The sequence below is a fragment of the Lycium barbarum genome, chromosome 8 (genome assembly GCF_019175385.1).
Source record: "Lycium barbarum isolate Lr01 chromosome 8, ASM1917538v2, whole genome shotgun sequence".
NCBI classification, from domain to species: Eukaryota; Viridiplantae; Streptophyta; class Magnoliopsida; order Solanales; family Solanaceae; genus Lycium; species Lycium barbarum.
Genome location: NC_083344.1, coordinates 98,493,236 through 98,565,324, shown reverse-complemented (window position 1 = coordinate 98,565,324; position 72,089 = coordinate 98,493,236). Strand labels below are relative to the sequence as shown.

At 36.7% G+C, this 72,089-nt stretch overlaps 1 protein-coding gene and 1 long non-coding RNA gene across 62 annotated transcripts in view; one reads left to right on the top strand and one right to left on the bottom strand.

The window, feature by feature from the left end:
- Nucleotides 1–1,905, top strand: part of LOC132606395 (uncharacterized) — a 4,989-nt gene extending 3,084 nt beyond the window's left edge. For 6 of the 22 annotated variants that reach the window (XM_060319859.1, XM_060319854.1, XM_060319852.1 and 3 more), the window contains 5 exons: nt 122–181; nt 296–336; nt 926–1,041; nt 1,326–1,452; nt 1,695–1,905. In XM_060319859.1, the coding sequence (XP_060175842.1) occupies nt 122–181; nt 296–336; nt 926–1,041; nt 1,326–1,411 (303 nt within the window). In that variant the 3' untranslated portion in view covers nt 1,412–1,452; nt 1,695–1,905. The other 16 variants (XM_060319856.1, XM_060319866.1, XM_060319863.1 and 13 more) reach the window with 10 other exon arrangements.
- A 24,810-nt stretch (nt 1,906–26,715) lies between these two features.
- On the bottom strand, nt 26,716–60,527 carry LOC132606393 (uncharacterized). Of its 40 annotated transcripts, none has more exons than XR_009569833.1 (4): nt 34,393–60,527; nt 31,989–34,277; nt 31,183–31,283; nt 26,716–30,563 (listed from the first exon to the last, which is right to left on the bottom strand). It is a non-coding gene; the product is annotated as an uncharacterized LOC132606393 (long non-coding RNA). The 40 variants fall into 40 exon arrangements; XR_009569852.1 differs by having other exon boundaries at nt 26,716–34,277; nt 34,393–43,046; nt 47,356–47,464; nt 47,565–60,527; XR_009569850.1 differs by having other exon boundaries at nt 26,716–34,277; nt 34,393–47,464; nt 47,565–47,682; nt 47,790–60,527.
- Between the last annotated feature and the right edge of the window lie 11,562 nt (nt 60,528–72,089).

Genomic DNA, 72,089 nt, shown 5'->3' with positions numbered 1-72,089 from the left:
TGTTGTACTTTTACTTGGTGTCAGTGGGCCTAACTATTTAGTAAGTTGCAACTTTCGCATTAATTATAAAAGTAATGTTAAAATGTTTTACAACTTATGATTGGTTTCTACCTGATTACAGGTTGAACGCAAAAGGGTGCAGAGAAGTGTGGTGTCTGTGGTGGCATTCCTTTGCAGATGGGTAATATGGTTTTATGAGTAGCAGTAGTAGCTAAAACCAATCCTTGTCTTTGTGTTCTGTTTTGTGAATTTTTTTCTCTAACAAATGTTTCTTTATTTTGTATCTTGATGGAAGGAACAAATTGATCGAGTCTGCAACACCAGTTGGACCCAATGGTAATTTTCTCCTTGCTTGATCTGAGAATGCACCTTAATGTTATAATTATTGAAGTTCCTTTAGAAAGATTGGTTTTACTGCTTCTGCTCTTTTATGTGATTTCTTTGTCCTCTTGCTGGGTGTTTTGGAATATGATGCACATGAATGCATCTGTTGCTGATCTCTTTAAAAATACAAATTATTTATGCTATTGCCTTTGCAAGATAACACACATATATAAGTAAATTGAAAACTTTGTGACAGTTAGTACATTGAAGAATGCATGGTTAGACTCAAAGTTTAGAATTTGTGCAACTATCGGCTTAGCGCTATGTTGAATTATGAGAAATTTTGCAGTTGGTGTTTGTTTATAGTGTAAACTGCAAAGGGACTACAGAATTTGTTTAAATTTATAAAAATGGAATGGTTGTTGCTGAATAGGAAGGGCTACTTTGATTAAGGTTTTGCCTCGTTTTTATTAGAGCATATGACTTCAGTGGTGGAGCTAATTTGTTTAAATTTATAAAAATGGAATGGTTGTTGCTGAATAGGAAGGGCTACTTTCATTAAGGTTTTACCTCTCTTTTTTATTAAAGCATATGACTTCAGGGGCGGAGCTAGCATACTAAATTGGGGATATAGCTTGTTGCCGACTAGTTTACCACTGTACTGTGGATGGCCAGTTCTTGTTGCTGCAACCATTGCTCTTCTTATATCGAGAACTAGTATGAAATCTTTTTCACTTACTCAGATTAGGATAGAAGGCTAGGTTGCTTATCCTTTCACCATAGTAGTTGTAGTTTTGCTCATTCGTTTATTGCCATTTGATTTCTGCTTATATTTGTTCGGCCTTTGTACTTTGATTATCTTATTTATCTATAATAGTTAATGCTCCTTTCTTTCCGGACTGTTCTACCATGACTTTGTCGCTTTTGTTATTCTTTGTTTTCATACTGTTTTTGATATGCTTGGCCCTATCTGACCTTTTGTCTTGTTTTCCTCCCTTGAGCCAAGGGTCTTTCGGAAACAGCCGCCCTACCTTTCAAGGTGGGGGTTAGGTCTGCGTACACTCTACCCTCCCCAGACCTCACATGATGGGATTCTACTGGCTTGTTGTTGTTGTTGTTGCTCGGGAGGTATCTCTATCATCCACAAAGATTAGTGCCATTGATCATGTTAATAAGCTTTAGGTGCTTGTATTCAGAAGATTGAAATTTGAATATTCAAATATGAGATGATAGAAATTCACTTTATTGCTATCTTCACCTAGTGCATTAGTATATATCAAAATGGTGTTCACGGTGGCATTTTAGGTGTTTACTTGCGGTGATTTTCTACGTTTATTTCATCTTTTGACATATTTATTTTATTATTTCAGGTCATACAATATGGAGTTTGAAAATTTCGCTTTTGGAAGATTCCAATATGATGAAGAGTTGGGAACATTAATTGATAAGATTAGTTATATAATGACATTAGTTATTTATTTCAAACAATATCATTTTATTTTTTTAAGTTGTGACATTAATATTTTGGATTATTACTTCTTTTTGTTTGTTTAGATTAATAAGATGTACTTTGTTTATGAATTAATAGTATATAGTACTTGCCAAACTTTGTTGTCACTGTGAGATTCTCTTTATACTAGCAATTTTATTTTTTGAATGTTGTAGCCATTCTCAACAAAGGCTAAACAATTGTCGTTAAAGCTTGTGACTTTTTGTAGCAATTTAATTGATTTTACTGGCTATAAACATAGACACTAAAAGGGCCTAATTACTATTTTTTGAAGGAATATTGTAGCCATTATGATTGCCATAAAATAATTGCCGTTAAAGTGACTAGATTTTAGGGCCATTTTATTAGTTTTACCGGCCATAATAATGGACTCTAAAAGGGTATAATTGTTCATTTTTTGGAGTGCATTTGGCAGCCATTACAATTGCCGCAAATAATTGCTGGTAAAGCCTTTACCGACCCCGGTTTCACCGGCCAAAGAGCAATTGCAGGTAAAAGGTTTAGCGGCAATTGTTATTGCCGCAAAAGAGGTTTTTAATTGCCACTAAAGCCCCTTTTTGTTGTAGTGCATTGAGGAAAATGTTTCTAGAAAATATGTTCGTGAAAAATAAGTGATTTTTTTTTTTTTTTTAAGCCATCACCAAGGGTTGTGAGTCCTTGATGTGGGGGGTTAGGTTGACCCCTACAATGTCTATTAATGCACAAAAAATTACATTTAGAGGGGGACATGGACCAAGCCTCTACTTCCATAATCTGTTAAGCTCTCAAAAAGAAATAAAGGGCCAAGCCTATACAGTGCCCTTTTTGACTAAGATTTACAATATTTAACTAACAAAAAAATTGCTTTTTTCATATCTTCTTCTCATAGAGGGGAATTGCCATTTGTCTAGTTGAACTAAACCTTTAACCTCTCTTGGAAGTTGTGAGGAGGCATAAAAGGTTTCTACTCCACTAGTTGATGCCAATTTCGCAAAGAAGTCAGCAACTTGATTTGCTTCCCTTAAGCAATGTGTAAGAGTTACTTCACCATCCCTTACCATATTAATAGTGTCAGTTATTTAGTAGAAAATATTGTTTGAAAAACACCCACCCTCAAATCCACCTCATCTTCACCCTTACCACCACCCATCCCCACCACCCCATCAACACCCCCACTCCGCAACACCAACCACCCACCACCCAACCCTACCCCTACCCAGTGGCAGACCCAGGATTTCGTGCAAGGGGTTAAAAAAATAAACTAAAGTCCACGATAGTAACTCACCGTAAAAGCAATACTAGGCATAACGTAATGGGTTTCAACCTCTGCTCTTTATTTTGGTTCATAACAAAACCTTAAAATGGTTTTGCCTACAACTCTTTTTCTAGGCCACGCTATAAAGTATGAAAATCATAAATTAAGCTTTAACAAATATATTTACTTTGTAAAATTTAATAATCTATCAAAATTTATAAGAAAAAGAATATTTTGCTTAACAAACATCAAGTGATCTATACCAAAATGCTAAACCTACTATTTTTTTGTAAATTAAAAGCTCTAAAATTTTTATTTTGACGAACAACAAATTGCAAACAATAACAACAACAGAGAATATAAACTAAACTATACCATTAATAATCTTAATATAAGAATTTTGGACTATGAAATAAGTTAAATTAAAACAAAAAAAAATGAAAGAAATCGTGTCTGTCGACCATGGAAAGAGGCAATAGAATCTTTTAAAATATCAAAACATTTCAAAATAAAAACTGTGAAATTTTGAGATAAAAGAATTTTTGCAGAGTGACGGAGTATGGACATATTCAGGTGGGCTTTTGATAGCAGGCACGACCCAAGGTTGGAAAGAGTGAAAAATCCACAAATAGGAATTTAGGAGCAGCAAATCTATCCCTTTTTCTGAAAAAATATGAAAAATGCATGCGCAAAAGTGTTGAAGTCCAGTTTCGAGCTTTTGACCTTTCGATCAAAATGAACCAACATTAACCATTACGCCGCACCTCGCCTTTTGTCATGTGGGTTCAATCCTCGTTAATATACTGCAGTTAGTTCTTCGAAAACTAATTTCCATAAATAAATAGTATAATTATTTTTGACCAAGTGGGTTCAATTGATCCCACTTGCACCAACGTAGGACCGCCTCTACCCCTACCCCCCTATCACCCCATAACACCAACACCCCACCACACACCACCATCCACAAGAGGGTAGGTATGTGGGTGGTGGAGGGATGAGGTATGTTTTTATGGAGGGCGTGGGTGGTGTTGTGGGGTGATAGGGATGGGTGGGTGGGTGGAGGGGTGGTGGTGGGGTGGGTGGAGACCGTGGTGGTGGGGTGGTGAGGGTTGGGTGGTTGGGGATGGGGTGGTGGTGGGTGGTGTGGGTGGCTTTAGGGGGTAAGGGCGAGTTCGAGGGTGGTGAGAAAACAATCAATGTGGAATGTCATACTCCTCATGTTTAAGAAACTTGTTATCTAAAGAGAAATGTTTTCCAAATTTGACCAACCGAACATGAGAAAATTTGACAAAGTAATATTTTCTGAAAAATGTTTTCCTCCATACCGCACACACCCATAGCAAAACAAAATAGAACAACAAGAAATAAATACTACTACGTCAACAATAAAAAATAACATGCAAAAAATAGATATTATTGTATCCCACGGGTTAGAATATAATTAAGTAATTAGCCCTCTTTTGCATATTGTCTCTGAGAGGTTCATGACAAAACAAACAAAAGAGCAGATTTCATTTTAACAAATTATACATTATGAAATGAAAATGGTTCGAACAATAAAAGGGCATGTGTACTAATAATTTGGTTTGATATAAATAATATAAAGGGTATGTGTACTAGATCCTTGAGTTATATTATTTCCTTACTTCTGCATATATATATATATATATATATATATATTGTGACTCGATTATTTAGGCTTCATTTTAGTCATTTATATATTGATAAAGTGTTATCAGGGGAGGGTTCGCCCACCAGGGGGATAGAGTGGGTGCCCTCACGATTCACGAGTTGGGTCGTGACAAGTTGGTATCAGAGCTCTAGGTTACCCGTCGCACAATACAAGAGCATGTCTAGAAGAGTCTTGCGGATCGGTACGATGAGCTCCGTCCTTATCTGTGAGAGGCAATAGGACAGTTCAGAAATTTTTATTTCGTTCATTATTCAAATTGGTATCTGACTTCACTTCTATTCCGTCACAGATAGTGAGGACCCGTATGACTATTGCGCGGGATGAGGTGCCCACGCCTGCTGCTAAGGCCGGAGCACGAGGTCGAGGCCAAGCGAGAGGCCATGGCAAAGGCAGAGGCTGGGGTTCAACACCGGCCAGGGGCAGGGCCCGTGCAGTTGGTCAGAGCGGTACCAGATATTTATGTCCAGAGCCAAAGGTTCAGCATGAACCTAGGCCTATGGATGAGGGAGAGCTGAGAGCAGCCCAGGCTCAGCCCGATGTGATTTCTACTCCTGTTCTCCAGGACACCATCGTTCGTATAGTGAGTTTTCTTGATGGTTTGCACCAGGTGGATGGCCTTCCAGCTACTCCAGGAAGGTCTTAGACTAGAGCGGGAGGATAGATTCCTGAGCAGTATCAGACTCATGGGGCTCAACCTGTTGCTGTGAAGGCTCCCCATATTGACGAGATCCCGGGACCTGCTTTCGCTCTTAGGCATGTTGGCAGTCTGACTATGACCGTTGAGGAGCAGGATTTGTTTGGTAGGTTCATCAAGATGAAGCCACAGGAGTTCTTTGGTACACCTGGAGAGGATGCGTACAAGTTTATCGTGGACAGTCATGAGAGGCTCCACAAGCTTGGTATAGTTCAGTCTCATGGGGTTGATTACGTCTCTTTTTAGTTGCGTGGGGGCGCAAAGAGGTGGTGGAGGTCTTATGTTAAGTGTCGACCAGCTGGGTCACCTCCATTGCCTTGGACCTAATTTTATCAGGTATTCTTGGAGAAGTACGTCCCTGTACTTTGAGAGATAGGAAGATAGATGAGTTCAATGACTTAGAGCAGTAGTATGTCTGTCACTGATTACGATTCCAGGTTTCATTCCTTGGCCCGTTATGATGTTCAGTTGATTCCCACTGAGACAGAGAGTGTGAAGAGATTTGTCAGAGGATTAGTGCTTCCGCTGAAGTTGTTATGTCTTCATCTTGTGGCTATGGGTTCTTTATTTCAGTCGATAGCGGATCATGCTACAAATGTCGAGTCTGCTAGGATTAGAGCTCATTGAGGGGGCAGTGACAAGAGGGTCCGTCAATTTGGAAGTTTCAGTGGTTCTACTAGTTTCGGTGGTTCTACTTCGAGAGGTAGGGGCCAGTCGGGCCGGGTTCATCAGTACTATTCTAGTCGCCACAACTAGATATCACTTCAGATATCATCAGGTAGCCCATCTAAGCAGAGTGGACTGAGTACTAGGCAGACTTTTCAAGGTTTCTATGACCATGGTAGATGTTCGGGTTCTTCAGTTTTAGTGGCTCAGCCCCAGGTGCCCAGAGTTTGTTACTCATATGGTGACCCCAGGCACTTCGCTTGAGAGTGTCCTAGACCCAGACAGAGTAGGGCCCAGTAGGGTTCCATGTTTCAGACCCCCAGGACTCCGACATCTTCAGTTAGCCGATGTGGATCTTCAGGCTAGGTGGTCATCACCTCAGTAGGGGTGGTTCACGGTCCATGAAAGGGGGAGCTTAGTCTATCCAGGGTGGTCGGGGAGGAGCACAGTTTGATGGCGGACGAGTTCATTGCTATGCCTTCCCCGGGCGACTAGAGACTGAGGCTTCCGATGCTGTCATTACGGGTACTATTTCTATTTTCATCGAGCAGCCTTGGTATTATTTGATATGGGTTCTACCTTCTCATATGTGTCTACTTATTTCTCTACTGGTTTGGATATGACTTGTGATATTCTTGATGTTCCCATACGTGTTTCTACTCCGGTCGAAGATTCTGTGGTAGTAGATAGAGTTTATCGGTCATGCGTGGTTACTTTTATGGGATATAATACATGGTTAGACTTGGTGATCCTTAGTATGGTGGACTTTGATATTATTTTGAGCATGAATTGGTTATCTCCTTACCACACGATTCTAGACTGTCATGCCAAGACAATCATGTTAGTTATGCCAAGCCTCTCGAGGTTAGAGTGGAAGGGCACTCCTATCCCTGCTCCTAAGAAGATTATACCATTCCTTCGGGCCAAGAAGTTGGTGGATAAAGGGTGTTTAATGCATTTGGCGCATATCTGAGATACGAGTGTGGATACTCCTTCCCTAGAGTCTGTTCTGGTAATTAGTGAGTTTGCGGAGGTCTTTCCCACAGACTTGCCTGGTATGCCGCCCGACCACGACATTAACTTTTGCATCGACTTGGAGCTAGGCACTCGGCCTATTTCAATACCACCTTACCGTATGGCTCCGGTAGAGTTGAGGGAGTTGAAGGAGAAATTGCAAGACTTGCTGAGTAAGGGGTTCATCAGACCCAGTGTTTCCCCTCAGGGTGCTTCTGTGTTGTTCGTGAAGAAAAATGATAGTTCTATGGAGATGTGTATTGATTATCGGCAATTGAATAAGGTTACCATTCGGAATAAGTATCCGATACCCTGCATCAATGATTTGTTTGACCAATTTCAGGGTGCGCTGGTCTTTTCTAAGATCGACTTGAGATCGGACTACCACGAGTTGAAGATTAGAGGCGAAGATATTCCAAGGACAACCTTCAGGACCTGTTATGGGCATTATGAGTTCTTGGTGATGTCTTTTGGGCTTTTTAATGCCTCCGCAACATTCATAGAATTGAGGAATGGGATCTTCAAGCCTTGCTTGGATTCGTATGTGATTGTGTTTATTGATGACATATTGGTGTACTCTTGGAGTAAGGAAGATCATGAGAAGCATTTGAGGATAGTTCTTGGGTGGTTGAAGGAGAAAAAACTATATGCCAAGTTTGCCAAGTGTGAGTTCTGCCTCTGTTTCGTAGCATTGCTGGGACATGATGTGTCTAAGGATAGGATTATGGTTGATCCTAAGAAGATCGAGGTAGTTCGTGATTAGGCTAGGCCTACTTCGGTGACTGAGATTCGAAGTTTTGTGGGCTTAACGAGTTACTATCGTCGGTTTGTGAAAGGGTTCTCCTCTATTACTTCTCATTTGACCAGTTAGACTCAGAAGGATGTGCCTTTTCAGTGGCCCGATGAGTGTGAGGAGAGCTTTCAAAATCTCAAGGCCCTATTGACTTCAATTCTAATTTTGGATTTACCGGTGGAGGGTAAAAACTTCACTGTTTATTGCGATACTTCTCGTATAGGTTTTGGGTTGTGTATTGATGCAGGAGGGTAAGGTGATTGCGTACGCTTCGAGACAGTTGAAGGTCCATGAGAAGTACTACCTCACTCATGACTTAGAGTTAGCGACGATAGTCTTTGCTTTAAAGATTTGGAGGCATTAACTGTATGGAGTCCATTGTGAGGTATTCACAAATCATCGTAGTCTTCAGCATGTGTTCGGTCAGAAGGAACTGAATTAGAGGCAGCATAGGTGGATGGAGTTGCTCAAGGATTATGACATGACCATTCTTTATCATCCCGGGAAGGCTAATGTGGTGGTTGATACGTTGACCCGAAAGGCAGTGAGTATGGGTAGCTTGGCGTGTTTGATTGTTGGGGAGCATCCTTTAGCCATGGAGGTTCAGTGTTTGGCTAATATTATGGTGAGACTCGATACTTCAGAACCTGGCAAGGTTCTAGCTTGTGTTGAGGTGAGGTTATCTCCTTTAGAGAAGATTAAGGCCTTCTTCTTTTTTTAAAGTAAAGCCACCAAAAAGGTGGAATTTCATTGATAAAGAAAATTATGTACATATCAATCCAAAAGTGATTGATCAAAAAAAAGAAACAACAAAAAGGGGGGGATCAATCCAAAAGTGATTTATCAAAGATGGAAAAACAGCAAAGAATATGAAAAACAACAAGTGGAAATGGAAATACAGATGGAGAATGTGATAGATTAGTAACAACTAATAATTCAAAGGCCTTGACTTAATAACATCTATCACACCTTCAAAGTCTCAGATGTGGAATGTTTTAAATTATGTGAATCATTCTTCAGGCAGTCTTGAATGTAGTTGTATTCATTTGTGGGCATCTTGTGCTGTATATAATCCAGGCCACTCTCAAACTTGTGCCATTACCAAAACAGTATGAAGCATATTATTGACTGTTGTAACATCCATATTAAGGAATGAGCATGATGACCACACTAATACCACCTTAACACAGATGTTGCATCAATCCATACTAGTACTAGTTCAGTCTGCATATTGGAAATGGCTCTTTTGTATGCCTGATCATCAGTCTGGAGCTCTATCTTGTATTGTTCTTATTCTCAAATTTGGAATTCCAGCCTTTTCTATGTTCAATATCCTCCTAGCTTGACTTGGTAACTCATGGAAATTATTTAAGTGAATTGCACCTGCAAAATAAAAAACCATGTTAGTTAAAAAATCAGCAAGTCCATTCCCTTCTCTGTGTATGTGCACCACAGTCACCATCTGGTCTCTTCTCATTCTTTGAATATCCTCCACCACCATTGAAATACCCTGTGGGATTTTCCATTCTGCAGCAAGGACCATCTTCATTGCCATTGAGTCCGTCTCTATAATCAGTGGGAATAGTTGCTTATCTAAGCAGTATATCAACCCCATTCTAATAGCCTCATCTTCTGCTACCAAATTTGATCCATCCTGTAACTTCTTAGCAGCAGCATACACCAAATCTCCCTCCTCATTCCTGATGCAAAAAGCAGCAGAACTTGGCCCAAGGTTAGCTCCATCAGTATTACACTTAAACCATCCAGTTGCAAGTCTCATCCGCCTTATCACTTATAAAACAATTGTAGGTTTATACTCTTGAAAAAACTGCACAATGTGATGCCACCTTTTTGGAACATTCAGCCCAGGGAACAACACCTTGCATGACAAGTGTATGTTCAGATTGATATCATATATCACCCTATTAAAAGTCATGGTGCCTTCATGTAATTGATTGTTTCTCCATTTCCATATTTGTCAAACAATAAAAACATGAACAGCTTTAAAAATAGGTTTCAGCTTATAATGACATTTTGCCTCCCACCAGCTTCTGATAGCATGTTTAACTTGAACACAATTCATGGTCAATCCAGTTGCTGCATTAAAGATACTCCAAACTTTTGCAGCAAAATCTCCACAGAGAAATAAATGATTAATGTATTCAGGCTGAAAAGAATTACAGCAGCAACATTTAGAAACTGTAGCAATGTCAATGCTTTCCACCACCTCATATACTAGCACTTTAAACTTCCAAAGTCTCCATAAGAAGAAGGAAATCTTGAATGGCACACCCTTGATCCACATGTTATGAAAAGGCACTGTTACATTAGCTCTTTGTCTCAGCAACTCCTATGCACTGCCTACAGTAAACTTTCCTGAGCTAGTCATCATCCACCATAGTGTATCCCATTCATTAGATGCATGCTTAATGTCAATTTCCAACACTATATACTGCACAATATCTTCAGAGAATAACTGCAGGAGTTTTGGACATTCCAGGTGCCATTTGACATTAATTCAGCCACATCTTCAACCTGATCATTGACTGGCCAGCTATGAGGAACCACAAAGTTAAGAGCACCTAGTTTAGTCTAGTTATCAAACAACACATTAGAACTCCCAATCTTAGGTTCTCACCAATTAAGGCCCAGCAGTTTGAGAATGTGAAATTGTGTAAGATTCAGGATAAAGTGCTGAGCGGGAAAGCCGATGCTATTCTTGATGATGAGGGTGTCTTGGGATTAAGGGACGAGTTTACGTTCCTAGTGTTGGTGATTTAATTCAGTTGATTTTGAGAGAGGCTCACGGTTCTAGTTACTCCATTCACCTTGGTGCTACAAAAATGTATCATGACTTGCGACAGCATTACCAGTGGGGTATTTAAGATCATACGTTCTAAGTATTTCATTTTTTAAAATAATCAACCAAACTACACCACATAAGTTAAGGATTAAATGATTGTTAAATGATGTCTTTACTTAACACAAAGAATAATACTCCTAAATCCGAATAAGATTAGGCTACATGTTCCAGTTCAGACTACCTACAATGCGGAGAAGTTGGCCAGGATCGACATTAGAGAGGTCTTCAGATTGCATGGTATGCCCATTTCCTTCATTTTAGACAGAGGCACTCAGTTCACTTTCCATTTTTGGAGGACTTTGCAAAAGGAATTGAGGACTCAGTTGGACCTTAGTAAGACTTTCTACCCACAAACCGATGGTTAGTCCAAGAGTACTATTCAGGCTTTAGAGGACATGTTGTAGGCTTGTGTGAACGACTTCGGTGGATATTGGGATCAGTTTCTACCTTTGGTTCAGTTCGCGTACAACAACAGCTATCACTCGAGTATTGACATGGCTCCATTTGAGGCTTTATGTGGTAAGAGAAGTCGTTCTTCGATTGGGTGGTTTGATGTTTTCGAGATGAGACCTTGGGGTACTGATTTGTTGAGAGAGTCCTTGGATAAGGTGAACCCAATTCAGGAAAAACTTCTTGTAGCTCAAAGTAGGAAAAAGGAGTATGCGTACCGGAAGGTATAAGATTTGGAGTTCATAGTTGGTGATCAGGTTCTATTGAAGGTTTCATCCTTGAAGGGTGTGATGTGATTTGGGAAGTAGGGCAAGTTAAGCCAGAGGTTTATTAGCCCCTTTGAGATCCTTCGTCGTGTTGGTAAGGTGGCTTATGAGTTAGCTTTACCACCAGGTTTATCAGGTGTCCATCTGGTGTTTCATGTATCCATGTTGAATAAATACCATTCTAACGGCTCTTATATCATCCATTGGGACTCGATATTGTTCGATAAAAATCTGTCATTCGAAGAAGAGCCGGTAGCAATCTTGGATAAGCAAGTGAGGAGGTTGAGATCAAAAGAGATAGCTCCAGTTAAGGTGCAATGGAAACACCGTCCAGTTAAGGAGCCAACATGGGAGATTGAGCCCAATATGCGTTCGAGATATCCCAAGCTCTTTACTGACTCAAGTACCTTTCCTTCGTTTCATTCCTTCTCCAATCGAGGACGAACAGTTTTTTAATTGGTATCTGATGTAATGACCCGTTTGGTTGTTAGGGATTTTGACCTTTTTATCCCTGTTGACCCTTCCCCTAGCTCCATTATAGTATGTTTGACTCGTGGGGATGGGTAGCGCGGTTCCCTAGGAGAACAGGATTGGTTTTGAGGAAATTAGAGGATTAAAATGAAAAATCATTAACCAATAGTTGAGCTTTGGGTAAATGAACCTTTTTGGAAATTTTGTCAATTTGATTAGGTCTAAAGAGTCGTTCATAACTTGGTGGGGTGGTTGTTTCAATTCTCGAGGCACTCGGGAGCGTTTTGGTCACTTGGTTGTCAACTTGTTTTTGGGGTTTTAGGGGCTAATCGGGTCAAAATGACCTCTATTTGGAATTTTGAGGGCACGGGTGAGTTCGTAGCGAGTTTTACATTGGGATGCATATTTGGTTTGAATTTGAGGGGTCTCAGATGAGTGTCGGGTTTGGGTTGGACTTGGTGAAAAATCAAATTTTACTGGTTTCTAGTGTCCCGCTTCTACGGATGTGGGTTCGCCTCTGCAAGCCGGCAAAAGCAGAACTTGGCCCACAGACGTGAGAAAGTGAGATGGCAACGGTTTAGCGAGCCTTTTGTTCACCGAAGTGAGTCCGCATCTGCTGACAAGGTGACCACAGATGTGGGAACCGCTGAACAGAATTTATATTCCCAATTTGAACCAGTTCTTTTCCATTCACAAAATTGAAACCTAGAGGAGATTTTAGGGCAAATTTTGGAAGATTTTGGGTGATTCTTCTTGGGGTAAGTTCCACATACTTTCTTTTTTATTTTATTATGGGTTAAGTTTGGAATCTACGGTGGTCTTCATGACCTAGTTGGGAAGATGGGGTCATAAACCCTAGGATGATTATGATAAATCTTTTTCAATATAATTGAGTTTTGTTGGGAAATTTACTTAGTTCTATCATCTAATCAATGGGTAATTAGTCCCTAGGCTTGAATCTTCCTTTTATTTCAAGAATCTAAGTCGTGGAATTTGGGCTCTAAATTTAGGGGTTTTTGATTAATGAAGAAATTAATGCTAAATTGGGATTAGATTGTGTTGATTATTAGTTTTTGGACTTCATAGGCTTGGGGTTAACCGTTTCTAACTTACAATTTCCATTTTTACCCTTGTGGTCTCGGGCTTCTCCTTTTAAAGGTCATTTTTTATTGGAATAATTTTTTGGTAATATGGGTATCGTTAGTTCCGATTTCTAATGTAGATTAAGTTGATGATTAGACTTCGATTGTTCGAAAGCTCTTCATAAAGATAAGGCTCGTGTTGGATAGTTTGTGGCACCTGCTCGACACTGAGGTAGGTTACGGCTTACCTTATGGTTAGACTTCGGTTAGTAACGTATATGTAAAGTTTAGTTATTGACAGGGAAGGCATGATAGGCCTTCGGGCATAGAGAGGAGGTGGAATCCAATAGGTTGGTTCTGTCAGCTGTTATGTGGGCTTGTTTCCATGTTTGATGTAGTTGTGATGTGTGTTTACTTTCATCTCACTCTTGATATCTCACTTATCATCGGAAAAAGGAAAGATTATGAAATTGACTTGTAAATGTGATGAGTGCTTCATGATAAGTAACACATGAGATTTGATATGATTTACTGTTAGTGTTGACCTCATGCATGTCATGCATTCTTATTACGTGTTGATTTGTGACATATTCACACATTTTATTATCATCCATACACATGCATCAGTGGTTAATATGGAAAAAAATATACTCTATGTGGGCCCATTTGGCAAAGGTAATAAAGGAAATTCTATGTGAACCCTAGAGATGGTGTTCTGTGTAAGCCTTAGTGGATATTGGTATTCTGAGTAAAACTAGTGGCGACATTCTGTGTGAGCCCTAGTGGATATGTCTGTGTGAGTACATGGACTTTGCCGGTCCCCCATGGGTCATGGTTATGAGGCTTTGCCCTTAGCATATGTGTACAGTTCAAGGTTGGCCAGTGCATTGCATCATTGCATCTCATGCACACACATTCACTCATCTTGATTGTATTCATAATATCTTATACGTTTGGTTGATTTCATACGTGGGCTGATATGGTATGCTTGGTTGATTTCATATTTGAGACTGTTCTTGACTGTACTCGATTGCTTATCTTCTTACTTGTTGATTTCTTTCCTTTATATATGTGAACTAATCGTTGATGGCCTATGATGCTTACCAGTACTAGTGTTATACTGATACTACCTTGTTGTACTCTTTTTTAGTGCAGAGTTCGTCACAGGATCCACGTCTCAGCCTCTCGAGTGATCCCGAGGCCTATTTTCTAGAGTTCCTAGGGTGAGCCATGTTCTTAATCCACTGCCCCGAGATTCTTCTTGACTACATGTCTTCTCCTTTACTCTTGAGACAATTATTACCATTTATTATGAGACTAGTTCTAGTATTCATACTTGTTCTTTTTTATAGTAGCTCTTGTACCGTTTCAGACTAGATCCTTGGGGTTGTATTATTTCCTTACTTCCGAACTTACATTATATAAAGATATATGTTATAAACAGTGTGTCCACCAAACAGTATATGGAGAGACCTGGTTGTCTACCAGTTCCCTCAGACAGTGCAGAAAGTAAATAACACAAGATTTTACCGTGAAAAACTCCTTGCTCAAGGGATAAAAAATCACGACCTACCACGTAGGATTTAAACTCCACTATCACCGAGCAACTTTAGATTACAACCTCTTGTAATCTAGGAATCTAACTCACATCCCTCACCCCTACAATACACTTATTGTAAGCTACACCTCTTGACTACCCTTAGCCAAGCTCACAACCACGTTTGACTAACTCTAGCCAAACAACTAATACCCTTGACTAACTCTAGCCAAGGGTACCACTCAATAGATTGAATAGGTAAATTGCCCAACAACTACTGAGAATTTTCGATACCTACAACAACTTCTTGAAAGAAGAGTAGGATTACAGTTTAAAGAGCATATGAACAAAGACTCACAACAACCTAAAGAACTTAGACATAATATGGTGTCTGTATCAGGTTTTTCAACTTGCAAGTGACTTTGTTCTTGAGAGCACTTAAGAACTTGTGGCAGCAAGAATTTGTACAAAATAGTTTAGGTTTTCAAGTACACCCAATATGTTGAAACAAGTTGTATATATATTGTGGAACATGTGGGTGAGATAGAGACCACTCATCCCATGTTTGACTTAAAGCATGGGCCGCAGTGCTGCTATACAGTTGGCAGTGCAGCTTTACAGTTGTTGTTGTTGACTGTACAACATAAAGAGAGAGCAGATCGCGAACCAAGTCTCTCTTCATTTCTTCAGAAGTTTGGCAATCATAAAAACATAGAATGTACTTTGTCATATCTATTTCCCCCTTTCTGATGATGACAAACTTTGACACAATGTTTCCCCTGAGAATCAAATCCCACTTTTTCCCCCTGCAACATAATTCAGTTATAAAGCACAATACATCTTAGCAGCAGAATCCTCTTAAGCATAGCATTCAACTTGTTCCCCCTGCAACATAATCCAGTTATAAAGCACAATCATCTTAGCAGCAGAATCCCCTTAAGCATAGCATTGCAAAACAACAACATTGACATCTATCCACAAACACTCTTATTTCCACCTTTTGGCATAATAAAAAAGGAACTAATCAATTCAAGAACAAAGAGATTGCCTAATAAAGATTAACAAGAACACATGGATAGTAATCAATTCAGTGCACAAATGTAATGATTAAAACTGCAATTGTTCCAAAAGTCAATAGAAGCCAACAAAAGGATTTATAGAAGCTTAGACACAAAAATAGGTCACGTTTGGAGGGACGGAGACTATGAGGGATGACTGGGGTGGTTAAGGGCTTGAAGGAGTTTATTAATTCGATCACTATGTGCTCGCTGGTCCTTCATAATTTGGTATCAAAGTTCATCCACTCTGCCTTTTAACTAATCCCTTTCAGCTCGCAGTTTTTCAATTTCTGTTGCTGCTTCTGTACCAATACTTGGTGCTTATGTTTGTTCAGCCAATTTTTCTTTGAGAAGGGCATTTTCTCCCTTAAGATGCAGGATCTCTACATTTGCCGCTTCTTGAGCTTCAATCAGGATTGAGATGGTGGAAGAGCTGGCACTATCTGCTACTTTGAGCGTATATCCACAGTCTTCCAAAGTGGCTCGAGAGAACACATGCTCCTTTGCTCCTAGAGATGCTATTCCAATTCTCACTTTGAAGTGTACGAGCACCTTTGTTAGAAAGAATCCATAAAGGAGACCAGTTTTCCCTCCTTGCCACTTTTATCAGTCGCTCAATTATGATGGCTGAAAGGTTGATTGTTTCAAAATAAATCAGAGCTTTCATAAGGACCAGGTCTGCCACGGTGACGGTAGAGCATTCCACCGCCCTTGGCAAGAGCACTTTGTTGACAAATTCAAAGACCAGTTGGTGCTCAAGCTTAAGCTCATTTTTGTAGAGACTCGCTTTTGTAGCTGACTTTTCTACCTTAACGATGACCTTCTTTAAGCTAGTGGATCCCTTCCCTGTAACGTCTCTCACTCCATCTGTCTTTACACCTAAAATTTCTGCAAGTACTGACTCGGTCATCATGAACTCGGTTCTATTTACGGTTAAGGCCAGAGCGCCATCATCAATTTTGAGCAGGCTGTTGTACAGTTCGGTCACTTCGGCTTCGTACATGCTGGGTGCTGATGGAGTGAAGAGAAGAGTCCATTCTTGAAATTCCACCATTTCCATTAATTCTTTCATGCCAGATTTCTCGTGTAGGTTGAAATCAAAGATTCTTCCAAAAAGAACCTTTTGTTGCTGCAAGTGCTCTTTTCCTTTTTAGCTTTTGGAGGAACTTGGGTCCTCATTAATACCCACCTTTCTTTTCTTTTGGGAGGAGGATTGAATATCCTAATGCTCTCTTTCCTTGTCCCCTCGACTTTCATTACTCAATTTTTCATTCTCGTTACCCTCAGACTTAATATTGAGAGGGCTTTGCATCTTACCCACCACCTTTTTCTTAGAATGTCTTCTTATTAGAGGAGTTTCTTCTTCGTCCTCTTCTTCCTCAACACTGTGCCTTTCAACGGCATGGCTGATGTGGCGTAATTTTACGCCACAATTGATGCTTTTCGGCTATAAGCGTTACTTGTTTTTAAGCAAAGTCTACGTGATTTAATGTGTTTTTTAGTGGATTTCAGGTATCTGAGTGTTTTGATGGCCAAAGTCGAAGAAATGGAGAAAACAAGAGTCACTGAAGAGGCAGTTTGACGGGGCAGTTTGACGGACCGTAAAACTCTTATACGGACCGTCAAATTGACCGTATAGTGGTCACAGTGAACAATGATAGACGAACCAATTATACGGAACATTTATACGGTCCGTAAAACAGTTATACGGACCGTCAAATTGTATCGTATAATGGTCACGGTGAACAATGACGGACGAACCAATTATACGGAACATTTATACGGTCCGTAAAACAGTTATACGAACCGTCAAATTGTATCGTATAGTGGTCACAGTGGGCATGATCGACGAGCCATTTCTGCGGGACATTTATACGGTCCGTAAAACAGTTATACGGACCGTCAAATTGTACCGTAAAAAGGGTGTGATATTTGACGAATGAGAGGAAGAAACTTTACGGTCCGTATAACAATTTTACGTTTTTTTTTTTTGTTTCACACAGGTGCATGATGATGAAACTAATTCAAGAGTAAAATTATTGATGAGTGGAGCTACGTTAGCATATGAGGAAGAAACATATTTTTGTCTTTTTAATTTATCAATATTCTTGTATTGTAATTATACCTTCATGTTGAATAGATTTAATTTCATTATTGTTTCTTTAAATTTAAGGAATTTGTAATGAGATGTTATCTCAATATAATTTTAGTCATTTTTGGTGAAAATTTTGTTAGTACTTTGCATGTTTTGTTACGTTATATTCATTTTGTATATTATTAAAGAATAAAATACATGCTTGCTTAATTTGTACAGTGGATTCTAATTTTATTCTAAAATAATTACTATATTATACTTTTTAGGAAAATCATACTTTAATCACCAACGAATTAGTTTGTCACAAATGGTTATATTTGGCGATAATAAGTTGTCCTAAAATCACTTTGAGTACGAATTATCTTTGTATTTGATGACAATTATAATTTCACTGATAATCGATTACATTCTTTAGTGACAATTTTGTTTTGTCGGTAAAATCAATATTTTTAATGACGAGATGATAGCTTTTAACCATAAAATGATTTTGTCACCAATTTATGTATTTAATGACGAAATATTTTTTATATATAAAAGATTGTTTATAGTGACGAAAATACATTTTTTCAGCTACAAATTACATATGACTTTAAAGACAATTATGATCGTCACTGATTAAAATAATAATTAGTGACAAGGTTGTTTCGTCGACATTAATTGTCTTTTTAGTGACAAAAACACACTATCAATCACAAAAAAAATTATACTTTTTTTGACGAACAAGTTCATCATAAATAGTATGAATTTAAGGACAAAATTATTTTTTGTAGTTAATAAACCTTATTTAGCGACGAAGCACTAATTTATCTTTGTATACTTTTAGTGACCCATGTTTAGTGACGAACGATTGACGTTTTTTTTTTTTCGTCACAAAATATTTTTTGTCACAAAATATTTTTTGTGACGAAATATGAATTGTAAGTGATAAAATAGTTCGTCGCTGATAACCAAATTTGTTGTAGTGACATAAGCATAGCGTGATATTTAGCTTTAGATTATGAAATTTAAAAATAAAAAATAAATAAACAGGAGAAAATAAGAACATCAGAATAAGCGGAGTTGTAGCTATAACTGTCGGTAACAAATTAATGAAGACAATATACGTACTCTTTGTCATAACTTGTTTTACCTCATGGATGTTGAGCAGGCACTTGATCCAACAAAAGCTCTTTAGAATTGTTTCTTATATGTTTTGGAGAAAGGAAAAAAAAAACTTCAGTAAAGCACCGAAAGAAACCTATAATATCGAGATCATATAAATATATGAATAAAGAATCTTGCTCAAAGACAATTGATTATTTAGAATATTAATTTGAGAGATGAACTAACCTCTCATGCCACTGTGTTAAGCCAAATGGGAAGAGCAAAAAAACATTGTGTTCTGTGGGAAAAATTAAGGATTGAGATAAGGGAAAAGGGTCAAATATACCCCTCTACTTTAGTTTATTGGCTAATTTTGCCCTCTGTTAACCAAAGTAGCCAAATATACCCCTCCGTTAGCCAAAGTATACACATATACCCCTTGAATCATGGAAATCCCAAATCAACCAAAATTACCCATTTAACTTAAATTACCCATGCCCGACCCGACCCGACCCAAAAAATAATTTCCCCCACCCTAATGTACCCCTATGCTTCTATTCTTCGGTCAAAACACAAATCATCTTTGGTTTGTTAATGTAATCTCCATCTCTTGTCTAATAATCTGCCTCAAATCAGTTGGAAACAAAAATGTGTTAGGCGGAATTCCACATATTTTGTTAGGTATAGCTAATAATCTGCCTCTAATATAGCTTCTATATAGTCTAAGCTTTATCAAGAAATGGCACATATTTTGTTAGATCTTACAACAAATGTACGCTATGCAATATGCATATAAACTACGTGAGCATGTGAAAACTCTTACACATTGGCGCAACACCAGATGGTGTTGAACTTGCATATTTTGCTAAAGACTAACAACACTAAAGAGTAAATCCAGAGGATATTTCATCATCCGAAAAAAGCAATAACATTACAAGATTCACAGTGAGCACATTTTCACTGCTTCAATTGTGGCCTTTCTTAAGAAATGACCATAAATTAAGTAGGCTCACACTACCTAGGTACTGAAACCTTCTTTGTCCACTATGTCAACAACCAGGCATGGTGTTTTTACAAACAAGTGGATTGATCATTAAGAAATCAGATACACATTCCAATCATTCAAAGTCATCCCTACCTTCCCCTCGAACACTTCCTTTAAACAGACTGAATATATCAAATCAAACAATCAACTACGACTCAATCTCGAAGCAGGCAGATGATTTGTGTTTTGACTAAAGAATAGAAGCGTAAAGGAGTATATTAGGGTGGGGAAAATTATTTTATGGGTCGGGTCGGATCGGGCATGGATAATTTAAGTTAAATAGGTAATTTTGGCTGATTTGGGATTTCCATCCATTCAAGGGGTATATGTGTTACACCCCGGAAATTTCCCGTTAACGTATAGTGAATAGACTAACGAAGGGTACGACGTATACGATGTTTTAGTAAGTAAGAAATAATGTTTGATGATTTTAAATAAGATTTCAAAGACATTTGAGGTAGAAAACGAAAGTTGTTAAGGAAATCAAGGTATATGTTGTGTATCGGGCAGAATTTATGAGTATCGAATTAATGATGGCTTAATAATGTTTTGGAGAAGAGTTATAATGTCCCTTAGATTGTTAACGAGGTGTTAAACAAGTATCAAGAAGGTCCCATAAGGATTTGAGATCAAACGAAATGACGAGAACCAAAATCAGAGAAGAGGTAGATTATACGACCGATTATACGGTCCGTATAATATTATACGGTCCGTATAATGGTCCGCAGAATCATCACAGTGAAGGTCCCTCACTGATGGGATTATACGGTCACTTATACGGACCGTATAATGTGCCATATAATGGTCACAGAATGAGTTGTGGTCGGGATGATTTTTACGGTCGCTTATACGGACCGTATAAGTGTCCGTATAATTTCGTCGGGACAGATTTTTAAAAGTTGATATAAGGACCTCAACACATTTATTTCATTTCATTTTTCTTCTCCACAACTCAAGAGTTCTCTAGAACCTTCCACAAACTTCATATACAAGAACTCATGTTTGATGATCAACTTCATCAAACCAACAAAACTAAGTGTGAGAAACACATTAAAGGTCATCCAAGCCAAGGGATATCAATGGAAGTGAACTAGGGTTTTGGTGCAAGAGAAATATTTCAACTCAAGGCTTATTCCTACACTATCTAAGGTAAGTTTTATGGTATTTCCATGTTATTTAAGGTGTTGAGAAGTTGAAACACTTGGATTGTAGGAGGATATAGGAAATGGGTCATGAATGTGGGAATAGTGCCATTTTTGAGTAGTAGTTGGGAGTGAATCATAAATATTGATAGGTTGTGATTGTAATTACGTTATGAATAATGTTAAGAGCATGATAGAAACATTAGATGAGAATGAATGCAATGTTGTGCTATGATCATGATTATGGATGACCTTGAGAGGGAATTGTGGGGATTGGATAATGATGAATTTGATAAAAGTTATTGATGATAATATTATGAATGTTGTTATTGACGTTTGGGAGTTGATATATGATATGGAGAAAGTAGTATAAATAGAGGAGATGCTGCTCAATTTTCTCTAGCTTTAGTTCAAACACGCTTATGTTACCGATTATCTAATATGAGTATGAACTCCCTTGAAGGCAAAAACGTGAATATTGGAGAGGAACGGTCAAGCGATAGAGTAGCTAAACGAAAAGGTATATAAGGCTAATCCTTTCCTTCTAAGGCATGAATCTTCCTAATTTTCCATAATCTTCCTATATAATGGAAATGATGAGTCCATGACCGTACAGAGCTACACACGCACATGATAAAGAAAGGAGATACGATACAAGCATGTTAATGATGATGAATTTAAGTATGAAGAATCCTAGAGTAATATAAGATGTCCATGAAGCTAATGATCCTACGTATAGTTCCATTGATGATTTTCCTTGTGTACACTCACCTTAAAATGTTAGTCCCTCCAAGGTGAGATATGACGATCATGATTACTCCATAACGTAGTCGAGGGTTCACGACCTTATGTCACCCCGACATAGCCATTGTTACCTTCAAGTTTTAATGTAGGATTAATGATAAATGTATGATGATGTTAAGTTATGATAAGATTATGATATGTCTATGAGATGTGTAATAATGATGAGTTATGTTGACTATATGACGATACGATTCCACCGTGCCTAGTTGGCCAGGCATGTCACCGTGAAGGCAAGCTGCGTACGATTCCACCGTGTCTAATGGCCGGGCATGTCACCGCTAAGGCGGGCTGCTATGTTTACACCGAGCCTAGAGGGTCGGGCATGATCACCACTAGTGGGCGGTATATGATGGTTACCCGGATGCGGGTTAACAATGATGATCTATATGATACGATGATGCATGCACTATGATTGTATATATATGATATATGTATGAAATGTATCCACCTTTAAAAGTTACGCAGGTTATATCTTCATCTTATGACTTATGATTTCTCCATTATTATGTTCATTTCATTCATACCTTACATATCAGTACAATGTTCGTACTGACGTCCGCTTTCTTTGGACGCTGTGTTCATGCCCACAGGTAGACAGGGAGACGGTGCAGATCTATAGGAGCTATCAATAGAGTTACAGGAGCACTCCATTATTCCGGAGGTGCTATTTGGTTTATTCTTTTGTGTACATATACGTATGTTGGGCACGACGGGGTCCTGTCCCGTCCATATGTCTAGTACTCTAGTAGAGGCTCGTAGATACGCATGTGTAGGTAATATGGTCTCACGATGTCCTCATTGTATAAATGTATATATATGTATTATTTTGATAGCCGAAGGGCTCATGTATATAACAGTAATTATGTTTCCAAATGAAAAATGATTTTCCTATGATTTGGGTATAAATCAATTAATGTATGCTAAATGAGTATGATGAGTAATAGAATGAGTGGTGCTCGGTGGTTAGCTCCGGGTACCCGTCATGGCCCCTATTCGGGTCATGACAATATGTCACACCCCAACCTTAGGGGTGTGGTCGGCACCCGGCACCCGAAGGGCCGAGCGAACCAACTGTGATATCTAAACTCTATAACGTGAATCATAGGCCGACGAGGCCACTGAATAACAATAGTAAGAAGTATATCATAACAACCTGCAAGCATAAAAGGCCCAACAACACATATATGCATTACAAGGGCCAATAATGCCACAACCAAGAAAGACAACTAGTCAGAAGGCCGGCAAGGCCAAACGCAATACCTGTACACTGACTGATAGTCTGTAAGCCTCTAAGAGCACTAATATGCATCAACTGGTCAGGACAGTGGCCCCGACGTACCCATAGCCACACTTTGTATATATATATATATATATATATATATATATATGCATGCATCCTATTTAATGACTCTGACCAGCAACTATATATATATATATATACATACATGCATCCTATTTAATGACTCTGACCAGCAACTCCGAAGAATGGAGTGTGAACATCCCTGCTGAACTTTGGTATCCTACTGAGAAAGGTACAACAATCCGTCTACCGTACCTGTGGGCATGATCACAGCGCACAAAATGGGTCAGTACGAAAGATGTTACCGAGTATGTAAGGCAGTAAGCATAAACATAACATAAGAGATACAGACAACTTGGGAAAAGATGTAGAGACAACCTGACACTCTGAACGAGGCCACTGAGGGCGACCATAACCATGACATAAATGTAAATGCATGCCCGTAAAATCATTCCTCGCTGTGGAGGCATCAGGGGCGGAGCCAAGTGTAACCGAGGGGGTTCATCTGAACCCCCTCGGCAGAAAATTATAGTGTATATTGAAGGTTAAAATTATTTTTTTATGTATATATGGTAGGTGTTGAACCCTCTTGGCTTCTTCATATGTTTACCTCTTCATATTTTTGAACCCCCTTTCTGAAAATCCTGGCTCCGCCACTGGGAGGCATATACCATATCATATAACAATAATAAATCCTTCTGTGGGGTGAGCTCATCATCATAACATCATCTCTGCCCAACTGATCAGTGGCAATGCACAGCTACGTGCCTACCCGGCCGCCTACAACACAGCTCGGTAAATAAAGAAATACATCTAGGTGCATAGCTACGTGCCTACCTGGCCGCCTACAACACGGCTCGGTAAAGAAAGAAACATGTCTAGGTGCACATATAAGTGCCTACCCGGCCAACTATAGCGCGGCTCGGTACTGAAAATAAATACATATATATAAGTGCAATGAAAGACTGACCTTAGAAGAAATATCATGGAAAGAGTCGGAGTGACCTATCATCGTTATCCTCCGACTATCATTATTGTCGCTACATTTATCATTATTTGATCATTAGGCCAAAGAAGTAAAAGTATAAGGAAACATCTTATTATGAATTATTCACGAAGTCAAAGTTAGCCAAACTCTTATGAAATATGATCAACACAACTTTTATCGGAAAGAGTGTGCCAACGAGAGGTTCGTCACCTTGGAGAAATAGACAGGAAGATAAGGATTAACTCAATTAAAGGAAGTACAATAAACTCAACTTTGATGTGAAGAGTACCATAACTAATATCATTCTTCATTCGATAAACAAGAGGGATAAGAAATGTGAAAGGTACTTCAATACAAGTTATTCATGAGAAAAGGGTAAGCTTAACCATTTTGGGACATAATCGACACAAGTTGAACGAAAAGTCTTTTAATCGATAGACAAAAGGAGATGTGGAACATAATTTGGTACAAGTCATAGATGAGTATGTGTCAGCTCAATTATCATGGAATGCGATCGATCCAAGTTAGAGGAACAATTTTTCAATGAAAGGTCATTTGAAATCTAATCATGCCACAAAGAGAATAGAAATCCCTACATACCCGTCGATGGAGTTATATACATTTCCCCGAGTCCTCGAACGTCTTACGAATGATTTCCTACATAATACAGACTATTCAAGATCAAAACCAAGGTCATAGCTTATAGAAATCTTCATTTAGACATTTAATCAAGCAACTCATGGGCGTGAATTTATAGGACTTTTTGCAGCGTAATTTCCTCGTACAACGCTACAAAATTCCACTTTTCTGCTCCTCCTCGTCAATACGATCCAATCCATATCAACACAGCTCCAAAAAACACGTTAAAACCACATAAAACAGCCCAACTATCAAGCCAAGTCCATAAGAGTTCACAAGAATTGTCAAAGCTTATTTTATGGGGTTTTCACCAAATTTCTAGGTTTAATTACTTGTAGAAGTTCAAAGTGATCAAAAGGAAGTTAAAATATACCTTAGATGATCAAAATCACTCCAAACTCCAAGTTACTCCAACGTGAAGTCCTTATCCAAGAAGCAAATTAGCGAAAAAATCACAATTCCGTAGTTACCATGTTGTTCTTCATGTTAAAGTTGATAGATTTGCTCTTGGTTTGGATTGAGATTGATGGAGGATTAATTGGAGAGGGTTTGAGAGTTTTACAGGTCATGTATGGTGAGGAAATGGAAAAAAAATCGTGAAGAGGGGTCTTTTATATAACTTAAATTGAGCAGCCACCGACCTTGGTCACTGTTCCCGCAGCAGTTTGCGTCCTTGGACGAAAATGCTAACATCTCTCTACTCCGATGTCATATCAACGAATGGTAAAATGCAATGGAAACTAGACTCGTAGACCTTCGATTTGGTAGGTGGATCACCCCGTAACTCTAAGTAGATTGAGAGAAAAGCTCCGAGATATCTGACCCAAATTTCAGTGAAATTTACAAACTTAACTTGCGACGCCCTTTGTCGACTTTTGTATTACAACTCGTTTGACTTCCAAACTTAACAAGAGACCATTATACAATTCAAATACTTCATATCATTACTTGCTTAGCATGTGGAGCAGTCCTAATCTCACCCAAAAGTACAAGTTATCGTATTCCCAACTTGCTGACTTTTGACGAAACTCATGCTTCGTTGATTCATTCACCCTCCAAATCTTCCGCCACTTACTAATATTATTTATGGACTCTTGTAACTATTTTTATTAATAAAATCAATCCCTTTTATCCTCAACATAATTTCTTTTTGGAACTTACGTCGACTAACTTATGATGCGACTTTAACATGCGAAAATCCGAGATGTAACAGTATATGTGCATACTTTGGCTAACAGAGGGGTATATTTGGCTACTTTGGCTAACGAAGGACAAAGTTAGCCAATAAACTAAAGTAGATGGGTATACTTGACCCTTTTCCCTTTAGATAATGGATAAGAGCTTTGACAAAGAAGTCAATATAATTAAGAAATTGTAGAAGTAAAGTCACATTTTAATGTGCATTTTATGAAAGGGAAAGTATGTAAAAAGTCTGTAACGTATGCTTTTAATGGGGAAGTCTAAAAAGGCCCTCACTATTGAATGAATTTGCATCCAGTTTAGACGTTTAGTGGACGGTCTTAAAACATTTTTTTTTTCTAGTTCTCTTTGATGAAGGATAAACTGGCCAATCAATAATCTGGGTATTCGTATTTTTAACTTTAGGCTTTGTGGCTTCCCACTTTTAATATTATATATATATATATAAAAGAGCAGTCGAGTATCTTTGACTTGTGAATGATCCACCATTTCATCCTGCCAGGAAAGGGATATTTTCTTTTCGGAATTCTTGACAGGAAACTTTAGTGCTGAGTTGAAAGAGTTTAAGACAAATTTCTTTGAGTCTTCCCAACACCACTCTCCATTCTCCATGAAATACACATCTCTACTGAAAAATATAATCTCAGTTTGTGTTGAAAGTCCTTATATGCCTTTGAAACTGCACTATATCAAATAAATATGTGAGAGACAGATTTTTTGTCCAGCTTATCTCGTTTTAACCTGAAGAAAATAGGAAAAACAGAGGCATCCAAACACCTAAAGAAAATTTAATGATGGTTTGAATCCAAAGCAAGCTTTAAAAGGAGTTCAGCATTTCCAAGTTGACTTTGGAAATCGAAGTCTGCTTTGTTTCCCATAAAATATTGACAAGCAAGACAATTTGAAGAATTCACTTTCAAAACAGGTAAGTCCTCAACTATTTTTGCTTTTTTCATCTTTAGCAACCCTTCATAGTGATAATGTCCGAGTCTCTTGTGCCATATTTCTGCAACACTTCCTTTGGCTGAAAAAGACATGCTCCTCCTCAAATGGATCTAATGAGAAACGTTTGCTTCTCATTTTTACTTTAAAACAGTTCTTGATCTGAAACATCCCTGATCAAGCGATGTTTATCTTCAAAAAATAATTTGTAGCCTTTTTCATCAATTGACCAACACTAAGCAAGTTTTGATCTCTGTCAGGTACATAAAGCACATCAGAAATTGTTATTGTACCTGAATGACTTGGAATAGCAATGATTCCTTTTCCTCTTATAGGAAGATGTTCGCCATCTATTACGACTTTAATAATGGTTGTAGGCTTCAATTCCTTGAAGAGAGCCATGTCATTTGTCATGTGATTAGTGTATCCACTGTCAATCATCCAACATTCGCTCGATGATCTACTTGAAAAACATGTAGCAACAATGATTTAATCTTCCTCCTCTCCGTGAACAACCTGAGCTATGCTTCTAGTTGTTGACCATTTTCCTTGCAAATGACATCTTCGTGCCCAAGATGATTGCATTTACTGCACCTAGCATCAGGCCTTCTCCAGCACTTGTATGGTGGATGGTCTTTCTTTCCACAATGCTTAGAAGGAGGATAACTTCTCTTTGAGTTTCCTGCTTTGCTTTTCCTTTAACAGAACTTGCTGGAATGTCTACATCACCTGTTTGTTGATTCTTCTTGTTCTTTTCTTTTTGTTTTACCACCATCTAGATTTTGGCTAGCAATGCGCTCCATCGGTATTTCCTTGTTCTCACATAACCCTTTGTTGGTCTTGAGCCTGCAAAGCATTCAACAACTCTGCCAAGGTAATCTTGGACAGATCCTTGGTGTTTTCCAACGTGGTTATGGTTGCTTCAAATATTTCCGGCACAGTTACCAGAACTTTTTCAACAATACGAGAGACATTGAAAGCAGAACCAAGCAATCTTACCCTATTGGCTATGTTTAGCAGCTTTTCAGAGTAATCTTTGATGGTTTTGGTTTCTTTCATCTTCTGCATCTCGAAATCTTTTACAAGATTAAGCACTTGTGTACCTCTAATCCTTTCATCCCCTTTGAATTCTTTCTTGAGATAATACCAGATGGATTTGGCTGATCTTAAAGACATAATTCGAGTAAAAATTGTGCTGAAAATAGACAGGCCTTTGTCTTTGATTTTCTGGTTTTCTTGTCTTTATGGTTCTTGATTCGGGCCATAGTGGATTATTAGGCAGCGGAGGAATTTCATAATCCTCTTCGACTACCTCCCACAGATCCATGGCATCTAGATATGTTTCCATCCTCACCGCCCAAATCTGATAACTACCACCTTAAAAAACAGGAGGTGCCATTCTTGAAAAACTCGATTCTACTTCCATGCTTGATAAAATTGCCTTGTTAATTTCAATTCCAATACCAATTTTGAGTTTCCAGATAATTAAGAACAGAAAAAATTGTTTTTACTTACTATTAAACCGGTGGAACAAAACTTTGATAAACCAACAAAAGAATATTGATGAAAGCAAAACTCTTTTGAAACTCTATAAATAAGTTACAGACTTACAGAGTTTACGATCTCAACTAAAGTTAAAAAAATCAACTCCTAAGAATTAGGGAACATAGAAACTAAACACACAAGGGGCACCCGAAGCAAGTCCTGAAACCGGGGCAGAATTTTTGAGAAAGATCTCAAAAATTCTAAGACAGCGATCAGGCTACCAAGAAGAGCTAGAAGACCTCGTTCGAAGAAAACACACGTCATGACACATAAAACAAAACAGACACTTACCGTAGTTCTTAAGCATTTTTCTAACAAAAGTTCGATATGACTTCACTGCAATCTAAGACTACAATTTATAATAGAATACTAACTTCAAATACCTAAAGATCAGCAAAATATCTACTGAAAATAACAAACTCCTAAATACTATTTATTCAAATTAAAATGAAAGCTAAATTCCGGTGCAGGCCTAAAAACAACTTTTAACAGAATATATCTCAACTCAGAAAGAAGGCTGTTGCACCTGTTTTTCAAGATTCAAATGACGACTCGGAAGCAGAAAATAATGAAAACATTTCTCTTAAGAGGCACTAAAATGTTGGCTGAAATTTATCTAAGATGTAGTCTTGCTGTCACGGAACCTTCAAACTTTCAAGATGCCAATGAGAAGCAACCGACGATGGAGGAAATATCCATGATTGAGAAGAACAAGACATAAAAACTCGTTGACAAACATGATAATAAACAAGTTATTAGAGTTGAATGGGTGTACAGAGTTAAGTTGAATGCAGATAGATCTATCAACAAGCACAAACCAAAGCTGGTCATTAAATGTTATTCTCAACAGCCTAGAGTTGATTACTCGGATACTTTTGTACCTGTTGCAAGGATGGACACACTCAAAATTTTGATTGCATGGACATCACAAATCAAATGAAAAATCTAGCATTTAGATGTCAAATCTACTTTCTTAAACGATTTTCTAGAAGGGGAGATTTATGTAGCTCGACCCGGAAGATTTTGTGGTTCAAGGAAGTGAAGGTTAGCTGTACAAGCTTCAAAAAGCACTGAATGGATTGAAGAGGGAACCTTACGATATTACTTAAGTAAAGGGGCGTAGCAGTTCTTCTTTCAAGCTCAAAATAGGCCGTGTAGTGCTATATCTCGTTCGTGATCCCCCCCGGGAATCACATCACTTTTGACATAGCACCCCAAGAGAACCTTTTAAAGAACTATTATATTAGTACCCTTTACTTAAGAGATTACTTTCTTAGCAGGCATCAAGAGCTTGGTACAATAGAATCGAATGCTCATTTCAGCAACCAAGATTTTCACTAATGATAGCTCATTAATTGATGCTTTATAAACGACGATTTTCTTGTTACAGGCTGTGATGAGTAAGAATTGCAAAATCTTAAAGTAAAAATACAAACAATTTGAAATGTCAAATTTGGGAGAGATGTACATTTTGGGGCTGGAAGTATACCAATCAGAGGCTGAAATTTTTCTTAATTAGCAAAAGTATGCTTTGGAGATGCTGAAAGAATTCAAATGCAAAAGTGCAACCAATTTCTACACCATTGATTTTGAATACCAAATTTTTCAAAGTAAAATGGAGCCAAAAAGTGTGATGCTTCATTTTGCAGAGGTTTGATTGGAAGTCTCTTGTACTTGAAGGTTTCAAGACCTGATTTAATGTATGCTGCTAGTTTGCTTGCAAGATTTATGCAAAGTCCCAGCGACACTCATTTTGCAATTGCGGAAAGTAGTGCTTAGGTACTTAAAAGGTACTGTACAACTTGGAATATGGTCTAGACCGGTCGAAAAACGTGCTTTGCTTGGATTTGTTGATAGTGATTGGGCAGGAAACATTGACGATATGAAGAGCACTACTGGATATGCTTTTTCCGTGGGTTCTGGTGTGTCTTCATCGAATTCAATGAAGCAAGAAATAGTGGTGCAATATTACCTTTAGACCACCTATAATCGCAGTCCTGCCTCACCAACTGGATTCCATACATGCGAGAGGAGACTCTTCATTTTGAGAAGCATTCAGGTCTTGCTCATAGTTAAATTGAACCACCACCACTCAGCCCCTAACAGAACACTCATCCTCCATAGACTGCAAGGTGCACATAGATCAACAAATTACCACACAACGTAGAAGAAAGCGCATTAGATAGTACTTAGAGCATTCAAGTGTAGTTAAACACATCTCCACACAAAACATACCAGAAGCTCTTTTAATGCTATCCAAGCAGATAAGTCAACACTTTTGGAACATGCAAAAATGACTAGAAAAGGTCAATGTCAAAACAAACCAGAAGCTCTTGTAATGCTATCCAAGCAGATAAGTAAACACTTTTGGAACATGCAAAAATGACTAGAACAGGTCAACGTCAAAACAAAAATTCAGATGTCCAGGACCAGAACTTTTTTTGTTTAACATTTACCCATTCTCCAACTACTCATGTTAATCACCTCCTATGGAGAGGAGCAAAAACCACTGGTATGGAACTAAATTTGTGAACTTTAGGCAAAAAATAAAGTTCCTTAAAATCCTAGCGCTATCAAAGTAGCTACAAGGACTTAAAAAACAAAAGGACAAAATCTGGAGCGACAGTTACTCCAATAGCAACATCTCTCTGCTGATAACTCCTGACTAACAAACTTGGACAACTAGAGCTTAGGAAAATGAGAAATATCCAATTCAGTCGCCATATCAAACAAAAAAGAAATACCACGATGAGCTGAAGCCAAAGCCTCGCGGCTGCCTCAAGATGCCAATTCCTACCCTACCTCGACTTCATAAAAAAGTATAGCTCTTCTCACATCCATAGTGCTATTTTACAGGTAAGAGATCCAGATCAGCAAATACTACATATGCTTAGAAAACATGAGTCAAACATTATCAAAAGCACTGCAACAGCTCCAATATCAGACTGTTTTTTAGAAGCCCCTTAATCTCGTCCCTTCTCAGGTTTAGTGCCTGAATTCACCTAACCAATTGTGTGGATAACATATAATATATCAGTGCAACTAATACTTGCTCATAGCAGATAACACATTAATTCCACTACTCCAGCAACCCAATGATAGTCTATTTAAAAGCTCATGAGCAATTTTGATCTACAAGGCAAGACCCAGAAATTTGTACTGAATTTTTCTCCAGGGGAGCAGATGCAAGAAAAGAAGATCTGCCGCAGGTACCAGATTATGTTTACTCCGTCCAAAAATAATCTTGTTGACATCCAATAAACAAACTGCACGGTCTTTACCCTTACCAACAATAAACCGTGTAGAATCAGAAAGAAGTTGACATAACATAAATAGGGAAGTCCTTGGATTGCCTCTAGAAACCAACAAAAGTGAGAATTAAGCAGAACATCAAAATATCTGCAACACCGAGAATTAGTCTTTTCGGCAACTTAAGGAACCACAATTTTACTTAGGTCAAGCAACCAAAATACCAAAGAATCATAGATTGTGAGAATTAGAGAAGAAAGAGCTGAAAACAAAAGACCAATTAACCAAAACTCAAACTTACCTCTCCAGGTTATGAGAGGTTAAGAAGTCTCGAACTACAGCACTCAACAAGGAGATAGACTGTGGACTGAAATAACATCTCCAAGGGGACACCAACCAAGTTTCATCATGCCTCTTGAGAGGAAACTCAAACCCAAACACACTGAAAGAGACAGGGACCCAAAGTAAAACTGAAGATCCCATCAAAGATTAGCTTGTCAAGTACCACTACCAGATTAACAGTGCTAATTACCATCACCAGAGTAAACAAAGGCATCTGTAGAATAGTCCACAAGAAGTAGTAACTGACACCAAAGAGAAAAGGATTTTGCCTTCTATCCAGCCATGTATAGAATGGCTGAAAGACAATAAGCAAGCTTGCGTATATATAAGAAGACATATCAATTCTACGACGATGCAGGACAATAACAGCCAAAGAAGAAACAACACAAGGCAATTCGTTTCTTATCCGTTCCACAGATTTCTCTCACCAGCATAAACAAAACATTAAATTAGATATCCTCTTGCTGGTAGATTTAAAAACCACCCATAATCTGATGTTAACAACAAAACAATTTCCATATCATCCTAAAGCGTCATGTAAGTCAAGTGGCAAGGCATCTGAACAGAAAACAACACATCATTCACTGAATGGCCTTTCTCCACTTTCATCTTTTCTCCACAAGATAAACCTTGTCAAACAAGAATTTGCCAAAGTTCATGTCATACAAAAAAGGTAGGGATATTACGCAAAGCCAAAAGCTCCTTCTAGCAAGATAAATCTGCTAGACAGATACATGTTGAAAGTTGTAATAGTCGTTGATTAGTATCATTCTTAGGGAGTCTTATGACGTAGTTCAACTAGTGGAAATTCTTGATCAGCTGCAGTAACAAATCCTGCATAACATAGGACGGATGGTCAACAGCTGGGGCAAGGATCAATATATTTTGTTGCATAGCCCACTAGTTCTGGCAGCAACTTCTTGGACCAACAAATGACTAATGATCAGAAATATTACACATTATTAAACCTTTAGTAACATGCATGATGTACTATGTCTACTCATAATGCAATTGACGGATATGCCATGAGAATTGACAAATTAAGTTCCTTTTCTATGCTTAGTGGGATTATGAATTTATCTTAATGTAATACCATTCATTCATTGCTTGTACAGATGGAAAATTGAATCCACCCCCCTTCTGGTAAAAACATATGAGCGAGTTGCATCTCGTCCTAGTACCTATGCAGTGCCACAAAACTGAGTTTTGACCAAAATAATACAAATTAAGTCGAATTCAAAAGAGTAATTACGGCCCAGTGCTGTCGGCCTTCCAGTTTTATCAGATTCGGCCCAATTGCTCTTTTATTATCCGCATAGCTCACTTCTAACCTTTTTTAGCTGCTTTCTTTTTTAGCTGCTTTGAAAGAAAGCCCACATAATATTGAGCAGCAGCAGATAAATAGAACCCATTGAAAATCCTCTTACAGGCAGACTAGGACCCGAGTCTGCATAGTGGCAATAAATATAAAATGACAAGCTTAGGGATATAGTCCTCACCAGTCAGAAGCTGATCAATGCAGAACCTTCCGTCACAGACAAACAGTGAATCCACATACCTTCAACATGCCCCAAACAGCATTTAACAGTTGAAGGTCAGGAGATAGATGGGTACTGATCAATGCAGAAACTTATGATATACATGAACAAGGAAGATGGCGCGGAAAGAAATTGAATTGACTATCTCACATCTCAGCGGTATAGTTTAGAGCAACTTAACGCAATAAGGAAGAAAAATCGCACAAACCAAAACCAGAGTGTCCCAATAAAACAATAACAAAAATATCCTTCACTGCTTATGACCCAGCAACTGCAAGCACAGAAAGAGGGCCCGGTAAGTATGTAATTGGCAAAACCCATACCACCGAAGAAATCACTAGAAATGCCAGACACAAGATGCCAAAAGACCCCTTCTCCTCGATGTTGACACGATCCACCTCACAGTATGAGTACCAAAAAGAAAACACCAAGGCCCACAAGCGCACAACTGGATATGCCCTTTCCGAATCCAGTTCTTTATTATTTATGGTCACATGTGGTCTACTACCATTCAACAAACAAAATCAAGCTGGTGTGATATACAGAAGAAAACAGAAGCAGGAGAGATGAGATAGCTAGAACACTAAATAGAGGACTACTTTACGCATCTATCAAAGATGCAAGTGAGAAGCCCAATGTAGATAATCACTCAACACTGGTTGCGAAGACTCTGCAAGTGCTTCCATCCCATCATCAAATAACAAGTGCATCTGGATTAGAAATGGCAGCAGAAGACACAATGATAAGAATCGTCGGTTGAAATGAGAACTTAAAAAAAAAAAGAGTTTCGGGAAAGCTTCGAGACACAAAGAAATTAACTGGTACCCATGGCCAATGGAGAAAAAGCCCGCTCCGCAACTTCCCAACACAAGGACTACTGCAATAGGAAATGAAAGTTTACTGCAGACCAAATAAACAAATAGCATGCAGCCAAACCTCAGACACCCTCGCCCATCTAGCTTTGACACTAAGCCTGCACTTGGAAAAATATCCAGCTAAACAGAAGCCTCCAAAAAAAGCATACAAAGAAGCCAAGGAAAAAGATACTGAAGCAAGACTGAAATAGAAAAAGAGCAAATAAACTAAATCCAGACCTATCACTCCATGCTCAAAGCTGAAACAATGTGGAAGTCATCAAAACACCATTCCAAAAAATACGAGATAATCACGAATATCTTGAGGTATAATGATACAACTACACCAACAAAATTCAGACCTATTCTATGGATACGGAAAAAACCTCAAATATCTCTGGTCATCAGGAAAATGAACACACTAGACTAGTTGTGTAACGCCAAAAACCTCATAATCCCTCGGCCCAAACTCTCAACAGCCACAACCAAGGATTGCAGAGCAGAAACCTACATACGGGAGAAAATCAAACCCAACGAACCAGACGGACAACTGGCAGAAAAAAAGAACTAGAGTTGCTCCCCTCCACCCACAGACAGGGATGCTTATTCAGGATGACTACAACAACAACAACAACAACCCAGTGAAATCCCACATCTTGGGGTCTGGGGAGGGTAGAATGTACGCAGACCTTACTCCTACCAAGGTAGGATGGCTGTTTCCGAGAGACCCTCGGCTCAATAGAAGCATAAAAAAGGGAGTCAGATAAGGTTAAAAGATTCAAAACGATATTGTAATGAAATAATGCAAGCGACACAGTAAAACAGGATAATCAAGGAATTCAAAGCGATATGGAAATGCAAATAACGAAAGCGGCACAGATAAAATAGAGTAATCAAAGTACAGAAAGTAGCGAATAATAACATAAATCAGAGCACAAGAAATTATAATGCGCTAATGCGCCTACTAATAAGGAAAGATAACGAGACTTATATACTAGCCTTCTACCCTAATGTGGGTCCTCCACATTGTAAATAAAACTGAGCAGAGATATCGAATCCAACAGAAGGCTAGTAGCATTTTTGTGAAAATCACCAGAACGAACTCAAATCACATTATGCAGACCTGATTAAGATAACGTCTCTAACAATCAGGCAGATGGGGCCGACCACCGGGAAGAAACAGGACTGACTGAAACTTGATTACACAAAAAGATTCAAAGAGAACTCCTAAGAAACTAAACGCCCAAAATGATAGTTGCACCCTCTCCCCAAAATTTTGTTTCGTTTCATAAATCTAATTATGCAACGGAGTGATTATGGCTGCAGATAGATCAACTAATAAAAGAACCAAAAATTGAATGGAAACGACCAAGCAACAAAACCACCAAGGGCATGCTAAATTTTCTTCAGAAAATGACTACCAGAAGAGCATCACTTCAAAGAAAATATTGCGAGAAGAAAATCACTTTGATTAGAGAAAAAAACCGAATTGAGAATCTGATACAAATAGAATCCTGAACTACTGAAACCTCAACACAAACCGGAAAAACCAAAGGCTTCTCCATGAAAAGAAGAAATTCACTGCTTTAAGACCGTCCAACAACTGCAAGCACACCAAGTGGCAAAACCCGAATCACTCAGGAAATCACCAGAGATTCCAGAGAAAATACTGAAAACCCATTTTTTCTTGAAGCCTGATGGCATTTAGACTGCAATAAAAGACCAAAGACCAAGAAACAGCGTGCACAGGAATGAATACTGAACACCAACCTCAGGAACGCATGCTGATACTCCATATAACAACAATTTCGACAAAGAGACTAGGGAAGACACTCATAGAAACCAAACTACAAAAAAACCGCAACGCTAATGGACAAACAAGGCTGCTCCATGGAAGGAAGAAATCACCACTCTTAAAGACCAACAGCTGCAAGCACATACATAAAGAAGGGAGCAGTCAAGTGCAAAGCCAAGAAACCATGCCACATAGAAATCACCAGAGATGCCAGACAAGATTGGACCACCCCCTTCTCTCGAAGCCTGAGAGAATATCAAACTCTGAAACTCCCAAATGTATTCCCTCTATCACTGTCACCGTGTGGTCTACATACATCCTTCCAACCAACCAAACAAAATCAAGTGGTTGTGATAAACAAAAGAAAAAGGACGCAGAGAAGTAGCAAGAACACCAAGGAGGAGTACCTTACGGAAAGATCCAAAATTGAGTTTGGGAACTTCATCAGGTGTCCATAACCATCAGGGATCTCATCAGTTGGATCATTGAAAGCATATGCATCTGGATTAAAAACTTCATGACAGCAGAACACAACATACACTAGTGGAAAATATTATCTTAGTTGAGATCCATACAACAGTAACTTTGACAAATAGAAAAGGGAGCCGCTGATTAGGGAAGAAAAATGAATTGAAAATCTCAGTACATATAAAAGCTGAACTAATGAAACCTGAATAATCGACAAACAAGGCCGCTCCATGAAAAGAAGATATCATAAGAATTCACTGCTCTGAGCCTCTGAGTAAGAGGCAACGACTGCAAGAACAGAAAGAAGGGAACTGTTAAAGTTCAGAGCTCACAAAACACATACCACCCAGGAGCAAGAGATCACTAGAGATATCAGATAGGAATTGGAGAAGTCCTTTTCTTGATCCCTGTTAATATCCAGATTGCAGTGCGAGTACCAAAATGGCCAAGAAACCAAACTTCAAAATTCCCAAATTTAATGCTCTATCACTATCATCATGAGATCTACGAACATCCGTCCAACCAAACAAACAAAATAAGCTTGTGTGATAAACAAAAGAAAACGGAAGCAGAGAAGATATGTAGCAAGAACACCGAAAGTAGAGGAGTACGTATCAAAATATCCAGAAGTGAGTTTGAGTACTTATCAGGTGTCCATAACCATCAACCATCAGGGACCCCCCATCAGTTGGAACGTCGAAAAACATAAGCTTCTGGACAAAGCTAAAAATTGCAGCAGAAACTAGTTAAAAAAAATAAAAAAATAAAAAACTACTTTAGTTGAGAAATTCCAGACAACAGCAGATTTGACAAAGAAATAAGCGAACCGCTCTTATTAGGGAAGAAAACTGAATTGAAAATCTCGGTACTCAAAGAAGCCTGAACTCAAGAAAAGGTGGACAAACAAGGCTGCTCTACGAAAATAATAATTTACTGCTCTGTGAGACCGCATGGCTGCAAGCACAGAAAGAAGGGAACAGTTAAGTGCAAAGCTGATGAGACTCAAACCACCTAAGAAACCACTACAGATGCCAGGGACAAGATTGAAAACCCCCTTTTTGTGGAAGCCTGACAATATCCAGATTGCAGTACAAGCACCAAATAGACCAAGAAACAGGGTGCACAGGAACGCATACTGGTGCGATACACAAAAGGAAACAGAAGCAGAGAGGAGCACTTATGGGGCTATCAAAATATCAAAATTGAGTTTTGAGTACTTATCAGGGGTCCATAACAACCATCAAAGGGACCTCAGCAGTTGGATCACATAAGAACATAAGCATTTGGACTAAACTAAAAACAGCAGTGGAATACAGCACAGTGAAAAAACCTGTTTTAGCTGAAAGCTAAGCATTTGGACTAAACTAAAAACAGTAGTGGAATACAGCACAGTGAAAAAACCTGTTTTAGCTGAAAGCTTCCATACAACAACAGTTTAGAAAAAGAGAGAAGGCAACCACTCTGATCAGGGAAGAAAACTGGATCGAAAAACTGGTACACATAAAATCCTGAACTAAAGAAACCTCAACACAAATGGAAAACCAAGGTCGCTCCGTGGAAAGCGGACTTTAAAGCTCTGTAACACCCAATGGCTGCAAGCACAGAAAGAAGGGAACAATTAAGTGCAAATCCGACGAAACCCATACCACCTAAGAAATCACTAGACATGTTAGAGAAAAAAAAATTGAAAACCGCCTTTTTGTTGAAGCCTCATAATATCCAGATTGCCAAGCACCAACACGACCAAGAACCAGGGTGCACAGGAATGCATACCAGATACCAACCTTTGAAATTTCTTAATCTACTCCTCTGTCACCACGTGGTCTACACATCCATCCAACAAACAACATCAAGCTGGCGTGATAACCAGAAGAAAACAGAAGCAGAGGGATGATAAGTAGCTTGAAAATCAAAAGAAAGCTCCTCTACAGTCTACGGTGGTGCTATAAAAGATCCAGAATTGACTTTTGAGCTTGTCAGGTGTCCGTAACAATAAGAGACCTCATCAGTTGGACCATCAAAGATGTAAGCATCTGAACTAAACTAGAAGTGGTAGCAGAACACACTATCCACAATAGTTAAAAGAATCATCTTAGTTGAGAACTTCCACATAGCAGTAGTTTTGACAAAGCTTCGAGACCGAAATATCCAATACCTATAGTCAAAGACCACAAACACTGAAGCAAGACACTAACCCCTGTAGAACACTTTGCGCGCTGACAACTGACACCATACCTAAGACTGAAATTCAATGATGACTGAACCAAATAAGAAGGTAAAAGAAGTCGATGCGAGGGATAAAACAATATTAACATAAACATCTAAATTAACATAAAGATGAAAGACTAATACCAAACCCAAACTGATAGCTCTAATCTATGGTTGAGCACCGTTTGTGACACGTAGGTGAGAATATATGACGAAGTCATACCGTTTTTATAACCAAATCGGCAAAATTTCCAGTCCTATTTGTATTCTGATTCAACAAAAAGGAAATTGCTAGGTTTCAGGGCAGTGATAGCTCAGAGTGTGGCAAAACAGTAGACACCAGCACAGCTTTTCAAAAGTACGGAATAACCCTTAAATGCATAACTGGAACCTGATCTCTAACATAGGAACATCATCTCCGATCACCAAGTGGAAACATGAACACAGAACTAATCGCATAGGGAATATCTCGCATCAAGAAACTCAAAATCAGCCAAAACCAGAAATCAAAGATTGATTTTCCCAGAATTGCATCTAGAATGGATCTCACCAGCTTTCAATTTCTTAACATTGAAAATCAATCAATGGACTGCAATAAGAAACTCACATTACAATACACAAGAAAGTCAAAAACAAATAAACTAACAATTGAGGGTAGGGAGAGCATGTATATAAGAGATAGCCAAGAAATCAAAACCAAGCCGATCGCTCCACCGGACAAACTGCTACATTCCATAAGGGGCTATGGGATGTTCCTCATTCATGGATAAATCTTCTAACACCAAGGATTCTTGAATTTGCACATCAAGTTTTTGGGACCAGAAACCTACACTCCGTATAAACTACGATCGAAGGAAATCATGATACGGAAGGGTGAGATGTATATAAGAGATAGGCAAGAAATCAAAACCAAATAAGAAACAAATAAACTAACAACACAAGGAAATCAAGATTAGGGAAGTAGAGGGAGATGCATATATAACAGATAGTCAAGAAATGAAAACCAAATAGAAACAAATAAACCGCCAACACAAGGAAATCAAGATTATGGATATGTATATAACAGATAACCAAGAAAGAAATCAAAACCAAACCGATAACCAAGAAAGAAATCAAAACCAAACCGATAACCAAGAAATAAATCAAAACCAAACCGATCAAAGCACTGGCAATCACCTCAACTTCCAAAGAGAATCATAACAACAAATGGTCAACTATTCAAACACTGCGACTGCGAACACGCAAGAAGATATCAAGAACCAGTCTCTAATTCGCAAGTGAAACAACATCAAATCTAATAGCAAAATCCTATCCTAGTAGTATATATACACATAAATCACAAGGTTAATGAGAAAAAGAACTAAACCAAAATACACTAACAATTCCTTCATTGTTACTTGTCCAGTATACAGAAAATAGATGTCCACTTTTACTTGTCCAGTTTGGAAAATCAAGAGATAATTTACTATTTCATACCTACTTTACGCTTATCATTAATTTAGGATTGAAAACTTTAAGGAATTGTTAGTGTGTGCACAAACTTAAAGTACGTTTAATTGATTAATTGTTTAGATGATTTACAATAAAGGGGTAATATAGTAAAATTGTCATTTTTTTAAGGGGTTTGCCAAATCAAATAATATGAACAAGTAAAAGTAGTTTGAAACCCACAACTTCATTTTTCTAGTTTTCTTTCTCAATTTTCTGTCATGGTCATTGTCTTGATTTACTGATTTTCTGCTCATTTGAGGTTTGTCATTGTTTTCCCTTTTGCAATTTCATTCTTCGCTGTCTTTATTTTTTTCACCTTAATTTTCACTGAACCTTCATATCAATTTAGACTCAGTTTCTTTTATGTGTAATTGGTTGATCTTATTAAGTTATATCATATTCTTTTTAGTTTTGTCTGCGGGTTATATTCTTTTCCAATGTTATAAAAAAACAAAAAAAAACAAAAAAAAAATCATATTCTTTTTAGTTTTGTCTGTGGGTTATATTCTTTTCCAATGTTATAAAAAACAAAAAAAAAAAAAACAAAACAAAAAAAAAACTGCAAACGGGATAAATATTTAGATACTAAAATTTATATTTTGCAGGCTTGATGGGAGAAAAAGGTATATAATAGAGGGAAATCTAGAGCCACCATTCAAACACCCGCATATGCATCTAAGTTTGGTTCCATGAAAACCTGATATTGATATGAGCGGTACAATTTTGATGTTATGTTAACCAAAAAAAAAAACATATAAGTCATCATATTAATACATCCTTTTTATGCAAATATTATTAAAATTTTATTGAGAATTACAAAATATCTCTAGTGATGGAACTTAGGAGGTAACTGAGTGAATAATCAAGTTGCTTACCCTAAAGAAGATGAAACACCATATGAAATTTCCTAGGCATAATGAAAACAGATAGGCATGCTAACAAAGTTATATCCCACAACTCGAGACTCAGAGAGTATGAAACAAATGCATCCTTATATCTCTCAACTCACAACTGAGAGAGTATGAAAGAGATATCTACATGAAAGGAATAATCAGCTAAGTGTTACAATTACAATTTGAGCACATGAATTAATATCAGACTCGAAGGTACAACCAAATTTCCTTAGGTATGTGTTGACCCTCCTGTGGACCCTGAGGAAATAAGTCACATGGACTAACATTTGCTACAGCATTGTATATCAATTTTTGATACACCAACGTATACTGAAATTGAACATTTCTACAACATCACTGAAAACACACACCTCATTTTCAGGAGATTATCCACGCAGTTAATTACCATTGCAAGCTGGCATTTGATTGTGCAGTGTGCTCTGCAGCACCCATGGAAACCCACACAAGCAATCGCAAACAATAATTATGTTGCATCCATGCACAAGATCCTTCAATATACACCAATTCGCAGACTGGCTAAACACGAACCTAATTATTTAGTTGAATTTTAAGTTGGAAGTCATTTAGAGACACCAATAACAAAATAAGTTCCCAATACAAACGTGGATATCAGAAGTAACATGAAAACAACTAAAATCCCTCCATGCTGAAAATTTGGACTTTGGCCTGCAAGCACAGACCACAGATATCAATATCATATCCACAATCTTGCCAATGAAAGCTTAATCACCACTGCAAACTTATATTTTCAGGTAGTCTGCAGCATTCATGAAACCTCATAGGCTAATAGCGAATATTAAAGAGTATTTTTTGTCATCCCTTGATATCCGAGCCAACTTCCATGCACCTCGATTAATCCGGCAAGTTATCTGCTGTCTCTCACCAGCGCTATTCACAATGGCTGGGACCAGTGGTGGAGCCACACTATGCTGAGGGTGTTCATCCGAACCCCCTCGGCGGAAAAAAACACTGTTTTTACAAGGTTAAAATTATTTTTTATGTATATATAGTAGATGTTGAACCCCCTTAAGCTTCTTCGTATGTCTACTTTTTTATATTTTAAACCCCCTCGGTGGAAATTCTGGCTCTGCCACTAGCTGGGACAAATGTGAAGAAATCGGCTAGTATTTTGCCTCAACAAGAGACATGACATTAATGGTGGAATGATTTTCAAATGCAATGGTGGATCATAGAATGGAGTAGACATTAAAGAAAACAGACTGTGGAGGCAGTCCACTCGCATTGAAACCTCACATGATCTAGATGTAGTTTGCAGCATCCATGAAAACCTACTAACAAACAGCATACCCTTAAAAGAGAACTATACTGTAAACAGGCAATGAGTATCAACAGTTTTTTAAGGTACCACCAGGTCATCAACTATGTAGAAAAGAAATTCACATGATTCTTGAGTACACACATTTATACGCTGCCGGGCTAACCTCTAGCTGAATATTGAGTAGGAAACCAAATACATCAATAGCGAAAAAATATTTCCAGTGTGAAGTGGATCCTCAATAAATCGCAGCAAATGTTAGAAAAGATTGTGATCCTTGGTGAATTCTCCTCACTGAAGATGCAAGAAAATAAGTTGTCCTCACTGAAGATGCAAGAAAATAAGTTGTTATCGCAATATCTATATTGCCATTGCATGATAACCAAGACCACCTGGCCTGAATCCTCTGTCAACTTGCCAATACAAGGTCCTAACCCATCTTAACACATTACATTTTAGCATCCACAGCATTCCTGATTAACCAATATTCGACAGTAGTAAGACATGACATAAATAAAAATAACACCAACAGTATCAGAAATAGGGAGCACATGTTCCATCCGAATCAAGACAAAGAGCAACATTGAATGGACAGACTAACTGCACACTCAAGACCTTCCCTCCTCCTTAATCCGGGCTTGGGACCGGCTGATTTGACAGGCGGAGTTACAGGGGTCAACTAAACAAAAATGTACAAAATTAGACCAAAACCACAAAAGGGAAAGCAAGAACCATTGTCGGTGCCAAGACAAGATAAGACCATATTGTCAAATAAAACAGACCTCAACATAATGCTTTAACTCAAATGCAATCAAGACACAGAGCTGAGGAACAACTGGACATAAGATGGTTTTAAAAAAAATAAGAGGAACAGAGACGGGAAGAACAGACTGGGTTAGAAGGAACAATTTTCTGGAATTGTTGATGAGAGCGAATGTAGGCCTACTGTACTTGGGGATACAAAGTGAGAAACGAATACCTAGGGGAGAATCTAGGATAAATTCACGAATTTAATCGCTAAACAAATAAAACATTGAACTTGTAAATTTAGACTTTGCAATGGCCTTCTAGGTGACATTATAACTCAAAATATTGAAGGAAAAAATTACACGAGTCGAAATAGAGATTCAAAGTCATTGTTCTAGAACACTGTTGGATACGTTCCATCACCAGTGACAATAAGTCATTCTGCTAGAATACTGTGCAAATGTTTCATTATCCTGAAAATTCTCAAAACTTGAATTGAAGACTGGAACAAACTCAATAATTGTGCCTAGAACAAATAATAAGGCACTGCATAGGCTCCCCCCCCCCCCCCCCCCCCACCAGCAAAGGCGAATCTGCACAAACCTACAAAACAAAGATTGAAGACCACCATAGAACTAACCCACAAAACCAACAGAAGAAAGCAGAATCTCACGGCCAAGAAGATAACTTCAACATCATCAGATCTTGTTTAAAGCAACAAAATCAATCTACAGTACCTTGCTTTAGCACATGCAGAAAATAAAAAGTAAATTGAAGTAATAACTTCCAACGTTACCAACTGATCTACCAAATTGGGTGTTGCACATACCACATGAAGGTTCTCAAATGAAGATACAATAAAAGCACATTCCCATTCCACCCCTTCCTTGTCTATTGAGCTAGCAAAACCTAGAAGTTGGGCATCTTCTTTCTTTCATTTCTTCTACATGAAGGTATCTCCTTAGTGCGGGTATCCTTCCACAACAGCAGATATGGAGGACTCCTTCAGACCAAAAAATTTGATTAACGGCACCTAAGCTTAGGGGATACACTTCCTAGAAAAATCACATGGCATTATGTCCTTTTCTAAGTTTGATTATTTACCTCACAAAAAAAGGCTTTTGTACACACAGCTATCTGAGCTAAACGATCTATTTAGTGGAGCAAGCCCCCAGCCTAAGTTCGTGATGCACCTCAAATCCCCAAAACAGGACATATACTATACCCTTGCCCTTCCAGGACAGGAATGAACAGTAGCAGACATGAATTATGATATGACAGTTCATCCAAAGAAAAGCCAGCAGATTTCGAAAAGCTGGACTGAAACAAACATCCACGTTAAGAAAATACCGTTTACCATATATTAATTCACATGAAGTAGAAAACTTTTGGGACATCACTAGAGAGCGCAAAACAGGACTTCAAATGACAAGTTAGCAGCAAAAAAATAAAAATGCCACAGCTCTAGCCCAGAACAATACCTTAGAGCTTTACTAAGAGCACAAAAAGGAACATGTATCGCACGTATAAAATATGAGAAATTCACGGAATAGATAGTCCAATTCCTTCCCTCAGAACCATACTGATTTGCATCTATTTTCACTATTCAAATCTACGACAAAATTGAAAAACCATAGATGCTACCTCCAGAAAAGAAATGTAAGATGTAATTAGTCCTAGTCTTTTTAAGAGATCTCCCACGGGGTGAATGTACATTGACCAATCAGTAATCAAATTCATACCATGAAGAAGTTGCATTCCAAAAACCCTCGTCCACAGTTTCATAGCACCTTGCAACAACTAAATATGATATCCAGAAATCAAATTATCTTATATTATTCACAGAACAATATATAACATAGAATCAAATTTTTACAACACCCAAACCAGTAGTAATACTATTGAAACAAAATAAATTCGACAATTTTCACCAGCAAACTACCAAGGTATATTGTTTCCTGTTCTTCTTTTATTACTTAACCTACATATCTTTGTGATATTTGAATTCAAAATATCATGACTCTACCCACAAAGGAGAGGCAGAAGCATCACCTAAGCAAATTATTACGTCTTCCTCTTTAAGTAGCCTAAATGCCTTCACTTACAATTTAACCAATTCATTTGGCACACAGGAATGTTATTCGGACTGCATAATTTTTTGAAATTGGTAACATTAGCCACCACGCATGACTGCAAAGGAAACATAGTTCAAGAAAGATATCAGACTGCAAACCAAACCTTAATGTGAGATTTAAAGAAAATCTATATTTTACATCGTGATGTTCAAAGGTTCTACATTCTCGATCTCATAAAAATAAACAAAAAGAGCAGGGACTGGACATTCAGAAAGAAGCAACCAACCTCAACAATGCAATTATATAAAAAGAACAGTTGATGAGGTTACTACTGCAGTACGTTCACTCTTTTTTAGTTTAAAAAAAAAAAAAAAAATTGGCATAAGAGGGGTTTTTTTTTAGGGGCAAAGGTAACTTAACTTGGCATAAGTTCTGATCAAAACTTAATTTGATTGTAGATACGTTTCATTTTATTTGTTAAACTCGAGAAAAGGATACCGACCTATGACTATCTAATGTTGATAACATATTATATTGAACTTTTTGTTGAATACTCGAAGTCAAGACCATAGCTCCAAAATTGTATCTCTCTTGTGAACCACTTTCATAATCCAAAAATTCGAGTAGTAAACCCAGACCCCACTTGTGGGGTTTCACGGGATATATATTTGAGTAGTAAAGATTTATTTTCTTAAATTCTAAGTTACAACAATAATTATTTTGCCAAATTTGATATCATTTTATGTCCAGTGTTATCAAAAGCGAAAAGCGCGAAAAAAGCTCTAAGGTCAATTGGGGCTTTTAAGCGCGAAGCGCATATAAAGCATGGGCTTTAATGAAAAAAAGCGCAATGGTGCAAAAATACAAATATATATATGTTTAATCCAAGATTAATAATAATAAGCATGAATAACAAATATATGGACAAAGAAATTGTAAAAATATTAAGATAAAGTGAAATATCAATCATCTAGTGTCACCTCCTCAAGAGAGGCTCATTGGCAAGGAAAAGTATGTCTTAGAGCCTTGATGACGACACTGAAGCGCACATAAAGCTAGGCGAAGCGCTCAACATGTTTTGAGCCTCGCTTCAGGGCTTAAAGCGCGCCTTTGATAACACTGTTTATGTCTTCACAAAAGGGCGGACAAATGACTTGTTAGAGAAAGGAGGTAGTTTCGTTTAAGAAAAACAAAATGAAAAAGAAAATATCACACAAATATAAATGAAAAATACTACAACTTATCACAGTATTGATAATGGGCAGTACATGTATAATAGAGATCATAGTTGGAGAAATGAATTACAGTTAAAATGTTAAAAGGAAGCGAGATTAACACACTAACCATATATTCTTCTACAATTGGGAGATTAAAACACAAACCACATTAGAATTAAATTTACTAAAATCAAGTTGTCTCAAATATTATGTTATCATCATAATAACACTTAAAAAGAAATAGAAAAATATTAGTTTTAAAGAACTGAGGATCACAGTGAGGTTAAAAAACACAGTAAAATTATACGACACACATTAATGTTCTGTATATTTAACATTTTTTCTAGTGTTTCAATTTTGGTGATGCTCACCCAATTCTACGAAAAATAAAGTTCACTTCCTACGAAAAATGAGTACTTACCAAATGTCCATAAGTATCAACCATTAGGGACCTCATCAGGGTCATCAAGGAACATAAGCAAGTATCTTAAGACCAAAAACTAAAAATGGTGTGTTTTCTGTCAGAGAGATTACAAATTTCTGTAAGGTCTTAGCACCAGCTTGGTCCTAAGCTTTCTCCTTTTTTAATATATACAATCTACATAACCTAAAAAGACATGGTAGCAGATCACAACACACATAAGCGGAAAAAAAAAGAACTACATAAGTTGACTTCTTCCATAGATCAACAGTTTTGACAAAGAAGAGAAGGGAAGCACTCTGATTAGGGAAGAAAACTGAACTGAAAATCTGGATACTCATAGAAGACTGAACTAAAGAAACGTCAACACACGTGGACAAACAAGGCCCGCTCCATAAAAAGAGTAATTCACTGCTCTATGAGACCCATGGCTGCAAGCACAGAAAGAAGGGAACAGTTAAGTGCAAAGCTCACCAAACCCAAACCACCTAGAAATCACTAAAGATGCCATAAACTAGATTGGAAAACCACCTTCCCGTCGAAACCAGAGCAAGCACAAAAAATACCAAGAGGGTGCGGAGGAACGCATACTGGACACCAACCTCTGAAATTTCCAAATCATAACCTCTCTTAACTGTCACCATATGGTCTACACATCCATACAACAAAAATAAACCAAGTTGCATGATAACCAAAAGAAACTGGAAGCAGAGAAGATAAGTAGGCTAGAAGACCAAAAGTGGAGGAGCACTTTACAGGGCTGTCAGAAAATGAGCAAGTGCTTATCAGCAGTCCATAACTATAAGAGACCTCATCAGTTGGATCATCGAAGAACATAAGCATCGGGACTAAGAACCTCATGGCAGCAGAATACAACACACCGGTGAAAAATATTATCTCAGTTGAACCTCCAAACAACAGTAGTTTTGACAAACAGAAAAAAGAGCATTTAGCCAATAAAATTGAATTGAAAATCTCGATGCTCATAAAAGACTGAACTCAAAAGCGTAATTCACTGCTGTGTGAAACAAAATGGCTGCAAGCAAGGGACCAGTTAAGTGCAAAGGGGATGAAACCCAAACCACCTAAGAAAATACTAGAGGTGCCATAGACAAGATTGCAAACCCCCCTTTTTGTCGAAGCACGGACAAATCCAGATTGCAGTGCAAGCACCAAAAAGACCAAGAGGGTGCAGAGGAATGCATATTGGATACCAACCTTCGAAATTTCCAAATCTTAACCTTTGTTACTGTCACCATATGATCTACACATCCATCCAACGAAAAAGAGCAGACAAGTGGCGTGATAACCAACAGAAAATAGAGAAAATAAGTAGCTAGAAGACCCAACGGTAGAGGGACACTTTACGACGCTATCAAAGGATCCAAAATTGGCCGTACTTACCAAGACACCTTATCGGTTGAATCATCGAAGAACATAAGCATCTGGAGTGAAAACTTCATCGCAGCAGAATATAACACACTGGTGAGAATATTATCCTAGCTGAGAAACTTCAATACAACAGTAGTTTCAACAAAGTGAAAAGGGACCATTAGGAAAGAGAACTGAATGAAAATCTCGATACTCATAAAAGAATGAACTAAAGAAACCTCAGCTCAAGTAGACAAACTGATCACTCCACGGAAAGAAATAGTCACTGCTCATGGCTGCAAGCAAAGGAAAGAAGGGAACAGTTAAGTTCAAAGCCGAGGAAACCCAGACCACCTAAAAAATCACTAGAGATGCCATAGACAAGATTGAAAACCCCCTTTTTGTGGAAGCCTCACAATATGCAGATTGCAGTGCAAGCACCAAAAAGACTCAGAGAACCCATAATGGATCCCAACCTTTGAAATTTCCAAAACTTAACCTCTATTATTCTCACCATGTGGTCTACACATCCATGCAACAAAAATCGAGTAGCGTGATAACCAAAAGAGCAAAGAAGATGAGTAGCTAGAAGACCAAAAGTGGAGAAGCACTTTACAGCGCTATCAGAAGATGATCGCGAGTACTTATCAGGTGTCCATAACCATAAGATACCTCATCAGTTGGATCATCAAAGAACATAAGCATCTGGACTGAAAATTTCATGGCAGCAGAATACAACACACACTAGTGAACGATGTTATCTTTGTCAAGTAACTTCCATTAAAAACTAGATTGGACAAAGAGAAAAGGGAGCCACTAGGGAAAAAACTGAATTGGAAATCTCAATAATCATAACTGAACTAAAGAAACCTCCAAACAAAACTCAACAAACAAGGTCGGCTCCATGAAAAGAAGAATTCACTGGTCCATAAGCCCCAATGGCTGCAAGAACAGAAAGAAGGGAGTAGTTAAGTGCAAAGTTAGGAAAACCCACACCAAAGGAGAGATCATTAGAGGTGCCAGACAAGATTGGGAAACTCCCTTTCCTTGATGCAGAGACTTCAAAATATCAAACCATCTAGCACTATCACCATGTGGTCTACAAACATCTATCCAACCGAACAAAATCAAATGGTGTGTTAAACAAAAGAAAGCGGAAGCGGAGAAGATAAGAAGTGAGAACGCCAATTTAGGGTTTTACTGTACAGGGCTATCAAAAGATCCAAATTAATTGAGTTAGAGTACTTACCATGTGTCCATAGCCATGAGGGATCTCATCAGTTGGATCACCAAAGAACATAAGCATCTGGACTTAAAAATTTATGGCATACAACGCACTAGTGAAAAAGTAATTTTAAATGAGGAGTTGACAGAGAGAGAAGGGAACCACTCTTATTAGGGAAGGAAACTGAATTGAAAATCTAGATAATCATTCAAAACATTAATTAAAGAAACCTCAACAAAAATTAACAAACAAGGCCACTCCATGAAAAGAAGGATTCACTGCTCATATAATCCACTAACTGCAAGCACTGAAAGGAGGGAACAGTTGAGCGCAAAGCTGGCGAAACCCACCCAGAAAATGCCAGAAAAAATTGAAAAACCTGTCCCTCGAAGCCTAATAATATCCAGATTGCAGTGCAAGCACCAAAATGACCGAGAAACATGGTGCACACGAAAGCATACTGGGTACCAACCTTGCAAATACCCAATTTAATCCTTAACTGTCACCATACAGCAGTAGTTTTGACAAAGACAAAAAGGAGCTATCAGGCAAGAAAACTGAATTGAAAATCTCGATGCTCATAAAAACTGAACTAAAGACACCTTAACACAAATGGACAAACAGGGCCGCTCCAAAAAGGAATAATTCACTGCTCTATAAAACCAAATGGCTGCAAGCACAGAAAAAAGGGAACAGTCAAGTACAAAGCTGATGAAACCCAATCATCTAAGAAAATACTAGAGGTGCCATAGACAAGATCGAAAAACCCCTTTTACCCCCTTATTATCGAAGCCTTGACAATATCAAGATTGCAGTGCAAGCACCAAAAGAGGGTGCAGAGGAATGCATACTGGATACCAACCTTTGAAATTACCAGATTTTAACCTCTGTTACTGTCACCATATGATCTACACATCCATCCAACAAAAAGGAACAGACAAATGGCGTGATAACTAAAAGAAAAATGGAGAAAATAAGTAGCTAGAAGACCAAAGGTAGAGGACACTTTACGTCACTATCAAAAAATCCGAAATTGACCGAGTACTTGCCGGGTGTCCATAACCATAAGAGAGACCTCATCGGTTGAATCATCGAAGAACATAAGCATCTGGAGTAAAAACTTCACGGCAGCAGAACATACAACACACACTGGTGAAATTATTATCTTAGTTGAGAAACTTCGAAACAACAATTGTTTCATCAAAGAGAAAAGGGAGCCATTATGGAAGAGAACTGAATTGAAAATCTCGATACTCATAAAAGACTGAACTTAAGAAACCTCAGCTCAAATGGACAAATATGATGTCTCCTTTAACTGCTCATGGCTGCAAGCAAAGGAAAGAAGGGAAAAGTTAAAGTGCAAAGCCGAGGAAACCCATACCACCTAAGAAATTACTAGAGATGTCATGGACAAGATTGAAAACCCCTTTTTTGTGGAAGCCTGGCAACATCCAGATTGCAGTGCAAGCACCAAAAAGACCAAGAGGGTGCAGAGAACGCACACTGGATCCCAACCTCTGAAATTTCCAAATCTTAACCTCTATTACTGACACCATGTGGTCTACACATCCATATAACAAAAACCAAGTGGCGTGATAACCAAAAGAGCAGAGAAGATAAGTAGCTAGAAGACAAAAAGTGGAGGAGCATTTTACAGCGCTATCAGAAGATGATCGCGAGTACTTATCAGGTGTCCATAACCACAAGAGACCTCATCAGTTCGATCATCAAAGAACACGTAAGCATCTGGACTAAAAACATCATGGCAGCAGAATACAACACACACTAGTGAACAATATTATCTTTAGTTGAGAAACCTCCATACAACAGGAGTTGGACAAAGAGAAAAGGGCGCCATTAGGGAAGAAAACTGAAATGAAACGGCTGAACTAAAGAAACCTCCAAACAAATCTCAACAAACAAGGTCGCTCCATGAAAAGAATTCACTGGTCCGTAAGACCCGATGGCTGCAAGCACAGAAAGAAGGAAGCAGTTAAGTACAAAGTTCGCAATACCCATACCACACAAGAGATCGCTAGAGGTGCCAGATAAGATTGAAAAACTCCCTTTTCTCTCAACGGACACTGTGAGACCAAAATACCAAACATTGAAATTTCCAAATCAAACCATCCATCACTATCACCATGTGGTCTACAAACATCCATCAAACCAAACAAAATCAAGTGGTGTGTTAAACCAAAGAAAGCGGAAGCAGAGAAAATAAGTAAGAGAGACCACCAAATGTAGGCAGAATCAATCGAACCAAAATTAATTGAGTTAGATTACTTATCATGTGTCCATAACCATCAGGAATATCATCAGTTGGACCACCAAAGAACATAAGCATCTGGACTAAAAAATAAAGATGGCAGCAGGATACAACACATTGGTGGAAAAAAAAATAGACGAGGACAACAGCAGTGTTGAGTGTTGACAGAGAGAGAAGGGAACCACGCTGATTAGGGAAGAAAACTGAATCTAGATAATCTTTAAAAGCATTAATTAAAGAAACCTCAACCAAAATTGACAAACAAGGCCACTCCATGACAAGAAGGATTCACTGCTCGTAAGACCCAACAGCTGCAAGCACCTAACGAAGGGGACAGTTATAGTGCAAAGCTGCCGAAGCCCACACAACAAAATAGGAAATCACTAGAAAATGCCCAGACAAGATAGAAAACCCCGTGTCGCGAAGCACAGGAATGCAAACTGGACACCAACCTTGCAAATATCTGAATCGAATCCTCTGACTGTCGCCGCATCCATCCAACAAACAAATCAAGCTGCCATAACACACAAAAAATAACAGAAGCAGAATAGATAAGCAGCGAGAACACAAAAATAGGTAGGACTTACGGGGGCTATCAAAATATCCAGAATTGAATTTTGAGTATTTATCAGGTGTCCATAACCACCATCAAACATCGACCTAATCAGTTGGATCACAGAAAAACATAAGCATCTGGACTAAACTAAAAATGGCAGTGCAGCACGCAGTGGAAGAACTATTTTAGCTAAGAACTCCCATAACAGCAGGCTTTGACAAAGAGAGAAGAGAACCACTCTGATTAGGAAGAAAGCTGGATTGAAAAACTCATACTCATAAAATCCTGAACAAAAGAAACCTCAACACAAATGGGCAGAGACAAGGAAGCAAGGTGAAAAGCTGAATGCAAAGCTCTGTAAGACTCGATGGCTGCACGCATAGAAAGAATGGAACAGTAAAGTACAAATCTGGCGAAACCCGTAGTACCTAAGAAATCACTAGACAAATCAGAGACAAGATATTACAAAAAGAACCTTTGTTGAAGCCTCACAATATTTAAATATAATCCGCATTACTGTTCAAAGTGGTATATACGCATCCTTCCAACAGAGAAACTCAAGCTGGTGTGATAAGCAACAGAAAACGAAAGCAGGAAAGATAAGAAGCAAAAACACCAAATATAGAGGACCAGAATTGAGTGAGTACTTATCAGATGTCTATACCCATAAGAGATCTCACTAATTGGAATATCTGAAAAACACAAGCAGCGGGACTAAAAAAAAGGAAATGGCACACAATACATTATACACACTTGTAGAAAGAATTATTGCAGTTGAAAACTCCAACATAACTGCAATTTTGACAAAGAGAAGGGAATCTCTATGATCAGGAAAGAAACTGAACTGAAAATCTAGATACTCTAGAAAGCCTGAACCAAGTAAAACCTCAATGCCAGTAGACAAACAATGTTCCATGAAAGGAAGTTTTCACTGCTCTGAAAGACACAACGACTGCAAGCACAAAAGGAAGGGAACAGTTAAGTTCAAAGCCGGCAACACCCATGCCACATAGGAGAGATCACTAGATATGCCAGACAAGATTGCAAGACTTCCTTTTTTTGGTGCAAGAGATGCAAGAGACAAGATTGAAAACCCCCTTTTTTTGTCGAAGCCTGACAATATCCAGATTGAAGTACAAGCCCCAAAATGGCAATAAACAGGGTGCACAGGAATGCCCACCGGACACCAACCTTTGAAATTTCCAAATCTAATCCTCTTGACTGTTACCACACATCCACCCAACAAACAAAATCAAGCTCATGTGATACACAGAAGAAAACGGAAGCAGAGAAAATAAGCAGCAAGGATCACTAAAAGAAACTAGAAGCAAAGAACATAAATAGGCTAGAAGACCAAAAGTGGAGGAGCACTTTACAGCGCTACCAGCTGTCCATAACCATAAGAGACAACATCAGTTGGATCATCGAAGAACATAAGCATCTGGACTAAGAACCTCATGGCAGCAGAATACGACACACTGGTGAAAAATATTACCTCGGTTAAACCTCCACACAACAGTAGTTTGACAAAGAGAAAAGGGAGCTTTTAGCCAAGAAAACAGAATTGAAAATCTCGATGCTAATAAAAGACTGAACTAAAGAAACCTCAACACAAATGTACAAACAAGGCCGTTCCAAAAAGGGGTAATTCACTGCTCTGTAAAACCCAATGGCTGCAAGCACAGAAAGAAGGGAACAGTAAGGTGCAAAGCTGATGAAACACAAACTACTTAAGAAAATACTAGAGGTGCCATAGACAAGATTGGAAACCCCATTTTTGTCGAAGCCCAGGCAAATCAAGATTGCAGTGCAAGCACCAAAAAGACCAAGAGGGTGCAGAGGAACGCATACTAGATACCAACCTTCGAAATTTCCAAATCTTAACCTCTGTTACTGTCACCATATGATCTACACATCCATCCAACAAAAAAGAGCAGACAAGTGGCGTGATAACCAACAAAAAACATAGATAAGTAGCTAGAAGACCAAAGGTAGAGGAACACCGCTATCAAAGGATCCAAATTGACTTGCTTATCAGGTGTACATAACCATAGGAGACACCTCAGCAGTTGGAGCATCGAAGAACATAAGCATCTGGAGTTAAAACTTCATCGCAGCAGAATATAACACACTGGTAAAAAATATCTTTGAGAAACTTCAATACAACTGTAGTTTCAACTTTCAACAAAGACAACAGGGACCATTAGGAAAGAGAACTGAATGAAAATCTCGATACTCATAAAACACTGAACTAAAGAACCTTAGCTCAAATAGAAAAGCATGACCACTCCACGAAAAGTAGGTGTCACTGCTCATGGCTGCAAGCACAGAAAGAAGGGAACAGTTAAGTGCAAAGCTGATGAAACCCATATCACCTCAGATATCACTAGATATGCAAGAGCCAGGTTGAAAACCCCCTTTTTTGTCGAATCCTGACAATATCCAGATTGGAGTACAAGAACCAAAATGGCAAGGAACAGGGTGTAGAGGAATGCATATTGAAATTTCCAAATCTAAACCTCAACTGTTACCGGCAAATCCATCCAATAAACAAAATCAAGCTAGCCTGATAAACAGAAGAATACAGCAGCAGAGAAAATAAGCAGCGGGAACACCAAAAGAGAGGCACTTTACGGGTCTATCGAAATATCCGGAACTGACTTAGAGTACTTAATCAGGTCCATAAGCAACCACCAAGGCCTCATTAGTTGGATCGTCAAAGAACATAAGCATCTGGACTAAACACTAAAATTGGCAGCAGAACACAACAAACACTAGCAAGAAACTAAACACTAAAAATGGCAGCAGAACACAACAAACACTAGAGAGAAAACTATTTTATTTGAGAATGAAAATTTCTGTACTCAGCCTAAACTAAAGGAACCTCAACACAAATGGACAAACAAGGCTGCTCCATGAAAAGAATGCTCTGTAAGACCCAATGGCTGTTGCAAGCACAGAAAGAAGGGAAGAGTTAAGTGCAAAGCTGATGTAACCCATGCTACCTAAGAAATCACTAGGAAAAATGCCAGAGACAAGATTTGAAACCCCCTTTTTGTCGCAGCAAAGACAATATCCAGATTGTAGCGCAAGCACCAAAAAGGCAAGAAATAGGGTGCACACACAAGCATACTGGAAACCAACCATTGAAATTTCCAAATCTAATCCTCTCAACTGTTACCACACATCCGTCCAACAAACAAAATCAAGCTTGCGTGATAAACAGAAAAAACAGCAGCAGAGAAAATAAGCAGCGAGAACACCAAAAGAGCGGAGCACTTTACGGGGGCTATCGAAATATCCAGAACTGACTTCAAGTACTTAATCAGGTGTCCATAACCATCAACCACCAGGGCCTCATGAGTTGGATGGTGAAAGAACATAAGCATCTGTACTTAATACTAAAAATGGCACCAGAACAAACAAACACCAGTGGGGAAAAAAACTATTTTGGTTGAGAAACGAAAATTTCTGTACTCATAAAAGCCTGAACAAAAGGAACCTTGACACAAATGGACAAACAAGGCCGCTCCATGAAAAGCATAATTCATGGCTCTGTAATGGCTGCTGCAAGCACAGAAAAAAAGGAATGGTTAAATGCAAAGCTGATGTAACCCATACAACCTAAGAAATCACTCGGAAAAATGCCAGAGACAAGATTCGAAACCCCCTTTCTGTCGCAGCAAGACAATATCCACATTGTAGTGCAAGCACCAAAATGGCAAGAAACCAGGTGCACACAAACGCATACTGGACACCAACCTTTGAAACTTCCATTTCCAAATCTAATCCTCTTAAACTGTTACCACACATCCATCCGACAAACAAAATCAAGCTTGTGTGATAAACAGAAGAAACGGCAACGGCAGCAGAGAAAATAAGCAGCGAGAACACTAAAAAGAGGCGCACTTATGGGGCTATCGAAATATCCAGAACTGACTTCAAGTACTTAATCAGGTGTCTATAACCATCAATCACCAGGGCCTCATCAGTTGGATGGTCAAAGAACATAAGCATCTGTACTAAAAAACTAAAAATGGCACCAGAATAAACAAACACTGGTGAAAAAAAAAAAAAACCTATTTTGGTTGAGAAATGAAAATTTCTGTACTCATAAAAGCCTGAACTAAAGGAACCTTGACACAAATGGACAAACAAGGCCGCTCCAAGAAAAGCATAACTCATGGCTCTGTATTGCCTGCTGCAAGCACAGAAAGAAGGAACGGTTAAATGCAAAGCTGATGTTACCCATACTACCTAAGAAATCACTAGGAAAAATGCCAGAGACAAGATTCGAAACCCCCTTTCTGTCGCAGCAAGACAATATCCGGATTGTAGTGCAAGCACCAAAATGGCAAGAAACGGGGTGCTCAGAGACGCATACTCGATACCAACCTCTGAAATTTCCCATCTAATTTTCTTAACTGTTACCAGACATCCATCCAAGAAACAAAATCAAGCTGCATGATTTCACAGAAGAGAACGGAAACAGAGAAAATAAGTAGCGAGAAAACCAGAACAGAGGAGCACTTTACGGGGCTAACGAAATATCCGGAACTGAGTTTAGAACTTAATCAGGTGTCAACATCCATCAACCGCCAGGGCCTCATCAGTAGGATGGTCAAAGAACATAAGCATCTGGACTAAAAACTAAGATGGCAGCAGAATACAACAACATCAGCGAAAAAAACTATTTTAGATGAGAAATGAAAATTTATGTACTCATAAAAGCCTGAACTAAAGAAACCTCAGCACAAATGGACAAACAAGGCCGCTCCATGAAAAGAACAATTCATGGCTCTGTAAGACTCAATGGCTGCAAGCACAGAAAGAAGGGAAGAGTTAAGTGCAAAGCTGATGTAACCCATACTACCTAAGAAATCACTAGGAAAAATGCCAGAGACAAGATTCAAAACACCCTTTTTGTCGCAGCAAAGACAATATCCAGATGGTAGAGCAAGCACCAAAATGGCAAGAATTAGGGTGCACACAAACGCATACTGGACACCAACCTTTGAAATTTCCAAATCTAATCCTCTTAAACTGTTACCACACATCCATCCAACAAACAAAATCAAGCTTGTGTGATAAACAGAAGAAACGGCAGCAGAGAAAATAAGCAGCGAGAACACCAAAAAGAGGCGCACTTATGGGGCTATCGAAATATCCAGAACTGACTTCAAGTACTTAATCAGGTGTCCATAACCATCAATCACCAGGGCCTCATCAGTTGGATGGTCAAAGAACATAAGCATCTGTACTAAAAAACTGAAAATGGCAGCAGAATACAAACAAACACTAATTCTCTAATTCATATAAATCTGAATCATCTAATAATTATCTTAGATCTTCTTGATTAAACACTGTGAATACCCATGAGATATCAACAATCTCTAATTCCCAAGTGAAAAGAGCACCAAATCTAACATCAAAACGGACCTACACAATGAAACAAATAAACTGCTCATCGAAAGAAATCAAGATACGCAAGAAAAGGGTAGTGTTAGGTCAATATAACTGATGGCCAAGAATTCAGAACCAAACAGATACAGTCCACAGGACAAATTAGTAATTCCCAAAAGAAGGCAATCACCTAATCTTATATTGATAAAACGCTGCGAACACCTCTAACTCTCAAGAGAATCATGTAAATCAGAACACCAAACGGTCTCAATATTATTAGAGCAAGGCCGCTCCATGAAAAGAGTGATTCACTGTTCTGTCAGACCAACTGCTGCAAGCACAGAAAGAAGGGAACAATTAAGTGCAACACTGACAAAACCCATACCACCTCAGACATCACTAGAGAAGCAAGAGACAAGACTGAAAACCCCCTTTTTTGTCGAAGCCTACATAATATCCACATTGGAGTACAAGCACCAAAATGGCAAAAAACAGGGTGCACAGGAATGCAAACCGGACACCAACCTTTGAAATTTCCAAGTCTAATCCTCTTAACTGTGACCGCACATCCATCCAACAAACAATATCAAGGTTGCGTGATACACAGAAGAAAACAGAAGCAGAGAAAATAAGCAGCTAGAACACCAAGAGAGAGGAGCACTTTACGGGGCTACAGAAATATCCAGAACTGACTTTGAGCACTTAATCAGGTGTCCATAACCATCAACCACCAGGCCTTATCAGTTGGATCATGGATGGTCGAAGAACGTAAACATCTGGACTAAATACTAAAAATGGCAGCAGAATACAAGAAACACTGGTGAGAATAACCATCTTAGTTGACAAATGAAAATTTCCGTTATCATAAAAGCCTGAACTAAAGAAACCTCAACATAAATAGATAAACAAAGCTGCTCCATGAAAAGAATACTTCACGGCTCTGTAGGACCCAATGGCTGCTGCCAGCACAGAAAGAAAAGGAACAGTTAGGTGCAAAGCTGATGAAACCCATACCACCTAAGAAATCACTCGAAAAGATGCCAGAGACTAGATTCGAAACCCCCTTTTGGTCGAAGCCATATCCAGATTGCAGTGCAAGCACGAAAATGACCAAGAAATAGGGTGTACATGAACGCATACTGGGTACCAACATTTGAATTATCCAAATCTAATCCTTCTGTCACTATGTGGTCTACACATTCATCCAACAAACAAAATCAAGCTGGTGTGATAACCAAAAGAAAACAGAAGCAGAGAGAAAATAAGTAGGCTAGAAACTCAGAAGTATGGGAGAGGAGCACATCACGGCGCTATCAAAGATCCAGGACTGACTGAGCACTTTAAGTAGTTAACAGGTGTCCATAACCATAAGAGACCTCATCAGTCAGATCATCAAAAAAGCAAGCATCTGAACTAAAAACTAGAAATGGCAGACCGCACTTATCTTAGTTGAGAACTTCCACATAGCAACAGTTTTGACAAGGCTTTGAGAGACCGAAACATCCGATACCTATTGCCCAAGACCTGGGAACTGCTGCAACTTCCCGACCTCAAACACCAAAACAAGGTCACATAAATCAGAAATACAGAATAAACCCTATATCCATAACTGGAACCTGATAGCAAACGTAGCATCATCATCTCCAATCATCAAGGGGAAACATAAACACAGAACTCATAGCGTAGAGGAATCTCACAACAAAAACCTCAGAATCTCCAAAAACCTGAGGCCAAGCTTGATTCCCTCAAAAATTGCATCAAGAATGGACCTCACCAGCCTTGAATTTCTTAACATTGAAAATCAATCAAAGAAGTGCAATTAGGAACTCAGATACGCTGTAATACACAAGAAAAGGGTCAAGGATAAGAACAAAATAAATAAATAAATAAATAAACCACACACAAGGAAGGAAAGCAAGGATATGAACATTGAGACCAAGGTAACTGTAGCAAGAAGAGGAAAAAAGAGAATTCCTCCAAGGCTATTTTGAGGGGCAGTGGGTGAAGGTACTAGTTTGCAATTCCATGAGAAGAAATCATCCACCTTCAAGAAATAGAAGAACAATCATGAAATCAACTGTAAGGCACTCCTACCCAGACCTAATCAAACATTGGCAACATACAAACAACATCACTAATCAACAAATTGGAAAAGAAATACCCACGAGATATCAAAAAACAATCTGTAATTCTCAAGCGAAAGAGCACCAAATCTAACAGCAAAACGGATTGAAACCCACAAAGCTATATTTATTATACAGAGAATTGGAAATCAAGAAAAGGGTAGGCCAAGAAACAAAACCAAACCGATCAATCTAGCAGATATTAATCATCAAGCTATCTCTGTAATAAAATCATTCAGATATTGATCAAACGCTGCGAACACCCACAAAGATATATCAACAAACTATCTCTAATATTCCATGGAATTGATCAAAACTTTTTCAATCCAAATTTGTTCTTTCAAAATCTTGAATTGAATCGATCTAATACTACTCCACGAAAACTAAGAAAGTAAGTCTCACATCTCACATATTTTACAAAGGCTGCAAGAAGATATCAACAAACAATTCTCTAATTCTCAAATCCAAATATATAGGCGGAACTCAAATTCTCAAATCAAAGGATTGAAACCCACAATACAGAGAGAAACAAGAAACCAAAACAAACAGGGATGGAATAATTGCATTCCAAGCGACTCTATTTATAAGTGTGGTGGGGTTTGGATGGACGGCTACGATCTAAAGCCATCAAGATAAAGAACGCGGTATTGGACCAACAATATTTCAAAGGCTGTGGCTTAGGGTCCGTGTCTTTGACTTGTACTTTCTAGTTTCTTTTTGCACGTGTAATATCAAGACAAGAATAATTATTAATTAATTTTAATATTAAATCATTTAAAAATTCGAACCAACCAAATTATTTAAAAATTTGAACCAACCCCGTTCCACAAAATGTAACCTTCTAAGTTGGAATTTTTTTTTATTATTATATTATATATATAAAGGAATACATATACATGAATTCAAAATTCTTAAATATCGTCTGCATCTTCTTTAAAATTATTTTTGTTAAGTTAGTTAAAAGAAATTTATACAAGGTACAAATACTAAATATAATCATATTTTACCTCATATTTCTTTATTATACAATTTTTTTTTTGTATGTTTCCTTCTATCAGTGTGGTTGACCTATGATGATTCGAATTTTAATTATTGATATATCTCTTCAAAGTGCAACATATATTAGTGGGGTTATTTTTAAAGTTTTCCGCAAAATCTATCTAAACAATTAGGATTTCAAAACGTGAAAATAAGGTTTGCTTAAAAAAATTCATGGTGCTATCGAGGGACTTTTACTAGGTCAATAACCCTGGCAAGGAAGTTGCTTGATTCAGAACAAGTCCAACAAAAGCCTTCAACGCCACCTCCGCTTAGCGGGCATAACAATAGGGCCACCGTCTGAATCCGAACAGTTCGCCTGGGTTATTCTCTGTCTGACCTCAGTACCATCCTCGGTGAATCCTAATTAATTAAAGCATTTTCACCATAATTTCTAGTAGTCTAGTGTGATATAGCTCAACACAAAGTGCTTAGCCTATCATTTAGGCTAAATATAAATATGTAATTTAAAATAAAACAAAATAAAGGGAAATAAAATTACCTAATTTATGGATGTTGTGCTCAACAGAGATGAATGTATATCAAACAGCGAACTTTTATTTAGAGAGTATTTTTACAAGAGAGAAAAGAGAGTGTTTTCGAACGTGCCTTCTACCTTCAACAAATGATCCTTTTATAACGGATCCATAACGACAAAATTAAAAGATAAGAATGGCCAACAAGTTTGGCCGACAAAGAAAAAGAAAAGTTACATCTTTTAAAAAGTAAAAGTACTATAATTAAAAAAAACTACTTTTCTTTATTAAAGATATGTTTTATAAAAGCAGATTCTTGTGGCGGGGTCTACTTATCACTTTATCTTTGATTTTCCTTGATCTTTTGTCGAGTTGAAAGATTCTTCCTGCTGGCTTTTGAATTGGGCCATGAATTGTGAAAAATTCTCAGTATCATCAGAACTTTGAGATTCTCCGGCTAAACATGATGGTATCAGAGCCATGGTACACAGTAGTAATAGGTGATATAAGTTTAACACGCATCTTCTTAAAGAATATCATTATGAGTAAAAATACTATTAAAAATAGTAAAAAAGAGGAATATGATATGTCTCAGCAATTAGATCTGCTTACTAAGTGGACTATTCCTAAAATTCATATTTTTTTATACATAATATTTTTTTGTATGTTTCCTTCTATCAGTGTGGTAGACCTATGATGATTTGAATTTTGATTATTGACATTGATATATCTCTTAAAAGTGCAACATATATTGGCGAGGTTGTTTTTAAAGTTTTGCACAAAATCTATCTAAACAATCAGGATTTCAAAAAGTGAAAATAGAGTTTGTTTAAAAAAATTCACTCATTTTTCTAACCAAACACAATATTGTTCAAGGTGACTTGGCTTTAAACAGAATTTATAGGAAAATGATGATTTACTATCAGTAATGGCTATAATAACTTGTAAGTTGAATAACAATAATAATAATAATAATAATAATTAAAGAAAATATAAACAAAAATTTCCAATGGTTTATCCTATCTAAGTAGAGTCCAATGAAATACCATATATAAACCAATAAACAAATCGAATTCCTAGAAATGGAAATTACAAATTACGAAAACAAAAAAAGATAAATAATTTTAAAAAACATAACAGAGGTTCAATGAGTTTTATACAGGAGAACATGTTAATCTATAAACATAGTAAAATTAATCAGACGATCTCTATAAGATATATAATTCAAAATAATATATACTTTTGATATCAATTTTAATCACCAACACCTAAAAGGTGTAGACCACAGAATTGTTCATTCAGTTTTATGTATTGCTTTAGAACTCAAAGTCAAGATTAGATTTCTTTGGCATTATTCTTGTTTAACCCTTTTAGGAGTAAGTTGTTGAAAAATAGCAGCAATATGTCGATATTGCGACATGTATCACTGTCATGTGCTATCCAAATTGACCATCAAACATTTTAATTTTTAAAAAGGGAAGTAATTTAAAGGAAAAATTCAACCTCACTAATATCTAAAAATAAGACGTTTTAAATTTAATTCTCCCTATATTTTTCATTTTATAAAATTCAGTGCACTTGGTGGACAAAAAATAAACTACTCCTTCTTAAACTAATACTTATTTATTAGTTCATCTCACCAACTATTAAACTAATCAAAGAGCTGTGTCTTTTTTCTGACAAAGAGTAGTATCTGTTCGATTAAAAAACTAACCCTTTGGAAAAAAAAATCAAACTACCAAATGGTTTCTTTCAAAATCTATATATCTATATCTATTCTATATATTATTAAAAAGAGGATAGTTTGCCCTAGGATTTTGATAAGTGACAGCGTAGGATAATGACATGTGGTAGTTTTAGGACAATAAATAGTTAATTAGTTAATAATTAGTTATTAGTTATTGTTTTTGAATTTAAAAATAATTAAGACAATGTTAAAAAGAATTTTAAAAACAAAACAGATTAACATTGAATATTTAGACAACGATGAATTTGAATTAAAAATCAGTTGTTTCGTTGTTAAGAGCTCCGTAAAATTGCACCATTTTGTCTCCTATATATACGTATAGTTATCCCATCTTTTAAGCTTTTAAAATTTTTAAAATTATAAAAAACATGTTTTTTTTGGTTCCTTCTTTATAGCAAATGTATTTCCAGAAAAATATAGGCAATAAATAACATGGACGTTCTGTGGCTCCTTCTTTGTAGGAACTAAAACACAAGTTACTGTTTTTCCTTTTTACTTTATTTTTAAAATAATATGTACTAATCAAAATCAACTCAAAGCAGTTTTAATTTTTTAACTAGAAATTAATTATAATTGTTCTTAAAATTTATCATTCTCAAGATATAACATCAAATTTAGGAATTTGGGTCTCCACGTTTTGATTTTACCTGCCTTCTATTTAAATTTGAATTGAGATATAAAAATTGAAATAACTTACAAACCATGTTTACCTTTACACGTCCGGAGCAGCATTTGTAGTGGCATTATTGTAACACAAAAATTTAGAAACCACCAACTACACTTCCACTTCCTCAATTCTCTCAACTGCACTTGACACACCTATATATTCAAGGATAAAGTACGTTTGTTTCATTAAAAAAAAGAAAAAGAAGATACAATACAATGAACAAGGAAAAGAGAAATACAGACCTGGAAATACCCACACCAAGCACATATAAAAGAATCACTTGACAAAGCACAAGAAGTTCACCTGCACACGCTCATAGCCCCTCACGCCATGTCGCCATAGCTTCGTCCAACAACACCATAAGTCGAGGTCGCCGCTCGAGGTTCATGATTAACGCTTTGGTACCAGTATTGGAAGTTATTTGATATATAATTTATTTACATAACCAGATAAAATTACTTTTGTTGATAGATTATAATTTCACCGAGTTTATTTTCATGTGAATAAGTTAAAATATGTTCTAATGTCCAATTTTTATGAAAACCAAATTTGAAAAAAAAAAAAAGGAAATCAAACATCTCAAACTTTATTTTCTGTGTAAACTACATATTGTTTAGTGTTGGACAAAGGCTCGATCAATGCTGCTATTTTATTCGCAATAAGACAACTGTTCCAGACGTGTTAAGCTTTAGAACGTACATGGTTTATTTTTAGTGTTGAAGAAAAAGAAGATTATATTGTTTAAATTGTTTGATTTCTGTGGCTGAATAATTAATCAACTCATCAGGAGTTACGCCTTACGAGGATTTATTTGATGAATAAATGGTTGTCAAAATAGTCATCCAGGCCGACAAAAGACTTGTGGCTTTAGTAATTTAAAGACAAATTAATTATAGTTCAAGTAAATAAACTGATTATTATAGTTTTCATATGCTTATATCTCAATATAGTATTTTTGGTCATACAGGATCTTTACAATGGATGAAAAGATTATATGTCATGCACATCAAATTTCTCAGAATAATTGTCAAGGTATATTGTTCATGCTTAATTTTTTTTTTATAATTACTTTTTAATAATATATAGACTGTTTACAATTAATATTACATTTATCTTTGTCACAAATATAATTAAGGAATCTGAAGTTTTCATAGATCTGATGTATACAATTATCTCACAAAAGTGAAAGGAATATTTGAAAAATCAACAAGCAAAATGGACAATTGAAATATATGAAGGAGTTTTACTAGATCGATCATTCGTGTAAAGAATGATTATGAATATTATGTATATATAAGACTCTTAGATGTGTCCACCGTGTGATATTAGATTTAGTATATATATACATGTATGTTTGTCCGTGTATTTGAATTAATACCGTGTATTTGAATTAATATTACATTTATCTTTTGCACAATAGTGCATTTTGCATGGTAATAGTAGATGGGCGTAGAATATTACAATGGAAGGAGCCATGTTTGTAGTATTTCTTAAGCTATGAAGTAATATGATCGGGTAACGTTACCAATATTTTTGATATCTATCTGAATTGATGTTTTATTTCCTTAAATAAATTGATGTAAGAAGTGTTAGAAGCTTAAGAGTTTATGTAAGCAATTTTTTTTTAAAATATATATGTAAGCAGTTCCCTACTCTAATGCTTCCATTCTGTCTTCTTTGATGTGAGTCCTTTTTTCCGTACCCGAATCTTGCCAAAAGGCACCATCTTTGTACTTCAGGATTCGCGTTTCTTTATTTTCTCTTTTACTCCTCGCATAATATAATTTTTGGGTTCTTGCATACTTTGTTTTGTAGACGTTGGTACATGAAGCAATCCACATTTATCCTAATGTTATTCGAAAAGCTTTATAATATATATGTATGCTAAAGATGTAACCATTGATAATATTAGTTGTGTTTGGGACCCAAATGCCGAATTTGCATAAGCAAACCATATTCAGGATGAGGGTTTATTCACTGCCGGCTCAAGGCCAAAGCCGCTAAGGCAGTGGCTTTGGGCGCCTTTTTTTTTGTTAAGTTTTATGGATAATTGTTAAAAAATTAATGTGATCTATAGTACTTTTATGTAGTTTCCAAATATGTAATTTTTTTTTTTTTTTAAGTTAAAGATTACATGTTCGAATTCACGATAAAACTAAGAAAGTTTTGACTCTCGAAATTCAAATTATGTCACATAAATTGAGATAGAGGGAGTACACAATTTTATATATTAAAAAAAAAAGACATTTTTTTAGCAAGTGATTGATTAGCTATATTATCAGTTGATTTTTTTTAGAATAAATTGATTTGAAAAAATTACTAACAACTTTGCATTGTTTTTTACTATTATAAAAGAGTAAGTAATGACATCGCATCTAAAAAACTAGAAAAGTGGACTTTAGATAAAAATATATATCACGATCTTTCCCTTTTAAAAAAAAAAATTAGGCCCTCTTTCTGAAGTTTGACTTTAGGCTCCCAATCTTGTTGAGACGACCATGAGTTTATTGAGATGGAGTTTTATTGACTTTATTAACATGATAGAGCTCTATGTTTTATTTTAGAACAAACAAGTAGCAAAGTTTATGGTATTGCCCTATTGCTGAAAAATGTTTCTATAAGTGGAATTGTGTTGAACTTATATCAAATTCAGTTTGTTTATTTGATTATTATAAGTGTTCATGTGGATGTCATTTTGCAAAGATCTAAACACAAGCATAAACTCAAAATTACATAACTCAATTACGTTATTCAAGTCGCTTTACAAGTAGCTTTTACAACTTAGTGTGCAATATTTTGTGTAGTAGAAAGTGTTATTAACGAGCTAACTGAATTGAACAATAAATGTGCTTCACCAGAAGTTTTAAATTTTATTAAAACTTATATGACAATATATACTGGTAAGTGCTAGCTTACGGGATCTCTACTTTTAGGAACTCTTGATCTGTTACAAATTATTGATTGATTTTATGATAAAAAAAAACGATTTCCCTATAGATGTTTCACTATAATATATATAAAGAAAAGACTATTTGACTTTGACATGAAAGAAGAAAATTTTTTTGAACATGAATTGAGAGAATAAGTTTTTCTTACATTTTAACTAAATATAATAAGTTTTCACGGATAAAAACTATTTTCGCTATATTAACCGATTGCAGTAAAAAATTATGTCCTTTGTTATTCATATTTCACACATATATATTTTAAAATAGGGGAATTGAGGATTAATTTGAATTTCAGCATAAATTTTAGAATTAGGTTTACGCCATTGACGTCGCTAAAATTTTATTACATAAATAATTAATTTTGACATTTCATAATTTATTATTTTAAATATATTAAGCGGTATGATAAAAAATATTATTAGATTCAAATAAATTAATACAATAATGTGTTGCTTTGTAATCTTAACCTGGAATCTGTGAGTAAATTATGAACTCAACTCTTAAAAAATTATAACAATTCATCAATAAATTAAACCGCTAAATTTTATTGCACATAACATAAGATTACTATAATTTTAGATGGAGGAAGTAATTTTTTCCTTGCCTGTTAGCCTTCTTATCAAAGGTTGCGGATCGAATAGTTTAACATTTGCAGTTAATCAAATAATAAAAAACAAATCTCAAAACTCTAGATATATTGTATCCGCTTTTGTGATTGCATTTTTGAACCTTTAAACATTTAATAATTTATACAATATGCAGATTGATGAGTTATCGATTAGAAGAGAGAAAGTAATTTTGTCTAACAGGCAAGTAGGGCTACCTTTTCTTCATGGACATTGAGTTAATTCTCTTTTTTTTTTCTTCTTCTTGTGTTATAAAAGTGAAATGTAGGAATAGGAATAAATATTGTTAAGGAGTACATACTAACTGTTTATATTATATTTAAAGAGGAGTGATAGGCAAGGACATAAGTGAAAAACGAATAAACAATCGTATGATAAAGTACTTAAAAATGCAAACGCAATAAATATGAAACAAGAAAAATAAAAAGTATAAAAATTATACTGTAGAAATATATATAGAAGGATAAGGCATATTTGAATTTTAGAAGGGAAGGTCTTTGATTTATGAGCAGAAATATCATACTCTATAGATACCAATTGAAATTTTAATAGATATTGAATAAAAATAAATACAATTTAAATTCATATGTAGGTAATATCAATAATTAAAACTAAAATTCAGTATCTCAAATTGAAAACTAAATATAAGTAATTCGAAATCATTATTTTAATTATAGGTAAAACACTAAATAAGAAAATAATGAAAAATATTATAGTAAACAAATGCATACAAGAGGATAATACGGATTGTGTGAGATATTTATGATTTTGATTAATTTGTAAAATAAATAAAGTAAATAATTAAATAATGTTTAGAGTTATTATTAACAAATTTAAACAATAAACTAAGCTTATAAATTAGTTTGTTTTTCATAAGTATTAACTATTATAACCTGTCGAAGTGCTAAATATGCTAACATTCTCTCATATAAGCTTTATAGTATTACTTTACAACAAGGTGCATCTTCAAATTATTCAATAAATATGTATATTCATGATTACGTTTATCAACTCACCGCGCATCGCGCGTGTACGTATACTAGTATATTATTAAAAAGAGGATAGTTTGCCCTAAGACTGTGACAAGTGGCAGCATAGGATTATGACAAGTGGTAGTTTTAGGACAAATTAGTTAATAGTTAGTTATTAGTTATTATTTTTTGTATTTAAAAATAATTAAATATCTATTTTTTAAAAGGAAACATATACATCTATATATTGGATTTAATTAAATTAAAAGATAATGAATTTAGATTAGAACATAAATTATCTGAAATTGTTTTGAAAAATAAACACATTTGTTTATGAACAAGATTTACTACCCTATTTTATCTTTACCTTTTTTTTATCTTTAAAAAGGAAAAAGAAAAACGACAAAGCTAAGAAAATAAAAATGATAAAAAGAACAAAAAAAAAAAAAACTAAGTAAAAACTAACCCATGTGCACGTCACTTGCCCATTTACCCAACTCACAAACACAGACATGCACGGTTAAAAGTTCTAAAAATTTCAAAAAATTAAACACGTTTTTTGGATCTTTTTTATTGCAATTTTATTTTCACAAAAATATAAGCAATAAAAAACAGTTTTTTGGGGTCCTTTACTTTTTTTTTTTTAATTACTAAATCCATATCTAATTGAGATTTTTGAACTTCAAACTGATTATAACCTCTTCATGCGGTTTATTGCTTTAACACCCACATTTTTGGACTCCTTCTGTGTAGTGGCGGATCCAGGATTTTAAGGTCGTGGGTGCTGCCTTTAATGTGAAGTTGCTACCAATCATATATTAAGTGCAAATTTTTCAAACACACAATAAATAAAAAAGTTAACAGAAACATTACAGGAAAAAATTGTTAAAAACTAAACGAAAAACTGAACAAAGAAAGTTAAAAAAGAAAAAATAAAAGAAGAAGAAGAAGAAGAGAATATATATTGGAGAAAATAAGGAAAAGTTGGTGGGAACAAGACAACTAAGGAACATAAAAATTTCCAACTCAAAGCTAGCATCACCAGGGAATCGAACCCTCACGCCTCATCAATAATATACCTTAAAATTCAGGCTCTAAACCAAAGCACCCACCCTGGTTTTTGTAAGATGGCAGTCAATATATCCATATTTTAACACATTTCTAAATAACAATATACAGTTTCCGTTCGGGTCAATGGGTGCTCGAGCACTCAGAACACTATATGTGGGTCTGCCCTACTTCTGTGGGTAAATTTTGAATTTTGAGTTAAACATAAAAAATAAAAAAAAACTCCAAATTGCCAAAGATTAGGACGAAAAACTACCAGATCTTTTACATTACTTTTTAAAAATTAATCAGAAAAAAAGAAAAGAAAAGGACAGAAATCAGAAAAAAGACAACTAATCCTAAACCCCATGAACCCACGTCCAACTCTCACTTACCCATTTCCCCCCTTAATCTGCGCCATGCACACCGTAATATATTGATAAAAAGACATGACACTTAGGCTTCTCCGAATTGTTGATTTGGTAGTGCAGATGAGCGGTGAAGGTTAATCATACTTATTTCCAACTAACCCTTCCTGAAAGTGATAAATAGTGTCCCTTTAGTAATGTTTTCTCAATATCTTAGAGTTGCTTGATTGCCTACAATGCTATTACTTCTTGGTATCATTTCTTGAAAAAGTGATCATGGTATGCAGATTATTTTTTATTTTTTAACATACATGAAATTATGTATGGCTTTCTAAATGATAGCCTATTTCTCTAAGGAGTTGTTGAACTGTATATATTTAGATGCTATTTAGCATGTTTCTTTGTATCTTGTGGATGATCATTAATTAATTTGTGTAGTTTTGATGTTTTTTTTTTCTTCAGCGTGAACAGAAAGTTAACTCTATTAATTAGTTGTTCTGATCATCTTTCTATATCTTTCTGTATATGCATGGTTGTAGTCTTAGGACAAGAAAAACTCGGTATATATGGTCATATAACCCTTTACTTTGAAAAGGTTATTCTTGAGCAAGTCTACAATGATATCTTATTAGTTCATGTAGAGGAATGAGTTTTTTAATGTACTTTCAGAGAAAATATTATTTCCTTCTAACATCCTTTAGTTACTTCTTCTGTTAAATATCTTCTTTCTTCGTTTTAAAGGAATGGTTCACATTCTTCTTAGTTATAACTTAATATTTGCATGATTTTTTCCAACTTTTTTTGTTTATGTTATGAATAATTGCTGGATTTGAATAATTTGATGTTGAATTAATTTAGACAGGAACCTAATAGCTTCATCGATGGAGTTGTCAAAAAAAAAAAATCGAAAATCATTCTAGAAGATGCACAGTAATCCTGTATTTCTTAATCTTTTAAGTGGTGCCATATTTACTGCATGTCCTTATGTTAAATAGACTATACAGAAAGGAAGGTCGAGAAACACTAAATGGGGTTTTTGTTTTTGGCAGATTGGAGGGACGACCTTTATCCTCATGCCATATATGATGATTTTGGGAAGCCAAAACACTATAAAGGTTACGCTCTATGTCTATTTTTGAAAAAATTTACACCACGTAGCCCATATTTTGAGTTCGTTATCCAATTATGTTTTCCATGTTGTATATTGGGCTATGTGGCATAATAATTTATGTTGGGTTGTATATTTTTGAAAATCCTTATTTGATTTATAGCAAAGCCAAAAATCTATGATGTTATTTGATTTATATATTAATAATTGATTAGTAATTAGATACAGACGTATAATCTTGAAGGACAATAAAAAATTAGAAAAGAAATTTGAAAAGTTGATCATTTCGATTTAAACTTGAAGTAGAAGCATTTCTACACTAATTGTGCCTAGCAGTATTAAATATGGATATTTACTCTTTATTTCCTATAACGCCTCTATGAAAATGTTGTTATGAGAACTCTAGATATATCTTATCAGCTTTTGTGATTGCATTTTTGGATCTTTTAACATTTAATAATTTATACAATATGCAGGTTGATGAGTTATCAATTAAAAGAGAAAAAGTAATTGTATCTAAAATGCAAGTAGAGCCAGTGTGAATGGATTATTGTAGCTTGATCTCATTTGCACGATCAAGGAAATAAGCATGCGTTTAGAGGCTAAAATTTGAAACAATTTACCAACTATTTTGTAAGATCACTGGCAATCTCAAATTTATTAGGGGGAAGTTAGAAGGAAAATTTTATTTCATGTTGTTTACGATTTTAATATCAATACTTTAAAATACTTATATTTTTAAAATAATAATAAATTAAAATCTTAGTTTATAAGTTACAACAAGTTCAACCAACCATGTAAAGTCTTGCTAAAAGATTGTTAAATTATAACATTGAGATGCTATCAATATTCTTAGGTCTATCTCAAGTTTGGATTGAATTACGTTATTTATAGCAATTGAATTACGTTATTTATAGCAGCCGAAATAATATTTCTTTGATAATTTTATATAATGAAGCAATTTTGAGTAATAAAATAAGAGTATTAAAATAAATTAGTCTTAAGGGGTATAAAAATATTTATTTATATTATATTATAATGGGATTGATAGGCAAGGACATAAGCGGAATACTATAAACAATCTTATGATAAAGTACTTAAAAATGCAAACAT